Source organism: Malus domestica, chromosome 14 (genome assembly GCF_042453785.1).
Source record: "Malus domestica chromosome 14, GDT2T_hap1".
In the NCBI taxonomy this organism is placed as follows: domain Eukaryota; kingdom Viridiplantae; phylum Streptophyta; class Magnoliopsida; order Rosales; family Rosaceae; genus Malus; species Malus domestica.
The window spans coordinates 14,429,321-14,501,409 of NC_091674.1; the positions used below are offsets into that span (position 1 = coordinate 14,429,321).

Sequence of the window (72,089 nt, forward strand, 5' to 3'; positions counted from 1 at the left end):
GGGGGACCTCGGGTACCCGCACATGCCTTCACCCGCCACCACAAGGTGGCTGCCTCGATGACCACACGCCGAGATGGGTCATTGGAAAGTTGACTGAAAAAGTCGCCGATGACATCATTGATGCCTCCGTGGACGGTGAAGCACGGTGCCTCCGGTAGAGGCGCGTGTGCTCCACGCATCGGCACAAGAGGTCCTTCACGCGTAGCTTGGGTCTAGGTTTGGGCTTGGGCTTAGGGTCATTGGGCCGAAGGCCCTAGTTAGCACGGCCTAAAAGCCTGGGTTCACAGGAACCGAACTACAAGGTTGGGCCTAGGCAACTGGGCTAGTTCTCAGTTGGGTCTAGGTTTAGGGTTACCAGGTAAGGTCGACCCGGTTTTCTGGTTGGTTTCGACAGGGAAGAAGACCGAAGCTTCCTAAGCTCCGATCAACTTTGATCTTCTACCATAATTTGCGATTTACCTACCAAAATGAAGATAGAGATTAGAAGAATGAGATTGTACCTTCGTGGTCCCTCGTAATGGCCGGTGTTGGGCGGAAATTGGCTTGAAGCCGTCAGAATTCTTCGAGTTCTCTAAGCTCTTACACCAGGTTCCATGGTGCTACCCTCTTGGTCCTGGGTTAGAGGGTTGGTGTCTGAGTCTTGGGTTCTAAGGTTGGTGTGTGTGTGGGTCATCGGAGAGGGGAGAGCACAAAGAGAGGGAGATCTGCGAGAGAATGTGTGTGTGAACTGAGAGAGAAAGGGCACTTGGGGGAGAGAAGAGAGAAGAAGAGAAAAAAAATGATAGGGAGTCGCCACGTGGTAGCCAAAGAAAGAAGGAGAGTTAGGAGGAAATCCAAAAAGGGGATCCAGATTGGGTAGGGGTAGGGGAAAAAATCTCCTTCTAGGTCCCCTTGGTTTGCAATTTAAGAATGTACTAAACGAACCATAAGATATCTGAAAACGTTCGACGTTCGAACGTAGAATCTTCGTTATTCGTTATAAATCCAAATCCAAATCCGTTCGTGCCTACGCGTTCGTGGCGTTAAATTCGATAAGAATAAATTAACTACATTAAGACTATGCTTTTTGACGAGATGGTCAAACAAAGTCAACTCAAGGGTACAAAGGTAATTTCATAAGTCCGACAATATGAAAATACCTTTAAATTTGGGACTGGGTTTCACAACTTATGACCTCAAGAGTGTGTGAAAGCCCTTGATGACATTGTCTATAGTTTTCAAGAGCCATTGATTGAGGCAGCACCCATTCTGACCCAGCGATAACTGCTAATCTGAACTCTTATGCGAATCGTCGTTGCCCCACTCCCCAAACATCAAGCAAAAGAACAAGAAGTTCCAAGGACCACAATAGGTTAAGTTATAAACTTAAATAATCCCTGTTACACAGAAACAAAATACTAATTGATAAACCAAACAAAAAATAAGAAGAGCGAAGAAGGTTTCATATCATGTCGAATCCTTTCCAACTGCAAAACCTAGTCTCCTCGTCGAATATCTAAACCTAGCAAATCTAGTTGCATAAAACTTGAATAACTTTACACATCCAATTTCATCCAATAATATTCAAACCTAGTTAGTTGCAAAACACCAAAAAAATTGAGATTGTTTAGTTCAAAAATTAGGATCCCATTTTTCTTGAACTCGCGAATCCTTTTTTTTTTATATATAAATTTTCCAACGACAGTGAAATTTTTGAAACAGGTTCTTCTCCCTTTTTCATACATAAAAAGAACAAAACAAAACAAAACAAAAAACAAAATAAAAAAAAAACTCAAGAGGAGAGAAGGGGAGTAAACGATCGAGAAAGGGAGAGAGGAAAGGGATGTGGACGAGAGAGATAGTAGGGGAAGAAGATAGAAGGTTTCATGCGAGTTATTATGTTTAGGTGTAGTAGAGATTATTTAAGTTGATAGCTTAATCTACCATAAGATAAACATTGAGGCTTATAGAAAAAGGAACTTTAACGAAAAACTCCTGACACTGCTTAGTTTAACGAAAAACCACATTTTTACACTAAAAAGTCAATTATGGTACTATTCACTTTACCATTTATTTTGTCCTCATCGTTAAAACTCAAAGTTTTCAAACAATTTTTATTAGTTTTCCTTATAAAAAAAAAGGGACCTCACCTGTTCTCAAAATAAGGACTTTAGGAGAGTAGTTATAAGGTTTACTAACTCTAAGTAGGGATTAAGAATTTTTAATCTTTATTTTGCAAATGATTGTTTATTTTTTCCCTCTCTAATTTGATAAAGCTGCTAAAACGCTTAAATATATTGTGTTAATGATGTCCCTTGGAAAACTAGTTTGTTGCTTGGAGACATCCGTAAACTATTTCAGAAAGTTGGGTGTATTAGCTTTGTTCATGTTTATCGGGATGTTAACTTTGTAGCTGATAAAGTAGATACAATAGGGCACTCCATTCCTTCATTTTGTATTTAGCTTCATTTTGTATTTAGCTTCATTTTGTCCCTTGTAGTGTAAGGAATGTCGTACGCTTTATTGTACTGGTTGCTCAATGGGCTTTAGGGTTAATCGAGATAAACCTAGATAAGGCATTGTATAATTTGACTAAGATGTCACATTGTCGGTGAACTCATTCTATACATTATCCTCCTATTAAACATATACCAATTAGACTCCAGAATAATTTTAAGATGAAAAATAAAATTTAAAGCGTTGGTAAACAATTAGGTTGGATTGACAAAATTTTAGGTTAACATAAAGGGGTGTGATATCCACACACTCCTTTTTACTTCTCACACACCCTTCTAATTTTCGGCGGTCGAATCGGATGAAATGAAAAAGATCAACGGCCATAAATTAACAAGGGATGTGTGAGAAGCAAAAAAGGGTGTGTGTATAGCACACCCCTAACATGAAAGTGCTACAAGGTTAACAAAGGACACTAGATACTTTTTGCTAACTCCCAAGGGATGTGTTTGATTGGCTTTGCTAACTTTCATTGTAGTAGACTGGATTACATATTAGAGTATGCATGTGTTTGTTACATACATGATTAAGTTTAATGGGATAAAACAGGACTCCCCTCAACTAAATCTCTCACTAGGAGGTCTTAGCAAGTACCCCCAAAATGCATCGGACTGTTAAGCCCGTCTGCTTTGCTTGGCCTTAGACTCGTTTAATCTGCTTTGTATCGTCTTCATGGCCGTCTAACAAGTAGAAGACATACCTGCATCTTCAAGGCCAAGAACCTTGGCAATTTCCCAACCCGATCATTTTCGTTCGTGGAATAGTTGGAAGAGCCTCGCTGCAGCGATACAAGCAAAGAGGAAGTCGTACTGTCAAAATCACTACGATGAGTTCAGAAACAATGCTATGAATAAGAAAATCAAGACGGGAAAATCACATCCAAATTTTAAATATTTTCTTCTGAAATATTCAAAATTTTCTTGGAATCAACAAGATTGAGGATTTTGGATTATGCATTTTGCAGGAATGAGCTTAAATGGGAGAAAAGGAGCTAGGGGTGAGAAAAAAGGAAGAAAATAATAGGTGTCCCGAGAGTGTGTGAAGAGTTTTCTAGAAAAAAGAAAAGGTAAATTAATAATAAGAATAATGCTAAGGAGACTATATTCTTAATATATTAATTAGATATTATATTAAAGCGTGCTTTTGTAAAGGGAATTGTTTTGGCACTTCAAAAATCTCATTTGGCATTCTAAACTTTCTATAATTATAAAGAAAAATACAGAAGTGTAGATTGAGATTTTTTGAATGTTAATAACAGTTCCCCTTGTAAATCATACATAGATTTGATTACTAGGTATTCTTTCTCTATGAGGATTGTATTTCCTTGGGGGACAATGATTCTTCTCTTCTTTACTACTATAAATAAAGGCATTCCGTAGGAGAATAACACACCATCGTAACATCTCATATTTTCTCCACTCTCTGCAACACCCCCTTTCTCTCCTTGTCAGATAAATTGGCTACAACAATATTAGAGTTTTTTAATTATTTTGCTTCCTAGTTCAATACTCCACCAAACACTTCACCAAGTCATTTCATCTAGTCTATTCTAAGTCATTCCAGATTAGTCCTTAAAACTAATCTAGTCCAAAATAATCACCCTTAGTGTCCATTGAAGATGTTCTATAACGTATAAAATTTGACCAGATTTGAACTCCTCAAAAGCGTGTCCAAGCCTCAATTCTTCATTAAAATAGTTTAAAAAGTGAAAACTAAGGATTGCGGGAATAACTTCATCTTTTGGGAAGGAAGACCGACAAGAGAATATGCAGAGTAAGTCAGAAACAAGTCCACAGAAGGATGTGTTAATCTACATGATGGTAACAGATTGGTGGAATATAATCTACTTTCTCTGAGACATCTCTCTAAGCGGATTTCTGCTGCGTTTCAGAGGGTTATATGGACAAGAACAATGATTGGTACCGAAAAGCTCACTCATCAAGCCTCGTAGGCATGGTATGAGTGAAACCCCGGTCCATATCTTAATGAACAAAGAAAAAGGCCATTGCAGCTCCAGCAGAAATTTTCAAGACAACATCAAACTGAATTAACTATTCGGTACTTGGTAATATCAAAGTGACAGATATAGGATAGACGAAAGAAAATTACGACCACACCATCAAGTGTGACCGATCAATCCTTACAAAATCTTCAAATTAAACAAACACGTCCTATCTATTACTCTACTCTGCAACAAGTAGACAACAGAACAGCGGCTTAACGCTTGCCACCACCACCGCCAAGCTTTGGTCCCTTGGGTGCACCTCCCTTGGGAATGTTGCCCTTGCCTTGAGACTTCTGAGATTTCGTTACTTCTGCCTTCTTGGCCTTCTTTTCATCCTTGGTCTTCTTAATTCTTTCCTTAATTTCACTACAGAACACATCCAGACATTAAATCACATGATGGATCACAAAAGGTTGACATAAAAACATTGAAGCCAAACAAGACGAATAATAAAGTGAATCAAGGCTACAAGTATAGACAAGAACACAAACCGAAGTGCAGCTTCACGTGCAGCATCACGAACCTCTGGCTTCTCAGTTCTTCTCTTCTGGATAACCTCCAGGGTAGCACCGACAATAGACCTTGAGTAAGGCTTCTTGGTGGCACGTCTCCTCTTCTTCACAGCTTCTTGAGCAATATCCTAATTATGCCAATATATCATCCGTAATAACATGAGATAAACACAACAGACTGCAAGGCAGCTAGCTACTTCATACAAAAAATTGGCCACTACCAGACAAGTTTTAAGAGGCTAAATTTTATCTTCAAAGATTGATTAAAAAAAAGATGCATGATGAAACAGATTACAAGGCAATATAACTAATGTATGATGAAAACAGATGATCAAAACCAATCAATTTCCCAGAAATTTATAGGCTTTAACTATCTAATGTAACTAATCAGGACATTATTTGATCCACCTGCATTGATTGGAGTGGAGTACTGGCTGGAATCTAAGATTTTATATATCATATGAAAAACGAAGTCTACCTTTTTGTGTTGCTTCCTGTACATGGCTGTCCAGGTAAGCTTTGATGGCTTCAGCTTGTTGTGGAAGTACCTTTTGCATTTGGAGTTGGCAAAAAGGAACACCTGAAAGACCACCACAGCTTATAAAAAGAGAGACAAAAACAATATTTTTCGAATGATACTTTAAATAGGGTAATGCCAGGTAGATCAAATTTTCAAACCAAACTTGCAAACCAAATGATGTGTCACCAATAGGAAATAAGCATGTTAACAACACTTGAGTGATAATCCAATTATTAACAACCACATCATTTGGTTTACAAAATTTGGTTTAAAATTTTGATCTCCCTAGCATTATCCCTTTCAACATATAATCTGATACAAAGTAAAATAACCTCAGGTTGAAGGAATGCTTACCTGAGAATCAGAACGAATAAATCTGATGCCTTTTCCTGGGTATATCTTGTCGCCACTGAAACGGCATAGTTCCGTCCTGACAAGACAAAACAAATTGATTTTATAAGCCACAATAGGAACATTAATGGCCAGAAGTGGTAAATCAACATGATTAAGCCTAACAAACAGAACCACAAAAGTAAGGTCAAGAAATGGAGAAGGAAACCAAGCCTAAAAACCCAAACCATTCACATTCATCAACCTCCCATTAAATTTCCACACAACTACCACATTTGATTATCACCGAACACGCAAAGAAACATCATTGATAGAAAATACAACAAGTACACACCTCTGCTTACAAACGCTGATCAACAACAGACTTACCCATACGAACACCTCACAACACATTCCAATAACAAAAAACCCATACATTTCCCCGAGATTGGAAAATATAATTACCACATTCCGCGATCCAGATTTAAAAAACTTAATACCAAAACACCAACAAGTTGAAAACTCACTGGATTTAGTGCTACATGTAACCTATGTGAACCATGAAATGGCATTCACTTCAACAACATTTCCATAATTTCACACAAACAGTTAGCTAAAAGCATAAACTTTTACACAGATACATACAGCCAAAACCCATCACTTATTCGTTGGGTTTCGTCAACTGTTTCTAGCAAATATTTCACTGATATTCAAATTCAACAAAAACAAAAAACACTTTTCACCCAGGAAAGCAAAAGCACGCACAAATCGGAGCATGTAAACAGCTTATAGCAAAATTAGAATCCAAAATCTAAATGCGAAAATAAATAATAAGCAACCAAATTCAACATCAACAACAACAGAGAGGATTCTCATTCGGTAATTGTGTGAGGAAAAAATTAAGAACGGCAAATGAAACCATTTCGATATCAGATCTCGACGAGAGAGAGAGAGAGTGAGAGAGTGAGAGAGAGGGAAGACATACTTGAGAACCATGGCTGCTGCCTCCTGCTGGTGGTGGTTGTTAAAGGACCGGAAACCCTAGAAGCAGATTTGCTTACAACGTGGCTATGTATACCAGCCTTCTTAATAAATAACCCTACTATCCCGCCAAAAACCACGAAAGTACCACTAACACTGGGCCGGCGTATTTTGTTGTCTTTTTCGGCCCAAGACTGCTACCGGATTTCTTTGGGGGTTTGTATGGCCCATTGCTCCGCTCTTCCTTATTCTCTCATGCTTACTTTTCTTTATACGGTCTAGTGATGTTATCACAAGTTTGCTGCAAAGAACGTATTGTAATTGTGTTATGTTTGATACCTAGTTAGTGATTTGACCCTTTATGTGGTGTAACCTAGTACATCATCCCTTGAAGTAGAGTATTATTGTATCAAAAAAAGGTTTAGCTTTTGAGCCAAATTTGTTATGGAGTCCATGTGGTGAGACCCTACTTCAAATCAGCCCATGTGTTAAAAGAAAAAATTGTTAATAATAACCATGTGGTGAAGTTTGTTATCAATCATAGTCAAAAGCCATTTCAGTACTTTTTTTTCTATTAACAACAAAATAGAAAAAATTGAAAAAAAAAAAAGAAAAGAAACCATCCCCCACCCTGCCTTAGTTGCAAATACTGAGATTTGCCATTCAATCCTAACAAGTTACTTTTCATGCCTTTGACATGGATGTACAAGAAAACCAAGCTATTTAACCCATTCTCTACGTTTCTCTACCCCCCCCCCCCCCCCCCCCCCAAAAAAACCACCCCCACCTTCTCTTTTTCTCAAATAACACCGAACTCATTTCCCATATAACACCAAATTCCAAGTTTGCATAATAATTGATTTCTAATTAAAAAAACCACCCCCACCTTCTCTTTTTCTCAAATAACACCGAACTCATTTCCCATATAACACCAAATTCCAAGTTTGCATAATAATTGATTTCTAATTCAGATAGAGAACCTAATGAAACAAGCTCGCCACATGTAGAATATGAATCTATGATTTTATGGATCTTGGTATCTTATCTTAGGGTGCGAAAGTGGCATGCCAAATGAAGGCAACACGGGAGTCGGAAATGACACTGTGGAGAAATTTTTCCATGTGACTAGAACACGCACCTTAGCATTACAGGTGATGTTCCCCACTAATAACTTGTTGACACCTATATTCTTATAACATTAATACAATTAATTAAAAAATAATTAAACTGACTCCTTGTATTCCCAGTCTTCAAATCACCTCCCACACTCTTCTTCTCTTATGCCTCCATAGACCTGCATCGTCCACCCCACCCCCACTGATCCCTCCCTTTCGTGCTCTTTCTGAGTGGACACAAGGGATACCGAAAGACAAATCTTAAATCGGAGGTTGAAGACCGAAATTTTGGGTCGATTGAGGTGGGTGGTTTTTGATAAGGTGGGGGAGAACGAGAGAGAATGGGGGAAAGAAAAAGAGGAAGAGAGAATATATGGAGTGTCGTCGGTGGAATTACAGAGCGGTGATAAAGGTGGGTGGTCGGCATAAAAAGGGGTAGTCGGAGAGTTTTCTAACTTCTTTCTCTTTGAACTATAGGGGTATATTAGGAATTTTGCTTATTAATGCCTATCATAAATATCAAAACATGGCAATTTTTTATTTCGATAGTGAAATAGGCACGTGTTAAAGTTGTATTGGTTGGGAACTCCAAGTAAGCTAATGTACCGGTCATCTGGAAATTTTTTTGACACTGTGTGTGTTTTTCTCTTTAGTTTTTAAAGAATTTTAAAATAAATTTATGTGGTGCTTTATGATTGCTTGATGCAATCGATAGAAACAAAATGACACCTTTGCCCTTATATTTGACAAAAAATTGAGGAAATTTTAATTTAGATTACGATTGCTAATAAGCTTCATCACAGGGTTACAATTAACAGCTTTTTTACCATATAGTCGATTTAAAAATAAGGTCTCACCACAAGGACCACGAAAAAAAATTTGGCCTAGATTCTATAATGTCCTTTGTAACTCGACTCCAATCTTGCTTTCCCCTCAAAGTTCAAATTTCACCAATTAACCACCTAGGATTCAATTTTCGTTTCCCTTTATCTGAATTCTGTCAATTTCGTAAAAAATGTGTCAAATTGCTTATGTAGCAAAAAAAATTGCTTATGCAAGAACACAAGTAGGACCCATCACTCCAAGAATAAAAGAGGCCTATGCTCCATTTAACCTAGAGTGTCATAGATTATGGACTAAACTAGTTTGATGCCTTTGGACATGGTATCAGGGATTAAAGCTTTTTATTTGTTTTTTTCATACAACGATATACTTATACTAAGAGGTGAGGGAATAAATTAGTCATCCACGAGAACTTAAGATCTCTTATTTACAAATGGAGAGCAATACCCCGAGATGTAGTACAAAGTGACAGTGATTAAAGTATGTTAACTTATATTAAGAATGAAAAGGATAACATTAGTAACATGCAATGTCTGTCATCACATATGATAAAAAAGGTCGAATTAATTAAGAAATTTTTGTGCCCATTTGATATTTGATTTGGATTCAATTTTTTTAACTCAAAAAATGTTTTGAGTCACAAGCTTAAAATTATTGTTCTCTTTGTAGGGCCTAAATGTTTGATCCTTTCTTCGCTTTGGAAGAGCATGGTAGAACCAAATATCGAAACCGAACATGAACCGTCCTATACCGAGTTCAGTCAATTCAATATTTTCTAGTATTGCAGAATTTTTCAGGTCGACGGGCTGAGGGCCCACTCCAACAACACATATATTGTCCCCACATTACCACCTGCACAATCCTCAAGTGTGGGGTTTTATCACAAAAGGCATCGGTGTTAGTTAGAGTGGGGTAATTCTATTTAAAGTACTATTTCTCCTTCCCTCTATTCGATGTAGGACAATTGGTTTTAACACTCCCCCACATGTGAAACCCTATTTTATGGGTCACACGTGGAGATCCACACATCGGCAACCACGTGGAGCCATGTCGGGGCTCACCCATTGCGCGGGGCCAAATGGGGACCCACCCAATCACGTGGCAACTTTGGCCTACATGGAGCCATGTCGGGACTCACCCATCGCACGGGGCCAAACGAGGACCCACCCAATCACGTGGCAGTACGAGCCCGTCCCTTAACTCTAATACCATGTAGAATTTTTCAGGTCGATGGGTTGAGGGCTTACTCCAACAACACCGATATTGTCCCCACTTTACCACCTACACAATTCTCAGGTGTGGGGTTTTATCACAAAAGGCATCGGTGTTAGTTACAGTAGGGTAATTCTAATCTTTCTCCCTTCCCTATGTCCAATGTGGGACAATTGGTTTCAACAGGTATTTTATCGATTTCGATACAAAGAGAAATCGACTAAGTATTTAACAATACGATATCGGTTTTGAGTTTTCAGAACCCAAGAAAATGGTACCGAGCCGAATAAGGCAAATGCCTAGAAGAAGATATAAGAAGCAATATACGTATTGTATAGTAGTGGCAACAGAAGACGGTGATAAATTATATATATACTAAAATCCAGTGGGAAAATCATTGTTCATTAACAGTGCCCAAATGGTTTTGCCCCTGATCTAACACACGATTTTTTGGCTTTTTAAAGATGCTACATGAATTGGCGATTTTTGCCCATGTCGCACGTGTTGTCCGCGTGTATATCGTTTATGGTGGGGAAAGTGCTCGAACCCTCTTTCATTTTCTTTCATTGCTTTTCTTTTTCGCTTGCTCTCTGTTTCTCTTCTTTTCTCCCTGTTCAATTTTTCGTCTTTCCTTGCTTATCTCTTCGTGTTTATCATTTGCCGTCAGAAGAGGTTGTTTTTCCGGTTGATTAGGCTGTTTCATGTGGTTTCTCTACTTTATTCTTTTTGTCTTTTCTTTGATTAGGAAGAAAATTTGCAGATCGCTTGATGTAAAATTAAAATATGTGTGCTTTATATCGGTTGTTTCTTAACTTTTTTCGTGTTTTTAACGTCATTGTTTAATTTGATTGCGTTGTTTGTTTCGAGAAACGTTAGTCTGTCAATTTTAGGATTTATGTGTGCAATCTTGGGAACTCTTTTCGATTAAGGTGTGTGTGTTTTTTATTTGGAATGTTTTCTGTTTTTTTTTTCCAACATAACCGGTCCCTAATTTTACGATTTCATTAATTTTAAAAGAGTGAACTGATGAAAATGCCCCTAGAGGCAAGATTGTTGACTTTCATTGACCACCATTTTGTGACATGTATGAACTATTATTTTACTTTATTTTCGAAGTACTCGATGATACCAACGCATAGGCGCAAGCGGAATCAAATCGGAGTTACGGTTAAAATTTTATGGAAATACATACGTGAGGGTACTTTAGTAATTTAGTATTTTGAATTTTGGTCCTTGATTATTTTAATATTTTCTGGTGGGATATTTTATTATCTTAATAAATTTTTGGCCGTGGGACCCACGCCCACACCAAACTCTCCACTATTCTCCTACCATGTGTCTTAATTCCATCTCTCTAGACTCTCAAACACTCTCCGTCTCTCACCTAATTTCAACGCTCCGAGTCCGTTTAGCTTCAAATCTTAACCATTTTTCACATTAAACCTACCAAAAATGAAGCTTAAGAGGAGATGAGTGGAATTATACCAGCATTTTGTTCTATCGTGCTAAAAAATGGCCGGAAAAGGCCTGCAACATCCCACTGGTTCGCTGAAATCTGGGAATGTCTCATTGTCGTCTCAGTGTAGTTCCACTTTCCAAAATACATAAACATGATCAATAACAAACCACGAGAATGCAAGGAGAGGGGTTTATAATGCCCCAAGGCTTACCTAAGCTGTGAACGGCAAGATTCGTCGAAGATGATGGTGGTCACGATGCCACTGCACAGTGAGGTAAATGAGGGAATTTGGGAGAGGTTTCCTTCATTTCTAGGTTCCTAGAACTTACAAAGTGGGTTTGTGACCAAGGTGTTGTGGTTGGGGAACTCATCGGTGATCTTGTGCAACGAGCACAAAGAGAGAGAGCCTGGTGTTTAAGACGAGGACGAAAGGGGGAGGTGTATGGCGAAATGGTGGTCGTTGGTGGCCGTGGACTTCGCCGGAGTGGCAAGTTGTGTGGGTCTTGATGTCTGCAATTGCATAGGAAGGAAGTGGAGAGAGCAAGAGAGTTAGGTGAAAGACGGAGAGGGTTCGAGAGTCCAGAGAGATGGGAAGAAAGACACGTAGCAGGAAAAGAGTGGAGAGTTTAGTGTGGGTGTGGGTCCCACAACCAGAAAAATTGTTAAAATAATAAAAATCCCACCAGGAAATATTAAAATAATCAAGGACCAAAATTCAAAAATACAAAATTACTAAAGTACCCCCACTTCCGTATTTCCATAAAATTTTAGCCGTAACTCCGATTTCGATTCTGCTTGCGCCTACGCGTTGGTACCATCTAGTACTTCAAAAATAAGGTAAAATAATAGTTCATATGTGTCATGAAATGACTGTCAATGAAAGTCAACTATCTCGCCTTTAGGGGCATTTTTGTCAATTCGCACTTTTAAAAATAATAAAATCGTAAAATTAGGGATGAGTTGTTACATGTTCCATCTAATTGGATTTTTCATTTTGGGAGATTTTGGTCTTTCAGGTTAGGGTTATCATGTACATTGATTGCTTGGTTGGTGTTATATTGAAGTTTTTTCGTTTTGCATTGACTGATTGCTTGATTTTTGGTTGTGTTCGGTGCTGTTGTTTAATCTGATTGGGTTTTTATGTCGCAGGAAATATTGCTGTGCAAAATTTATGGTTTTTGTCTGCACTGTTGCAAACCCCTTCTGATTAAGGTTTCTCAGTTCTTTCTTTCGAATCTTTACTTCTATTTTTCGACGATTTATGTGTGGTTTTTCCATCTGATTTGAATTTTCGTTTTACAAAATTTTGGTCTTTGAGGTTTATGGTTTTTGTGTACGTTGATTGTTGTAAAATTAGGGTTTCTGTGTAAAAGTTGCAAGTTGTTTTTAATTAGTGTAAAAGCATTGAATGAGGTGAAAAAGACAATCAAGAAGAAAATGAAACAAAGATGAAAGGATAAATTTTTTTTTTGTCAAAAGACGAAAAGATAATTGAAATAGGTGTTCTTTGACTTATTGCCTATTTGTGCGCTATATTTTGCAGGTGCTTTAGAACCTTTTGCTCCATTTAACTGAATTCCAAAAATAGAAATAAACAAATAGCTTTTATGATCTCAATAAATAGAAAATCGTTCTTAGATGGTTTAACAACCAAGATAAGTAAGTGCGTGTTGTGTTTAGCAACCGTCTTTTTCAAAGTCCAACCTATTTTCAAAAGAAAAATTTTACAGTTTGATAACTTTTTATTTTGACATGAGTTTTCTACTTCATCTCCGAGGCAAAAAAAAATTTCATTATGTGCTTTATCCAGGTATTACGCTTTTGTGCATTGAATAAATAACACTGAACTCCGTTGGGACTAAGTGGGTGAAATTTTTCAGATTGGTTGGTGTAAAACTGAACTTTTTGTGTTTTGCCGTCTGTGTTTTGCTAATTTTTTCTGGTTTGTGTACGGTTGTTTGATCTGGTTTGGTTTTTCATTTTAGGAAACACTGTTACACGAGTTTGGCAATTTTTATGTGGAGGCTTGCAAGCCCTCTGTCATTAAGGTACATAGGTTCTTTCTTTTAAGTATTTTGTTATGCTTTGTTTCATCTGTATGTTATTGTTTGATTTGATTATGTATTTCGTGCTAGAAAATTTTGTTCTTTTGAATTTATAGTTTTTATACACAAGCTTCAAAGCCTTTTTTAATTACAGTAAATTGTTTGTATTTTTTGCTCTGGAATTTTTGGTTCGATCAAATTTATAAACTTTTTTAGATTATACTAGGGTGCATGGTGTACGTGTGTATTGCCTAACAATCATTAAGAACCATTATCAATTCTGTGTTATGGGTTTTCTCTTTGTTTCTGTCAATTTACATTAACTTTTTATTTTATAAAACAGTTTTTAGATTTGATTTCAGTGTTGGTAGCTCCAATTCAAATAATTTATAGATAAACATATTTACATTTTCCTAACTGTTTTCTCAGATTAAAATAATTTGGGACATCTTTACTCTAAATTTTTATAAATGCTCTATGTTGGTGATTGAGTTTAGTGTTTTGTTATTTTTAATTGCATTATAAACTTGAGTGGTCTCTACATCATAGTTTTTGAGTTCTGCTATACAGTGGTTAGAAAATGAGATGAGTTTCGTGAATAAAATTTCTGTATTCTGGGTTTTCCCATTGTTTGAACAACCCTGTTGTACAATAATTGGCAATGCAACTCTTCCCTTTGTGATTGCATTGTCCATCGCTACCAGATTTTAAATGGTCGGAATGCAGTTATTTAATTTTATTTTTTTTCTAATTTTATTTTTTTATTCAATTTATTTTTCCCGACGGGTACTCATGACTTTGTTTTTCTATTTAGATAATAATGTAATACAGTTGGTAAAAGTTTAGTTGCCCTTGTAAAAACGCTGACAACCATGACATTTGTTTAGTCTATTTTTTCTCCTTTTTTATTTCCGCCTTTGTTAATCAATCGTATATTAATGATTTGTATTATTTTTGGCTGCTTCCTACTTGGGTATTTATCAATTTTTTGTTAATAGTTCATTCTTTTCTTATCGTGTGATAATTTGTTATGTGAGTGTTTGATTTTAATCTCCCTATCAAAGTTGTGCTCACACGATTGAATGGAATTGTTTCAACGCAATGATAAGTGGTTATTTTGTTTTTTGTAGTGCCTGGTTTGTTGTTAGTGCCTGGTTTGTTGTATTGTTGCATTTTCACCTCTATTTTCATTGCGAATCTAAATTTGTTAAAAGGTGTGTAAGTTGCACTTTAAATTTTTAAATTTTGTGCTCTTAGTTTGTGTTTATTTTCTATTAGTTGTGATGTGAAAACTTTGTCTGACAATTGCAGATTTTTTAAAAGTTCTATTGACTCAGCTTTAAATAAATAAATAAAAAACTGCTGTTTCTTCACTGCCAATACAAAAAGGGAGAACCAAAGGTATTTAAAAACCTATACACATCATGTCCTTTCGTATTTGTATATGATGTACGGTTTTAAATTCAGATTCAATTTTCCAGTTATTTTCATTTGTATTCATGCTATGTTTTGTATTTAGTTGATTGAGAATTTAATTATCAAATTGAATTACATATTCCAATACAATAATGAGTCGTTGCTTGGTTTTGTATAAATTCATAGGGCTGTGGTTTCAAAGTTTGACATCTTTCGAGGTAACTAGTTTAAACTTTTCAAATGCTAGCTTTAAATTTTTAATATACTTTATTACTGTAATTTGGTTTTTAATACATCAAAAAAATTTGTTTTGTTTTGATTTTTTTTTCCTTTTTTTTAAATTGATTTTTTTTTTTTTGTTTTTGCTATCTTATCAAAGATTTATGTTGCGTTGGTTTTTAGTCGCTATTGTATGTGTGATGTATGCTTATTTGAAATTTGTGCTATATGTTTCTTGACACTTTATTTCTCTCTCTATTTCTTTTGCAATAATACTGTTTGCAGTAATGCTTTTTAAAATTATTCTAAAAATTTGCTTCCATTATGTCAAAAAGATCTATAAATGCTCTAACAAATAATGTTATAGAGTAGAAAAAAATATTTTTGTTCATGCTCAGTCTTAGGTCTCACCTAAAGGATAACCATCAGTGTAAAAGAGTGTGTAGAACAAGTTGTTTAGATAATCGTATTCGCAATGTCTTATCCAATAGTGATGTGTTGGTTAGTCAAAATTCATCCACTGAATACCAATGTTGTACTGGTATGTCTTCTGCCAATCAAAATGTTGATCATAGGAATTCTGACGCTTCAGATCGTACAAACTCAGTTCAAATTTTTCTTGCTTTGCTGATAAAAAGGGAAAAAACATTGTTAATACACCGGATCAATCAACAAATAGTTTTGAAAAAACCTTTGATGGCCATAATAGAAATTTTATAAGTAAGGATCAAGTGTTTTTTCAAAGAAACAGATAAGGTAATTTTTTTAATTTATATTAATTTATTATAAATTCCTTTGCAATTAGCTTAATAATATTACTATCTTACTGATGTCTTCTTCTTTTTTTTCCTTTCTTTTTGTGTGTATTCTCTTATGTAGAAATTTGTAGCGAATATATGAACTTAGGAGATAAAAATTTCAGATGCACTAATTGTCGTCTTCAAAATTTGCTCAATTATATGTCTATGATACATATAATGAGGTAGAAAATCGTTTCAAAGCTTTTTAGTACTGATGGAAAAAATGAAGGGAACTTTAACGAAAAGCACCCGGTACTATTCACTTTAACGAAAAACCATATTTTTACACTAAAAAGTCAATCATGGTACTATTCACTTTACCCTTTATTTTGTCCTTATCATTAAAACTCAAAGTTTTCAAGCCCTTTTCATTAGTTTTCCTAAAAATGAAAGGCTTGATCCAACAATTGTAGAGGGGTTTGATCAAAATGCTTGATGACTCAAATGGATTAGTCAAACCCTTTCGAACAACAAGAGATAAATTTGAAAATGATGGGCTCTCTTCATTGAGAATGACATTATTAGGAAGACAAGTAAATGATGGTAAAGAATATGAACAACCAACAAGTGATGAAATAGTTGGTTTGATAGTTGGAGATATAGGACTCTTTGATTCTTATAGAGATATTATTATAGAGTCTAAAAGTAAATATTTAAAACGTGTTACAAAATTGAATCCTAAATTTATGTCTCTACAATATCCTATTCTTTTTCCATATGATGAGGATGGATATAGACCAGATTTAAAATGTAATGAAAATTATAAAGGCCACAAAACAAAGAGACAAATAGTACCTATGAGAGCTTTCATTGCTTATCAAATTCAATAGCGAGAACCACCATTAACTACATTGTTAAAAGGAGGTAAACTTTTCCAACAATATTTAGTAGATTCTTTTGCAACACTTGAAGAAGATAGATTATATTATATCAGGCAAAACAAAAAAAACTTGAAAAGTGAAGTTTATAAGGGAATATATGATGCATTGTTAAGAGGTGATTGTGATGCCAATAATTTAGGCCAAAAGATTGTACCACCTGCTTCATACAATGGGAATCCTAGATATCTGATTAATAATTATCAAGATGCCATGGTTAGTTGTAGAGAATATTGATGTGAAATAATCCAACAATCAAATTAAAACCCTATGATTGTAGTATATGTAAGTAGGGATCGTTTTAGGTCAGGGATTCAAAAGGCTGCTAATCTATACAAATTAAACTTTAAAACATTAAACTAGACTCAAAAACACAAAACTAGACTCTTATGACTCAAAACTGACAAAATTAACTCAAAACAGCAAAACTAAGTTAAAAAGACTCAAAACAGACTCTAGGGAGTCATTTGGACGAATTTAAGATTATGAAGACTCAAGACACTAAATTAGACATATTCAAACACTTTTCTAACAAGCTAACATACTTAATAAAAGGGGGATTGATTTGAACGAAATTAATTAAATTGAACAGATTGCAAAACTAAATCAAACTGGGTACGAAATCAGGTGAATTGAATGGCGAAATAGGCTAGTTGGAGGGTCATTCTCCACACATGAACATATGCAACATAAATCAATTTTCAGTATTGTTTCTTTAAACCATGAATGACAATGCCCCAAATTAATCGTGAATGCACAAATTAACTCTCAGATTTCTCTAAAGTCATTGAATTGAATGGATAACGCATCGCAACCAAATTATTCTTCTCAAGTTCCCTATATGAACAACATGATAGAGATACATTCAAAGATCATTAAATTCCATGGAAATCTTAAGCATTGACAAGGCTATCGTAACTATGAACTGCATGATACTTCAGCCAAGAATCTACTTAACACGATTATGACTAGCAATCTCCACTACTTTTAATTATAAGTTCCTAACGATTAGGTGAAAGTCCCTTATAATTTAACATCAGATTCATGTATGCAAACTAAGTGTGCACCCTTAATCAACAAACAAGAATAAGTTCTCAATCAAATAGATAAGTAAATCATATTCATGTTTTATGAAATAATAACTAAAGGTAATCAATTCATATTAAACATATGTCCATGGCTTCGAATTCACTTCTAACTAATAAAAACTTAGTTACACATGTTCATAACAATTGAAAAGCAACAGAAAATAAACATGGACACGAAATGAGGGAAGAAAGAACTCTTAGAACTCCAATGGTTGCAGGTGGCTTACGCACAAGGTCCTTTCTCCAATGGAAGGCACGGCAAACTATTTCTTCTCCAAAGTTGCAGCAAAGGGTTGTAGAATGGTGTGAATTGCGGCTGAGAGGGTTTTAGAATGATCTGGGGGGTGGTGGTCGAATTTGTGGCTGAAATTATATATTTATAGGCTAGGGTTTGGCCGAATTTCTGGAGGAAAAGGCTTAGGATTTTCGCACAAGGCTTGGCCCAATCTAAGGGGGAAAATAACCAGGGTTTCTGGCAGATTTTTAGGGTTTCTAAAATGGTTTGGGGCACCATTTTTGTAGGGCTTCTAGAAAGAGTGTTGTGGCTGATTTCTGACCTTCTAGAAAAGTTTGGGGTGCCACCTTTCTAGGGCTTCTAGAAAGGTGGGTGCGGCACATGTATAAGAGAAGATATAGGCCTTCTAAAAGGGTTTTAGGTCCCCTTGCAGCTAATTACTCATCTTCCAAGTCTTGAATTAATTTCTCCATCTCTTTAGCACATTCCTCGCTTCATTTGATCTTCAAAAACGTCCATTCCTTATGCTCCACATGCATGCAATCCATTCCAGCCTAAAATTACTCTAAAATGCTTCAAAATGCACTTTTTTGCCAACTTTGCCAATTAGACATACAAACAAACGAAAATAGCTTAAATCACTGTAATAAACACAAACTAACTATGAAAATGTAAGAAAACAAGCTAACTAAGTTGCATAAATATGCTCCTATCAAATTCCCCCACACTTAGCTTTTGCTAGTCCTCAAGCAAAACAAAGGAAACAAAACCTAAACCTTCCAACGTTTGCCTCAGGGATTTCCAATGAAACATGACATATCCAAAATCACTACTCACATAGATTTTAGTTATCTTTACCCTCGAGCACACACTTAATCACAGTCACCACTCACTAGCTCGCATTTAATCAATTTAAAACAATGTTTTGAATGTAGTAACATGCCTTAAAGAATCCCTCAATTCCTTACCGGATATACACTCTATTTTCACACAGAATTTCTAACTACACTCCCTATACTAGGTATATGTGAGAAGATTGATGTAAACATGTAGACTAGCCACTCACATATGTTATAATCAAAGAAGGCACTTTCTGGAATTATTAATGCATGTATATATATATATATATATATATATAATCTCATCAATGGAATGTCATTACTTAGACGCGAGAACCAGGGATACCATATGCTCATAACAATCCCAAAGTTCAAATATTGAAACACATAACAACCAAGATAAGAGTCTAAGGGTTGTAACGGGGCTAAGGGTATTGGCTAACAAAGGAAGGTAATGATAAACAAAGGTTCTTGAAGCAATAGTAAGCAAAGTAATGAAATCAACTTAGAATTCACTCTTGAATGCAGCAAATAACTTGAAACACTAAGGGGATTTCATACAACTTAGAGTCGTATTCAAACTTTTTGGACCATTTCTTCAACAACCAATACTTGTGAGTTCTTTCTCACTTATTTCACAACTTTTTTCTCTTTCTTTGTCTTCTTCTTTTTCCATGTTTTTTTTCTTTTTTTTTCTTTTTTTTCTTTTTTCTTTTTCTCATGTACATAAACTTCCCCCACACTTGATTTCTGCAATATGTTTGATCAAAAGGAATTCCCTCTAAGTCATGCTTCACTATACTTTAAGAACAAGGGTATGGATAGACCTATTCTAGGCTAAGTGGGGATAATGTGGCTAACAATGAAAATAGGCTAAATAAGGCTCAAAGGGGTTAAACCTACAAAACAAATGCATGGGATGAAGGCTTTTTGGCTCAACTTCACCTTGTTATATGCTATGCATTCAATTTTGAGCTTTGAATAAAACGGGTATGAGTTCTAGTATTTGGAACTAAAGTGATAAAACGCATTCTAAGTAGCAACCAAGCAAAGAATAATGAGATCATGCAACGACTTTAGAAAACAAGAAATCACAGATTAATAACTCTCCAAATAAAGTTTAGGCTCAAGTCTCTCAGGGTTGTAGCGTTAGTTTGAGTTCCTTCCTTCAAGCATGTTACAAAAACTGATTTTTTTTTCCTTTGTGATTATATGTGAATTCGTAAATGACAACTATAAACAAGCATAAACCAAAGAGCATATCAAACTTCCATTCATGTTTGTAATTTTCTTCAACAGTCATGTAATTAAAAACCAAATCGTCATCATTGTGTTGGAAGATATCCTAAGACACAAACACACAAAAACGACACTTTTTGGGTTTTTTCTAATTTTTTTCTTCTAATTTTCGTATTTTTCTTTCTAAACACACTAAAACAATTCAAAACACACTAAAAACACTTAAAACAGTGAGAAACAACTCTAGTAGTGTTAGGTGATAAAATCCCACGAAAATCAAGCAAAAACAACTTGTTTACCCCCCCCCACACTTAAACCAAACATTGTCCTCAATGTTTGAAACATAGACTAACTTGGAAGCAAACAACACAACTAACAAACACGATAATCATGGCAGAGTAAAAGCAAGAAAGAGAAGGGTTTAAGAACGCAAATCTGGGTATGGAGCTCGAATTCCTTCATTTCCTCGTTTGAACACATGGGTTGCCTCCCAAGAAGGGCTTGCTTTAACGTCTTCCAGCCGGATGATACCTCCATTTAAGTTCCATTGTAGTCCACGGCATGGAGGGGTATATCCTCCCTGACATGCTCCTCAAAATTTCCATACAGTGGATCTATGAATGGCAAGGGATAGTGATCATTTCTCATTATGGCGTTCAACTTCCTAAAGTCAATGTAAAGTGTCCCACCACCTTGAATTCGATTGGGTACCTGCACCAAAGATGGTAACAACCCATTAGTGGAAATGGGAATGAGAATAGGAATAAGTGGCTCACCGATGTACTATAATGAAGGTTCAAAAGTGGCAACACTATCAACAAATGCATGTGAGGTGCTCTTGGCTAGATTGGGTGTTTTAAGGATAGTGGCGTGTTTCTTGTGCTCCACTCCACTTCCCTCTTCGATTGTGGTGCTACATTCATCCTTCCTGATTGGTGCTGAAGGTTCTTGCCCTATATTTTTAACTACATCAATGGCAAAACAAGAACGAACATGATTAGGCTTCTTCACAGAGTCAGAAACATTAAAATTAATCATATCACCACCAAATGCCATAATGACTGCTCATTTGGCCACATCAATCTTGATTTGAGCTGTTTCATGAAAAGTCGTCTAAGTAAGAGTGGTAATGATGAAGAGTGGGCTGAATCCTCCATTTCAAGCACATAAAAATCTGCAGGAAAAATTAAATGGTCTACCTGCACCAAAACATCCTCCAAAATTCCTTTCGGATATGCATTAGAACGATCGACTAATTGGATAATAACTCCATCATTTTTAAGCTCCCCTAGATTCATAGATGCATAAACAGAATATGGCATGACATTAATGGACGCACCTAAATCTAGCATGGCATGTTCAAACCTTGCATTACCAATTACGCAAGGGATAGTAAAACTACCTTGATCTTTGCATTTAGAAGGCAACTTTCTTTGTAACATTGCAGAGACATTTCCACTTACATGCACCACCTCTTTCTCCTGAATTCGTTTCCTTATTGGACAAAGCTTCTTAAAAAACTTAGCATACTTCGGGATTTGCTTTATAGCACCACGGAGCGGGATATTGACATGCACCTTCCTAAACGTCTCCAGAATGTCTTTTTCATCCTCTTCATTCTTGGCTTGCATAAATCTACGAGGGAAATGTGCATTGGGTGGAATAGGGTTAGAATGAGTCAAATTTGGAACCACCCTACCTGAGTTGGACGGCTTAGGATCTTTAGGGGGCTGCGGCAAGATTGTCTCTTTCCTTTCCGTGGCTTTGTCCATCTCTTCCTTTTCGAGCAGCAACCTGTCGTCCTCATTTTGACTTAATTTGGACGTGTTTGGCTTGGATCCAACCTCCTTACCACTTCTCAACGTGATGGCTGTGGCAGTTTCAAAACCTCATTTTGGATTAACAATGGTTGAGCTAGGTAATTTGCCTTTTTCTCGAAATTGTCCAAGGAACGCCGCCATCTCCCCAATTTGCTTCTTCACTTCACTCATCTCCTTGGCTTGATTTTGTTGGCCCTGCGTTAATGAAGTTAGTAATTTAAGAAGTGTATCATTATCCAAAGACGAACTTGAATTTGGTTTGGCAGATTGTGTTGGAAGTTGTGGTGGTACGAATGGCTTTTGATAGAGCCCGGGAGGTGGTTGTCTATATCCTCATTGTTGTTGGGGTTTTTGAGGCTCCCTCCACTTGAAATTTGGATGATCTCTCCAGCTTGGATTGTAGGTATTAGAGTATGGATCATTCGGTGGCTGATTTTTACTTTGATAGCCCACAACATTGGCACTTTCCCATCCTCCATTCTCTATCAATTGAGGGCATTGATCATTGAGATGTCCTTGCATAGAGCACACAACACAAACTGCTGCACCTTGCACTTTGGATCCATCTACAACCTGTGACAAAAGAACAGTGAGATTAGCCATTTAAGATTGAAGTTCAGAAATTGCACTTACCTCATTCACTTGTTGTTGTTGTGGGGGGGGTCTCTTTGTCCAACTCCTTCATATTGTTGTGCATTCAAGGTTCGGTTGGCAACTAAGATCTTTGCAGCAACTGGAGTCTTGTCAACCAAAGCACCTTCCGCTGAAGCATCAAGCATTTGTCTCTCAATTGGAAGGAGTCATTCATAGAAATATTGAATCAAGAGCTCTTCCTTCATTTGATGTTGTAGGCAAGATGCAACTAATGTCTTGAACCTCTCATAATAGGCAGGAAATGATTCTCCTTGGTTTTGTTGAATGCCACTAATTCTCTTCCTCAAAAGAATGACTCTTGACGTTGGGAATAATTTCTCCATGAACCCTATTTTCATGCTTTCCCAAAAAGTGACGGTTCCAAGTGCTAATTCGTAGAGCCAATCTTTAGCATTGTCCATAAGAGAGAATGGAAAGGCTTTCATCTTCAAAATATTCCCATCCACGTTGATAGATGTCATACTTAAACATACTACTTCAAATTCCTTCAGAAGCTTATTTGGATCTTCTATAGACAGCCCATGGTATTTGGGAATATGATGCAGCAAGCTTAACTTCAACTCGAATTCATCGGTCTTTCCTTGGGCAGCCATGGGGTATTGAATGCATAGAGGCACGACATTGTCCAATCCCGAGGCTGAAAGTTCTATGATTGTTCGATTTTTAATAGCCATGTTTTGTTCCTCTTCGAATTCCTCTTCAATTTCCACTTCAGATTTGGAACTAGAACTAGGTAAATTGGGTATGGCTGCTTCCTTTTCCTTCCCAACGTTTGTTCAAAATCGTCATCAAACTCAAAGATATTTGCACTGATAGGTTGAGAACTTCGAGTCATAAACTAGTACCTAAAACAAAGAAAACTAGACAAAACAAAATAAAAAACACAACTAAAAGGTACAGACATAAACAAAGAGGGATTAGCAATTTTGCTAACCCCTGGCAACATCGCCAAAATTTGATGTGAAATAATACACCACTCAAATTAAAACCCTATGATTGTAGTATATGTAAGTAGGGATTGTTTTAGGCCTGGGATTAGAAGGGCTGCTAATTTACACAAATTAAACGTTAAAACACTAAACTAGACTCAAAAACACAAAACTAGACTCTTATGACTCAAAACTGACCAAATTGACACAAAACAGCAAAACTAAGTTAAAAAGGCTCAAAACAAACTCTAGGGATTTATTTGGACGAATTTAAGATTATGAAGACTCAAGACACTAAATTAGACAGATTCAAACACTTTTCTAACTAAGCTAACACACTTAATAAAAGGGGGATTGATTTGAACGAAATTATTTAAATTGAATAGATTACAAAACTAAATCAAACTAGGTACGAAATCAGGTTAAATTGAATGGTGAAATAGGCTAGTTGGAGGGTCCTTCTCCACACATGAACATATGCAACATAAATCAATTTCCAGTATTGTTTCTTTAAACCATGAATGACAATGCCCAAATTAATCGTGAATGCACAAATTAACTCTTAGATTTTCCTAAATTCATTGAATTGAATGGAGAATGCATCGCAGCCAAATTATTCTTCTCAAGTTCTCTCTATGAACAGCATGATAGAGATACATTCAAAGATCATTAAGTTCCATGGAAATCATAAGCATTGATAATGCTATCGTAACTATGAACTGCATGATACTCCAGCCAAGAATCTAATTAACACGATTGTGACTAGCAATCTCCACTACTTTTAATTATAAGTTCCTAATGATTAGGTGAAAGTCCCTTATAATTTAACATCAGATTCATGTATGCAAACTAAGTGTGCACCCTTAATCAACAAACAAGAATAAGTTCTCAATCAAATAGATAAGTAAATCACATTCATGTTTTACAAAACAATAACTGAAGGTAATCAATTCATATTAAACATATGTCCATGGCTTCGAATTCACCTCTAACTAATAAAAACTTAGTTACGCATGTTCATAACAATTGAAAAGCAACAGAAAATAAACATGGAAACGAAACGAGGGAAGAAAGAACTCTTAGAACTCCAATGGTTGCAGGTGGCTTGCGCACAAGGTACTTGCTCCAATGGAAGGCACATCAAACTCCTTTTTCTCCAAAGTTGCAGCAAAGGGTTGTAGAATGATGTGAATTGCGGCTGAGAGGGTTTATAATGATCTGGGGGGTGGTGGTCGAATTTGTGGCTGAAATTATATATTTATATAGCTAAAATCAAACATGAAATGTTTTTCATCATCTGATATAGACTCCATAGTTTTAGCTGAGTTGCGAGATAAAACTGTTCATCCACGACTTTATAAAATTGTTAACCAATTTATGATTCATGGTTCATGTGGTCACATTAATCCAAAATTCCCTTGCATGCGAGCAAATAAATTTTTAAAAAAAATTCCCAAAATCATACAAAAGTGAAACAATTTTTGAGACAAATGGTTTTCCTGTCTATAAGTGTCGCGAAGATGACGAAAAATTTGGTATTAAAAAGGGATTAAAAGTTGATAACAGTTTTGTTGTTCCTTACAATGCTGAGTTATTATTAAAATACAATGCACATATAAATGTTGAGTTCTGTTGTAATCGATGCTTATTAAATATTTATTCAAATATGTAAAATAAGGGTACAGATAGAACACACTTACTTCTTCAAGAAAAATGATGAGATATTAGCATATCTAAATTGTAGATACATATTGCCCTCTGAAGCTGTTTGAAGACTATTTCAATACTCCATACATCATAGAAGCCTTCTGTTGAACGATTACATGTTCATTTACTGTTTGAACAAAATGTGGTTTTCAACAATGATCAACCATTATAATCAATTGTGAATCAAAAAGCTTTTGAAAACACTATGTTGACAAGTTGGTTTTAAACAATAAATTTTTTGCTGAAGCACGAGCACTAACTTATGCACAATTTCCTTCAAATTTTTTGTATAATGCCAAGAAAAAAACTTGGAAACGTAGAAAATATAGAGGGTCAATTGGTAAATAGCATATGTGCATCCTGCATCTGGTGAGATGTATTATTTAAGAATGCTCTTAAACTTAAAAAAAAAAAAAAAAAAAAAGGTGCAATGATTTTTTATGACATAGAAATTGTTAGTGGTGTTATACATTCTTCATACCATTCTGCATGTAAATCATTAGGACTGTTAGATGATGATAAAGAATAGACTGAAGCTTTATCAAATGTTGCACATACAACATCATCTTTGCAATTGAGACAGTTGTTTGTCACAATTATTTTATTTTGTGATGTAGCAAATCCTTAAAATCATTTTGATAAACATTGGGAAAACATGTATGATGACATTCTGTACAAATTACATCAAACTTTTGCAATTCCTGATATGATTATCCACAAAATAAACTAAAAAATTGTGTTATTTGAATTAGAGTTACTTTTCAACAATGCATTTTCCTCTTTGAACAAATATCATCTGCCAATGCTTGATGCTAAAAAAAATGTTAAAAATTAAAACTACGCTTATAAAGGAAGAACTAAACTATGAGTGTCAAGAACTCTACAACAAACATGCAGTTTTAAAGCCACAACTTACTGAAGGTCAGAAACGTATTTATGATTGTGTTATAGATGTTGTAAATGGAAAAAAGTGAGGTCTATTTTTTGTTTATGGCCATGGAGATACTGGAAAAATTTTTTATGGGATACAATCACAAGTAAACTTAGATATGAAAATAAAATTGTTTTAACTGTGGCATCATCAAGAATAGCATTGTTATTATTATCTAGTGGCAGAACAGCTCATTCTAGGTTTAAAATTCCCTTGGCCTTAACTGATACCTCAATTTGCCCAATAAAAAAAAAAAAAAAAAACTCATCTAGCTGGATTAATTGAAAAAGCAGATTTGATTATATGGGATGAAGTGCCTACAAACCATAAATATTGTCTTGAAGCATTTGATAAATCACTTTCAGACATTTTGTCAAATTCAGAAAACTTAAATAATAATGCTCCATTTCGTGGAAAACTCTTTTGTTAGGTGGTGATATTCGACAGATATTACCTGTTATCCTAGCTGGAACAAAAGAAGATATAATAAATGCTTCGATGAATAGCTCTTATCTATAGCCACATTTCAAAAAAATTCGTTTGAAAGAAAATATGAGGTTGTAAAAAACTGGATTGAGCGTTAAAGAAAAACATAAAATAAATTCATTTGCAAATTGGATTTTACAAATAGGTGATGGACAGATTAATAACGTGCATAATATCAATAATTCAAACAATAAAAGACACATCTTTCATCGAAATACCTGAAGATTTAATTATTGATTGACACACCCCGATCTAGAATATCCATTAGGACTTTAAATCGAGTTGTGCTGGCCGACACCTGGAAGGTGATGAAGCCATAAAGTGTAGTGATGTGGAAAATGCGTATAAATTTAAACCTAAAAGTGCCTAAATATAAGAGTGCCCTGGTGAGCGAGAATAAACTCATTTCACACGTGATGTCAGAGTATAAGTAAAGTACAGCAAGGTAGGATGAGAATTATACCATCGAAGGTAGCCATCTATACTGATATTTTCCAAGAATCCTCATTAATACGAAAGTTCAACTACAAAAACCTGGAGGGGCGAGAAACAAGGGTGAGTGGGCCTAAAAATAAAGTTTTGTAAAAACCTTTTCAAAAACATAATAACCTCTCGTTGTAAAACAACTATAGCTTCCAAAATATACGTACTACATATACTAAGAAAATACTTACTGTAGCCTACAATATCTCAAGAATTCATTACGGCACAATATCTAAATAAGCGCATGACGACCATAATCACAAAATCTCGCATAAGCAAACATATTATATCGAGTGTTTATCGACAAATGTTGACACACGAGTTCATGCAGAGGTATTCTGATATGAATAAGACTGGATGTAACAATAATATACACTCTAGTACTACAATCACGTGAAGACTGGCGCTATGCACAACACATAAGAGTCGAAGTTGCCTATGGCAACCTGTACTACAGGACTGGCACCTCCAATGGATCCAAGGTGAGCGTACGGTGCAATGTGTATATACTCGTGAAAGACTGGCCCTGGCCTGGGCAAGTACCAACACCAGTGCAGCAAACGATGAGCATATAACATAAATATATTCATGCCACAGTAATTCGATAATACTAGTCAACATAATATCATTCATAGTCGTAAACTTAATTAAAACATAATATCATTCATAGTCGTAAACTTAATTAAGGCATATGGGTAAGCTTATATGTGTATCCCATAGGATTATTTCATAATTTCCCAACTATAAGGCATATGGGTAAGCTTACCAATGCATCCTGTGGGATTATTTCATAATTTCCCAACTATAAGACATTTCTCATAAACGTTAGTCTAATTTAGGCATACGTAGGAAATTCTTTTTAAAATGTATAAATGGAAACTAATAGTCATATATATATACCCTAAATCCTAAACCCTACACACACACACACACACACACACACACACACACACACACACACACACACACACATACACACACACACACATACATACTATATAACAGAAAAGACCCACTCAGAGATGTCGTCGAGTCGAACCCGTTCGAACTAGAATAGCCGAAGTCACCAATAATAATCGTACCTAAGCATAATATTAGGAACCATTAGTAAAACTCCACTAAAACAATTAAATTTGGGAAAACAGAATGCGAATTTGGAATCGGGGCGTTGAAATACGCTAAGGAAGGTCCCCGGCAACTTTTACAAAACGTCAACTGATATGTCATGGTGGTCAACTATGTTAAAACTTCGGGATTTCACTAAATAGATGTAAAAAATAGATTCGAGGCGTTAAAATTAGCCTAGGAGGGTTCCAAAATGGGTCTGGGCCGGATCTGGCCCATGAATCTGGGCTTAGGTTGTGGGCCAATAGCCCAAAGGTTTAGGCCGGGTTTTTGGGCTTAAGGCATTTTTCCTCTTCTTCTTCGACCGGTTGCCACTACAACTGCCGGATTTCTGGGCAATAAGAACCTGAGCTCCAAACAGCTCAAAACTCAGCCATTTATAATGAAGTAAAAAGTAAAAAAATGAAGTAAAGGCTTGAAATATACCAATAGTAGATGGAGTCATGGCCAGAGTTGGCCGTAAAACGGCCTGCAACCATATGGGTTTCGTTAGAAAATCTGGGGAGTTTTCTCCCGAGTTGATTTATGTGTAAAAGCTGCCCAAACTTGCGAGTAAGTTTGAGATCAACCTAGAAAAAAAAATACTAAGAGAAAATAGAAAGGTGCAAGTCCTTCCCGAGGTCAAGTAGTGGGGTGGTCACTGAATTTATCCTCGGTGTTCTCGTGCAACGAGCACAGGGGGAAGAGAGTGTAGAGAGTTTGAAATGAGGATAAAGGGGAAGGTAACAGCGAGGCGGTCATTGCTGGTGGTGGAGGAGCTCGTCGGAGTCGACGAAAATGGTGGTGGTTTTGGCGTGTTTGCAGAGAGAGAGAAAAAGAAACGTGAGGGAGTCTAGGCTTTTCTCATTTCATAAAACTCATAGGGATGGTGAGGGTCATGACAATGGTGGTAGTGAAACTCGTCGTTTCGGTGAGGGTGGTGATGGGTGATTGACTTGCAGAGAAGGAGAGAGAGAGATGACTGAGAGAGTTTAAGTGAGGGAGAAACCCACGTGGAAAATAGAGCCGAGAGAGATAGTGTGAGGTGGCAGCCAGAGATAGGTCCTAGAGGACTAACAGGGAACACCGATGTAAAGGAAGGAATGTGACGTGGGCCCCCATGTGGCTCACAAAACAACACAAAATATCTTTTAAAATGAAATTAGCAACTTACTCTCGATATTCAATGTTTTGTAAGATTATAACCATAACCTCGATTTCGATTTCGCTTGTGCTTACACGTTCATACCATCAAATACGTCGAGAATACTATAGAAGAACGAGTCATACATCTGTCTCTAAACAATAGTCAACGGAAGTCAAAATCATTACCTCTAGGGCATTTTCGTAAATTCATATTTTTAAAATTTATAAAATCGTAGAACTAGGGACGAGTTGTCACATTGATTGTTCAACAAATTCTATGCATTCAATTTTTTCTTCCACATATCCCAATTTTGAAAAAATTTATAACAATTTTGCATATTTACGAGAAAGATGAATTATAACACCTCGGAATACAACTATTACATATGTAAATAATTATATAATTTATTTATTACCAGAGAACTACACACATTTTTAAGTTATGATTCTTTGTGCACTTCAAATGGAAATGTTGAAAATCTTGAAATAATGTATCCAACTGAATTTTTAAACAAGCTTGACTTTAACGGATTGCCTGCACATAAATTGGTGTTAAAAGTAGGAATGCCTACATGCTGCTACGAAATTTAAACAAGTCTTGGGTATTATGTAATGGAACTAGATTAGTTGTTACTCAATTGTTTAACAGAGTTATTAAAGCTAAAATCCTAGATGGCAGCAATATTGGTTACAAAGTTTTTATACCGAGGATTGCTCTAATAGCTACAGAAAACAAGTGGACTTTCATTTTTAAAAGGCATCAATTTCTAGTTAGATCATGATATGCAATGCAAATAATAGAAGCCAAGGACAATTAGTCAAACAAGTTGGCTTATATCTTCCAAAACCAATTTTTACATATGGTCAATTATATGTTGCATTGTCTAGTGTAACATCAAGAGAATGTTTAAATTTTTTAATAGAAAATGTAGAAAACGATGTTAAAAACTATACGGTAAACCATTGTTTTCAAGTATGTGTTACAAAATTTGGAAGAAAATTCTTAATTTCATTATGTTTTATAATTTCTTTTCCAATATTTTCATGGTAACTAACCATGTTTCATGTTTTATTCAAACTGATTGATCTAAATTTAAACTTTCTTGATTTTTATGTCCATTGATTGTTAGAAATTTAGAAATTACTTTTCTATTAAAATATTCATTCTTCTTTCCACTCCCAAATTCATCAAAAAAAAACTTTCTGTTTATTTATGTTACAAAAAAAAAAAAAAAAATTACATATAGCAACATCAATAAATTAGATTTATGTACTTGGTATCCAGGTATCCAACAAACTCTTAAAAGCTTAATTTAGAAACTTGAAAAAAAAAAAAGGAAGGAATGTTACTTATTCAATAACCAGACCACTTCAACAAATAAGTTGATAAACATATAAACACAAGGCTAGAGTGGTACGTGAAATAAATTGACATTTTATTACATTTCCCTTATTGTTGTTCACTGTCAAAATATATTTTTTACTAACATTTCTCCTTTGAGGAATTAGCTTTATCCTCCACTGAGAACTTGACAAAAACATTTTAGAATAAAAATCTTAACATTTCCATCAAAGATATACTCTCTCCACAAGCTCTAATTATAGCAACAAACACTTTGGCAATAATGGAGCATGTAGGGAGAGCATATCTTTGGTTCAGACATGTCTATTTATACTTTTGACTATCTATCTTAAAACTCTCAATGAACGGCAAAATAATTAGTCATCTATTTGCAATAGATCAACAACAAAAAGTTTGTGTATAAATTAGTAACAGCTAATTTCTCTGAGGAGAAAAGATGGAAATGATGATTATTTCTCCAAGCATTGGAAACTAAAACAATTTACCAAATTACATTTCTATGTTACACAGAGACGTCAATCCACCTTAATATGATCCATCTTTCTACACCGTTTCATTTTGTTTTTCAAATTAATACACTAAAAAATTAACTGCTATTTAACAATTTCATCATTTAAATTACTTTTGTTTCAGCGTATTATATTCTAATTCTAATTTGACAACATTTTTTCTTCCATGATTAATTCGTTATAATTTACTACATTCAAGTATATATTCCAAACATATTCTTGCCTTTTTTTAACATCTTGCTTTCAAATCACAGTATTTACAATGTATTATCCATTTCTTTCTACTCATGTATTCCTGTTGGACTATGTAATGAATGCAATTGCTTCACCATTTCAATATGTTACTATCATATTCTTGCTTTTATGTTGGATATTATAAGACAACAAGCTTGCAATGTAAACAATCCTAACTTTTTGTTGGTTATAATTTGTTGTTTTTAGTTGTTTTTTTAGAAAGAAAAAAAAAATAAACAAATGCCTCATACTACCAACACCAATATTTTCTGCCTTTGCTCACCTTGGACAATATTTTGTTAAATGGATTTACCTGGCATTGAATTACCTCTGTGTCTATCAATTATGCTCTAAACTAAACAAACCCATGCATCTTAATTTTTCTTGAAGATTGTCAACTATTTTCAGATGCTATTTGTTAGCGTCCATCTCTCCATATTTTCTTAGCCATTCCTGTTAATAGGCTTAAAAAATTTCTCATTACTTCTTTTAATTAATTTGTTAACTTTGTAAATTCTAAATTCCAAATGCTTTTTAACATATTCCTTTAAAATTGTACTATTTGCAATGTATTACTGCTTTTTGTCTATCTATGTGCTCCTGTTGTGCTATGTGGTAAATGTTGCTTCATTGCTGCAATACATTGCTATCAATCTATTGCATTGGTATTGAGTATTCTAACACAAAAAACTTACAATATAAATAATACTAATTTTTGCTTAATTATAATAAGTTATTTACAGTTATTTTCCACCTTTGCTCACCTTGGCCAATTTTTGCTTTGATGCATTTTTCTAAACTTGAATCACTTATGTCTCTGTAGACATCGAAATTGCGGTAAAATAAATGTTCACCAACGCATTAAAATTTTGATGTGTCAAGGCATACATGACATATGCCACGTGTCATACAAATTGTACACATGGTGTGTGACTCAACAAAATAAAAAGAATTACCCTTGGAGGATTACACAAGTTTTTCTTCTCATTTTGGGCAATGACAAGGCAAGCACATTTCAATCCATTGAAGATCAAAACAAGGTTTTCTTCTCATTTTGGGCAATGACAAAGCATGCACATATCAAGTTTAAAATGATATTAAGTGGAAAATTAGGCCATAAAATTACCACTTCAAGTTTAAAATTGTATTAAGTGGGAAATTAGGCAATGGTGCTTGGAAAAGAAAAAAATATTTTGTGGTGGTGATTCATTCTCAAAGCCTATAAATAGGCTTCTACATCAAGGTATCATCAACCAATTCACAAATACATTTCTCTACTCCCAAATTGGAAGAGAATCCCCCAAATCTTTGAAGCTTTGAAACTCTAAAACTCTCAAGGTTCTCGAAGAATCAAGAAAGCTCTCTTCGTTCTTTGTTCTTCGTTCATCGTTCTTCCAAGATCAAGCCCCGATGGCCCTTGAATCAACCATCCACCAATTCAAGATCAAGCCCCAAAGGCCCTTGAAGAACTTCCACCAATTCAAGATCAAGCCCCGACGACCCTTGAAGAAAGCACCATCGTTCATCATCCGTTCATCCAAGATCAAGCCCCGACGACTCTTTTGGATCAACAACATCACCAAATCCACATAACTGTTCATCCTAAGATCAAGCCCCAACGGCCCTTTGGATCAACAACATCAACAAATCCACACAATTGTTCATCCTAAGATCAAGCCCCAACGGCCCTTTGGATCAATAACATCAACAAATCCACACAACTTTTCATCCCAAGATCAAGCCCCGATGGCCCTTGGATCAACAATCATCCATCTTCAAGATCAAGCCCAAAAGGCCTTGAATATCCGTTCATCACTATTCTTCAAGATCAAGCCCAAAAGCCCTTGAAGATCCGTTCATCACAGTTATTCAAGATCAAGCCTCAACAGCTCTTGAAGAAACGCTCATCCTCAAGATCAAGCCCCAACGGCTCCTTGAAGATCCGCTCAAATCCACCTTCAAGATCAAGCCCACGGCCCTTGAAGAATGTTCATCCTTAGATAAAGCCCAACGGCCCTTTGGATCAATCGCACATCTACAAATACATATCTTACGGAGATCGAATCAGAGGATCAAGTTAAAAGAGATCGTAACCCAACAAATCCATTAACACCAAAATATTGTTTTGTGCAGTTGTTCTTGTCTCTTTCGTTTCAGGAATTTTCCGTGTTCACAAATTGGCACGCCTAGTAGGACAATCTCTACCTCTCATCTCTTTCTCCATTCAAGGAATCCAAACACACCTCAAAGTCAATGGCATCAAGCAAGGGACAAGCCGTTCTCGCAATCACTGAGGGAAGGATCCTAAGCACTTCTGCCGCAAATGGACAATCCATTAGCGCCACAACCGCTCCTCAACATGCCACTTCAAAGTTGGTGCCGCTAAAAGAGCAAAGGGAGCATCAAAGGTGTGAGTCTGTCATCAACCTGACCTCGCTGGGGGCACCGAAGCATGCTGCTGAGGCACACAAGATGACATCCCAAAACAACCAACGACGTTCTTCATCAGCATCTTGGATGACTAAAGGAAAGTCACGTCTATTGGTTGCACAAGTCATGACCATCGGCGTTACCTCCATCGAAGAACAACTGGCTCAAATGAATGAAGCAATCGCAAGGCTAACCCGAATTGTGGAAGAAAAAGACTTGCAAATCGCTGCACTCGTCAGTCGACTGGAGCCACAGGACGGTGAGAACCCTAACCCAGAAGATGAGCCTACGGTGGAGAGAATCGATGTGAAGCCGGAGCCAAACCAAGAAGCGGCACTCATGGGATCTCTTTCTATCCAGCAGTTGCAAGAGATGATTGCCAGTACCGTCAAGGCACAGTACGAAGGGAGCTCAAATACCTCCGGGTTGTACTCAAAGCCTTACTCAAAGAAGATTGATGCCCTAAAGATGCCGAGGGGATATCAACCACCAAAGTTCATGCAATTTGATGGAAAAGGAAACCCAAAGCAGCACGTTGCACATTTCGTCGAAACTTGCAACAATGCGGGGACGGAGGGAGACTACCTCGCCAAGCAGTTTGTGCGCTCGTTGAAAGGAAACGTCTTTGAGTGGTACACGGACCTAGAGCCTGAGTCCATCAACAGCTGGGAACAGTTGGAAAGGGAATTCCTCAACCGCTTCTACAGCACCCGCCGCATTGTGAGCATGCTAGAGCTAACGAGCACAAAGCAATGGAAGGACGAGCCAGTCATTGACTACATCAACAGATGGCGCACTCTAAGCCTCGATTGTAAAGACAGGCTATCGGAAACCTCTTCAATCGAGATGTGCATCCAAGGCATGCAATGGGGTTTACAATACATCCTTCAAGGCATTAAACCACGGACCTTCGAGAAATTGGCCACTCGCGCCCATGACATAGAGTTAAGCATCGCCCATCATGGGAAGAAATAACCGATCTCTGACTACAAGATTAACAAAGTTCTTGAGACAAAGGTGGAGAAGGCTGCGTGGAAATCCACCAAGGAAGCAATGACGGTCAACACAACTCCCGTCAAAATCCCTACACGAGGCAAGGCGATTCAAACCGAAGCTTTTCGTGATCAAGAGATGCGTAGACACACTTTGAAGGAGCTTGAGGAGAAAACTTATCCATTCCCCGACTCTGATGTGGTTACCATGTTAGAAGACTTGCTGGAAAAGAAGGTGATCGGCTTGCCTGAGTGCAGACAGCCAGAATAGATGAATCGCACCGACAGTCCAAGGTACTGTAAATTCCACTGTTTCATCAGTCATTCGACATAAAAGTGCTTCGTGCTGAAAGATCTCATCATGAAGCTGGCTCAAAAAGGAATCATCGAGCTAGATCTTGACCATGTGGTGAAGTCAAACTATACCACCATCACTTTTGGCTCTTCTAGCTCAAAGTTTTCACCTCAACCGCTGGGGGCATCCTCAAAGACAAGCAAAGTTAAAGAATGGACTCAAGTCACTCCTAAGAAATTGCACAAGAAGCATATGTCTCCTCCACAAGTCCGCCAATCGGAAAAGGGGCAAAGCAGCTCTTATCAACCTTCAAAGCAACGTGAACGTGTTAAAGATGATGAAATTGTGACACAAAGATCGTCCGTTGCCATCACGATGCTCGACTTCTTGCCCGAAGACTTCTTCAATCACTCGGTCAAGGCTCCTTGCTATGAAGATTGTGAGGAACGCCTCTCCAAAATTGCTTGACAAATTCATCAATGCTCCTTGTTCGAACGAGCCTAAACTGCACTAACCAAAGCTCCTTATCCGCACGATCCTAAACTGTAGGACACGAAGCTCCTTGCCCGCACGAGTCTAAACTGCATGGCACAAAGCTCCTGGTCTGCACGAGCATAAAAGGCAACATCAACGCTCCTAACCCGCACGAGCATAAAAGGCGACATCAACGCTCCTGGTCTGCACGAGCATAAAAGGCAACACCAAAGCTCCTGGCTCGCAAGAGCATAAACTGTGTACAGCAAAATCATCATCAAAATTACTGTTAAATTCATCACTCATTTGAACTACGTTATGGCTTGATCTCTTCTTTGGAAGGGTACGTAGGCGGCTTGAACATTCAATTTCGAGTTCAGTCATATCAAAATAAAAAAAAAATTTAAAAGTTTTATTAAAGAAAGTCAATTTTATTACAAAAGAATAAATAAATAAATAAATACATATGTTATTATGTATTTACAAAAAAAAAATCAAATCAAATTTACAAGAGGGGATCTTCAAGGACGATCAGGTGCTGCCTCACCACTCGGCAGAGCTCCAGAAATGAGAGGCACCGGAGGTTGACTGTTTGAAGCCACACCACTCGGCGGAACTCCAGGAAGAAGAGGAGCCAAATGTTGATCATTTGGAGCTTCATTACGCGGTACAGCCCCAGAAGACGAAGGCAAATGTTGCTGGAACAAACCCACAAACCTCTGATGATCAAGTAAAATCTGACCATCAGATTCCTGCATCTGGTTAATCTTCCTCTTCATGTTTGTCGCATAGCTATGTGCGAGCTTATGCAACTGTTTATTCTCTGCTTGAGCCCTCTAATCTCCTGTTTGAGACTCATCACTTCAGCCGCCAATGATTCAACTTGACGGGTTCGAGCAAATAGGCGTTGGGCCATATTAGACACAGAACCTGCACACTGCACACTAAGAGCCAGAGAATCCTTAACAGCCAACTCATCAGACCGTTTGGAAAGTAGTCTGTTATCTCTGGGAATGACAAGGTTTCGGGCCACCACCGCAGCGGTCATATCATTCTTCACCACCGAATCCCCAACAGTAAGAGGACCAGTAGGGGATATGAAGGATGGGCACCATATGTTATCTGGAGAAGACGGGACTACTTCTTCACCAAGGTTCAAATCAAAATGATGGTCGGAGGGTCCAGACATTTTCAAAGGTGTTGAAGAAAGAGGAGGTCGGACAAATCAAGATCTTAGAAGTGCAAGAAGAGAGTTTCTACAAGCGAAAATTCAAGTGTGCTTTGAAACGAACTGCGTGCCTCTATAAAGATCAACACTCGACGGGATTTCAAAGATCAAAGAGGTGAGCTCAGAATTCGAAGAGGCCAATTCAAAAATCAAAGAGGCAAGCTCAGAAATCAGAGAAGCATCTTGCTTTTCCAGACGCGTTAGCACCCGTCACGCGAAAACTCAGCTTTGCGGAAATCACGGGCAATTTGTTAAAGTGCTAATCCCAGATATCGAAGAGGCGCCAGTCTTTTTCAGCCTCGTCAGCACCCGTCATGCGCAAACTCAGCTTTGCGGAAATCACGGGCAATTTTTCGAAGATCCGATCCCAGATATCGAAGAGGCGCCAGTCTTTTTCAGCCTCGTCAACACCTGTCACATGCACACTCAGCTTGACGAAAATTACGGACAATTTGTCGAAGATTTCTGATAAAGAAGAAAGCACGTGAAGCCATACTGATCAATCACGCATTGGTTGCCGACACGAGTAAAAGAATAGTACCTCTACGGGTACTAAAGAATTTCCTATAACTGTCCACCTTCACCCTCCATAGCAAGGCAGACAAACATAACCTTTCTTCATCTCCGAGAACCTTTCTTCATCTCCGAGAATGCCTTCCCAACGAAGCCTCTCGAGTCACTCAGTGTTTCTTATTCCTTGGGGTACCTCTGCAAACAAATGACACCAAAGCAAAAGTATCTCATATCACCAGGGTAGAAAGCAAGAGTATCTCATATCATGCGTTCTCCCTGTCCTTTCCTTTGTCCTTGTTCTTACCTACAAAGACAAGGATAAAGAAAAAAATATGCCGGAACCTCCACTCAAACTCGGATGCCACATTTGCCTGGAGAACAGATAAGGCAAGTGAAAATGATACCTTGCAGCATGTGGAGACAACGTGCAGAAGAAACAAGCAGAGAAGAATGCAGTCTTCACAGTCAGCTCAGCAGAAGGAGTCCGAGCTGAGGAACTCAAGAAGCTGCCACATCTGCCTAAAGAAACAAGCAGAGAATAATGCAGCCTGCACAGTCAGCTCAGCAAAAGGAGTCTGAGCTGAAGAACTCGAGAAGATGCTACATTCTGCTAGAAGAATAGATAAGACAAGGGAAAATGATACATTGAAGCATGTGGAGACAAGCACAACAAAGCACGTGCCGATTCATCCGCTACTTCTTCAAAATCAAAAGTATCTCATATCATCAGGTTTGCAATCACTCTGGGTGGAGGACTCGTTTTGACCCTCAAATTCTTGGGTCGACTTGCTAGGCGTTGTGGGCTGCATGTACCGTTTCACCACCCTTGAATCAAATCCTTAAAGATCAAGTCACCAACTGGAAGAAGAGCCCATCAATCTTGAAGATCGTACCGTTGACCAAACTGCTCAGGTGTGAATTAGAAAGATTGAACAAAGCAACAAGTCGTCACCTTCACCTCGTACCTGCTTGCCATGTGTTCGAGTCAACCTTCAAGAATCAAGCCTCAACGGCCCTTGAAGAAGTTTCCGGCCAAATTCAAGATCAAGCCTCGACGGCCCTTGAGGAAATCACAAGTCCGATTCAAGATCAAGCGTCCACCATATTTGAATCAAATCCAGTTCAAGAATAAGCTGTGGAAAATCAACAATTGGAGGAATCCAAAAAATCCTCCAACCCAATTCAAGACCAAAGCTGTGGAAAGTCAACAAAGCGCAAAAACAAATACGTGCCGATTCATCCACTACCAAAGCCAAAGATCATCTACCATATGAAGCTCCTTGTGGTCCAATTTCAACCTTCAAGATCAAGCCTCGACGGCCCTTGAAGAAATTTCAAACAAAGTCCAAGAACAAGCCTCAACGGCCCTTGAAGAAATCTCCAGCCCAATTCAAGATCAAGCCTCGATGGCCCTTGGATTGACATCTACAGTAAGGGACTTCAAAACGCATCTCCTACACATGACAAGCACATGTATACGACGCACCTTGAAGTGGGGGCATTTGTAGACATCGAAATTGCGGTAAAATAAATGTTCACCAACGCATTAAAATTTTGACGTGTCAAGGCATACATGGCATATGCCCCGTGTTATACAAATTGTACACATGGTGTGTGACTCAACAAAATAAAAAGAAATACCCTTGGAGGATTACACAAGTTTTTCTTCTCATTTTGGGCAATGACAAGGCAAGCACATTTCAATCTATTGAAGATCAAAACAAGGTTTTCTTCTCATTTTGGGCAATGACAAAGCATGCACATATCAAGTTTAAAATGATATTAAGTGGAAAATTAGGCCATAAAATTACCACTTCAAGTTTAAAATTGTATTAAGTGGGAAATTAGGCAATGGTGCTTGGAAAAGAAAAAAATATTTTGTGGTGGTGATTCATTCTCAAAGCCTATAAATAGGCTTCTACATCAAGGTATCATCAACCAATTCACAAATACATTTCTCTACTCCCAAATTGGAAGAGAATCCCCCAAATCTTTGAAGCTTTGAAACTCTAAAGCTCTCAAGGTTCCCGAAGAATCAAGAAAGCTCTCTTCGTTCTTTGTTCTTCGTTCATCGTTCTTCCAAGATCAAGCCCCGACGGCCCTTGGATCAACCATCCACCAATTCAAGATCAAGCCCCAAAGGCCCTTGAAGAACTTCCACCAATTCAAGATCAAGCCCCGACGGCCCTTGAAGAAAGCACCATCGTTCATCATCCGTTCATCCAAGATCAAGCCCCGACGGCCCTTGGATCAACAACATCAACAAATCCACACATCCAACCGTTCTTCAAGATCAAGCCCAAAAGCCCTTGAAGATCCGTTCATCACCGTTATTCAAGATCAAACCTTAACGGCCCTTGAAGAAACCCTCATCCTCGAGATCAAGCCCCAACGGCTCCTTGAAGATCCGCTCAAATCCACCTTCAAAGATCAAGCCCACGGCCCCTTGAAGAAACTTCCAACAGTTCATCCATGATCAAGCCTCGACGGCCCTTGGATCAACGAAACCTCCACAAATTAACACCTTACGGAGATCGAATCAGAGGATCAAATTTGAGAGAGATTGTAACCCAAAATCATCAAACACAAATATTATTTTGTGCACGTTGTTCTTGTCTCTTTCGTTTCAGGAATTTTCCGTGTTCACAGTCTCTATTCATCTATTGAGTTTTATATGCTTCTACTAATCATTTTCCAATTTAGTATCCATTTTTAAAACATTGTATCCTCAATGTACTTCAGCTAAGTACACAGTTTGGTATGTTCTTTTACTGTTCATGTTTTCGTTTTGATTAAATGCACCATATCTTTTCAAACACAGCTGTCCATTAAAAACAACATTGTCATCACCAAAACCCACATATGATACTTCTGAGTTGTAGTTTTAGTGCAATAACATGGTTTTTTTCAAATATTCATATACACAAAAGACAGATTCAAAGTCATTGATGGAATCCTGCAGCTTTTTTCAGCAATTACACTTTTTTAACAAGCAACAACACACAAAGTGTAAGGTATTCTGATCTTTTTTCTACCTCCACATGTGCTTATGTCGATTCAAAATCACATCTCCACAATATTATCAAAATCTTATGTGCACCCTTCGATCTAGCAACAACGCGCGGGCATCACCATCTAGTCTAGACTAAGAAGATGTGGTTATTATGTTATGCAACACGTCGTCATTTTATGTGCAAACATATAAATGGGCTTTATTGAAAACCATATATGGGTTATCTTCATCTGCAACATCACCAGCTATTCAGCTTCAGCTTTCATAGTAACGAATCACAACCTTCAGCCACCACTCAGGGTGGTTCCTGTGGAGCCAAAAATAATCAAGAAGCAACACATGGATTTTTAGGTGAAGGGGACAAAATTGCCCTTGAGACACACCGGGTTTCCTACACGCGAGCAGTGGAGAATCATCCATCAACCGAGTTAAGAGTGTTCAAAATAGGTAACAAGTTCAAATTTATCTCATCCATCTTTACTCCATATCCTCTACAAGGAAATCATTCCATAACCTTCAAAACCTTCCATATAAATTAAATTAATTAGGCTAATTAATGGATTAATTCCAAATTAATCCATTAATCACCAAATTAATCACCATTACACCCCAAAAAACATCCAAGGGCTGACCATGCTCTATAAATAGGACTCCATTTTCTTTGAAAGACTAGTTCCATACTCTTGCCAAACTCCAAAAAACTCTCCAAATACTTTTCTCTCTAAATTCTAACTTTGGCATCGAAGGTTCTTCGGCCAAAGCCCCACCCAATTCATCGGGGGGCATGTGAGGCTTTTCTCCTTGACCTAAGGTGTTAATTGTTTTGTAGGTACAATTTTGTCCAAGAAAAAGAAGGCGGAAATTTGCATCCACAAATTGGTGCTTTCATTGAGAGTTGAAATTCACAATCGTAAAAGACTTTCGAATAAAAAGGTTTTTCTCAATTTTCTAGTCCACTTGTATTTTTCATACGTTTTTATTATTAGAATTTTTTATTTGCAAAGATTCTTTGATAAAACGAAAAAGAGAAATACAATGGCTAGAAATTTAGAAAACTCCATGAGTGAAAATTCTAATATTCAAGAAATGAGACCGCGGCGATCCACGAGACTAAATATGATCCTAAGGGGAGCGGCACCACCACCATGAGGTTCCATCGCAATGGCCACTATGGTGGCCACCCACTGCGAGGTCTATGACACCACTACAACGGCCCGAGCCATGCCACCAAAGCAAGCCCAGGCCGTGTCATCCAAGGCCCATGACACCAAGGCCATGGCCCAAGCCATGTCATTCCAAGCCTAAAGCATTGCCAAGTATAGCTTAAGTCTCGCACCCACGTGCATCACACGCCGAGCAGCCTACTCTGCCGAGCAGCCTACTTTCGTAGCCCAGCTTGTTCCCGCCTACTCTCGTGGCCCAGCCCACTCTAGTGGCCCAGCCTACTCCTGCAGAGCAGCCCACTGTTGTGGCACAGCCTGCTCTCGTGGCCCAGCTTGCTCCCGCGGCCCAGCCTGCTCTCGTGGCCTTCCAAACAGTCCAAGTCGGCCTAAAACTATCTCAACCATCCAGGACCTACCATTGAGCTGGGGGTATTTTCACCACATTTCTCCATGATTTTACATTTCCCAACTCAAATCTCGCGCCCAGAGTTGATAGGAGCATATTTATGCAACTTAGTTAGCTTGTTTCTTGGCATTTACTTAGTTTAATTCTAGTTATTTTAGTACTTTAAGCTATTTTCGTGTGTTTGTAGGTTCAAATAACAAAGTTAGCAACAAAGTGCTATTTGGAGCATTTTTTAGCATTTTTGGGCCAAGATTGGATAGTGCAAGCATGGAGACATGAGGATGGACGTTTTTGAAGATTTGAAGGCTAGAAATCAGCATGTATGTGTGCAAGTGTGTTGATCTACAACTACAAACATCCATCCACTACACCCATTACATCCACTCATTACCAAACATTCATCCACTACACTTATTACATCCACTCATTACCAAACACTCACCCATTACATCCACTCATTACCAAACATTCACCCACTACACCCATTACATCCACAAACATTCACCCACTACACCCATTACATCCACTCATTACCAAACATTCACCCACTACACCCATTACATCCACTCATTACCACAACATACACCACTACCACCTTAATTAGATGGTGATCCTCTCCCTAGCCTATAAATACATCCACCCTTCACCATAACAGGGGAGAAAAAATCCATCCAAAACACACACACATCATCTACACAATTCTCCACTATTTGCCGCATTCAATACAACCTTCATCCAAACACATCCATTCATCTTCACATCCATTCCTCCATACAAACAAACCTTCAAACACTTACCAACACCTTGTGCCGTAGCAAAGGAAGGGAAGGAAAGTGCTTGGACGTGCTTGTTGTCCAACTTGGATCGTTGGAGCGTTTAGGTGTTTTCTTTCTTTTGTTTCTAATGTTTAAATTCATTTCCTTTCATTTTGTTGTAAATATGAGTGGCTAAACCCCTCTTGGCTAGGAGTGATTTCAAAGCCATGATTATGTGTGCAATATAATTTGATAAATTCCAGTTATGAACCCTTGAATCGTGAATGCAATTGGCTTAACTATTTGATTGATAACTTATTTGTATTTGTTAATTAAGGGTCGACACTTAATTGGCATGCATAAATCCGTTGCTAGAATATAAGGAAGTTTCACATAATCGTTACAAACTTATATTCACATGTAGTGAAGGTCGCTTATAAACGATCGCGTTAAGTTTAATTCCTAGCATGAGTGACATGATGTCATAGTTGCAAGTGCTTTGTCAATGCTTATGATTTTCATTAAACGTAATGATCTTTGATTGTATCTCTATTATGATGTCATGTAGGGAACTTTAGAAGAATGTTTTGGGTTGTCGAATGATGTCATCCAATCCAATAAAACAAGGAAAATCTGAGAGTTAACTAGTGATGTCACGGTTAATTTGGAGCATTGTCGTTCATAATTCAATGAAGAGTAACTGGAAATTAAGTTATTTGCATACATGTCATGTGTGGAGAAAAAGCCTCTAGCTATCTCATCCATCATCTTATTTCTCAAATTTGTTTTACAATCTGTCTAGTTTTTCATACTTGTTTGTTTGTTTCAACTTCATCCAAAACTCAATCCCCCTTTACTTTAGAGTGTCTAATTAGTTAGAATCTGTTTTAATTTGTGTTTTTAAATGTTTTGATTCAAGTAAAAGTCAATTTTTGTCCAAAGTCATTCCTAGTGTCTAGTTTAAGTTTATTTAGTTGTTCTAAGCTGGTTTGTGTATTTTAAGTTTGCTTTGAGTCTTATGAGTCTTGTTAAGTATTTTTAAGTTTAGTTTTATGTTTTTGAGTCAGTTTAAAGGTTATTAGCAAGCCCTCCTAATCCCCGGTCCAGAACGATCCCTACTTATACTTATACTTATACTACAGTTGTCAAAAGAGGGTTAAATTTGTGTGTTAAGATAATTTTCGCATCAGGAGTCTACCACCCTTCCACTGCTTAAGGAGGCACGTTCCTTTCAAGCTTTTCCAATCCAAATGGCGAACAACACTTGTCTTGACAAGTCATAAAGTTGACAAACGCCCTATCACAGCAGATGACCTTGGTGAACTAGCAATTGCAGCGCACCAAGATGCAACATGCCCTAAACGAGGTATCCCAAAGTAGGATAAGGCTAGATGAAGAACCTCTCAACCAACATCCCAGTAAGCAGCCACTCGACCATCCATGAACCGAGCGTTTAGGCAGAGTACACTCTCGATTGGGCCCACGAGATAGCGTATACTCTCGTCTTAGCACGCGGAGGAGCGTGCACTATCGACTAGGCCCACGGACGAGCATACATTCACGGTTGAGGACGCACTCTGAATAATCAACATAAACAGCCTTCCAAGCAAAGTATTCATTCGCGGTTAGGCCCACAAGAAGTATCATCCACATCGTATCGGAGCAGGTAGCACAGCAGACGGAAAGAAGCAGTCACTTAATCCGGCCCAAGTTCAACCAGCAGCTTGTGAGTTACACGCTCGTCTGTTAGGAACATACCACACCCACCGCAACCGCAGCGTAGACCTGCTGAACATATGGAAGAACAACTTAGACCAGCATATCACGATCAGGGGTAGTCGAGAGCTTTGCCACCTTAACAAAGGAAAATTCAGGAAGAAGTAGAAAGGCCCTTGACCAAGCGATTGCGTAATTTCCCGCGCTAACCAAGCCTCAAAAGGGCACATGATGAACCACATAATGATGGCGCAATAATTCAGGGAGCAGCTTACTGCGCTTACACCCTTACATGGGTTCTACAAGCAGTTCGAAGTCTCATGCAGTTCGCCAAACAAGACCTCGCAGCATGAGGATTATTTCAGTTGTCCAGCAGTCCAGCTTTCCTCAGCTGCACTCACGACAACGACTTCCATGCTTTCCAGTGCGAGAAGATAAACTAATTGTTCTTCAATGCAAAAAGGTAAACCAATTCCCCGACACCTATATGGGTCTGCTATCTAGTGCGAAAGGATAAACTAATTACTCTCCAGTGCGAGAGGGTAAACCAATTCCTCGACACCCAAAAGGGTATGCTCTCCAGTGTGAGAGGATAAACTAATTGCTTTCCAGTGCGAGATGGTAAACCAATTCCCCGACACCTATATGGGTTTGCTCTCTAGTGCGAGAGGATAAACTAATTACTCTCCAATGCGAGAGGGTAAACTAATTACTCTTCAGCACGAGATGGTAAACTAATTGCTCTCCAGTGCGAAAGGGTAAACTAATTCCCCGACACCAATTTGGGTAAGCTTTCCAGTGCGAGAATGCCACATGGCTTAAAAGATCAAATGCTTGAAGATCAACTAGGCAGCAAATAGTCAGGGGCAACATCCACTTTTGCACTTAACAGTTCACTCATCTGACATTTCATCTTCAGCAGCTCCGATTTTGGCAGCTTTATCCTTAACTGCTCCATCTACAGCAGCTGAGAAATCAAACTCAAGCAGTTTCCTCATTTTTGGTAAGCAACCCAGACATGGCAGCCTAAACCATTGCCCATGCCATGCCACTTCCTCGACCTATGTCGAGCTAATCCTTGGCTTCAATCATGCCGAGCAACACAAACAATGGCCCCTGCCACACCACCTCATTGGCCCATGACAAGCCCACTCCTGGCCCTTGCCAACCGATGTGCCGCACCACCCCGACGGTTGCCCAGTGGCAGCACCTTCTAAGAAGAAAACAAGGAGAATTAAGTTTTCCTTACATCGGTGCGGCACGGAGAAGACGAAGAAAGCAACGAAAGATGGTCCTTTGCACAAGCAAGTGTAGAAGATTGCTAGGGGAGGGGAACAAATATCCTTAAGCTTTCTCTCTCTTGTAGGGTATAATAAATCGCTCTCCAAAGTTGATTTAACAACCCACTTAAGGTGGGGTTAAATAGGCTTTGATAGAAATTTATTTCCCTTTCCTAGAAGGATCTAATTTCATATTAAAGAGGGAATCTACATCAAAATATGAAGCAGTCTTAGAGCAAGAAGATCTCTACATCTGTTGCCATTCCCTATGAGCAGCCTAGCAGGTGTGGGGGCATTTGTGGAGCCAAAAATAATCAAGAGGCGACACGTGGATTTTTAGGTGAAGAGAACAAATCTGCCCTTGAAACACACTGGGTTTCCTACACACGAGCAATGGAGAATCATCCATCAACCGAGTCAAGAATGCCCAAAATAGGTAACAATTCAAATTTATCTCATCCATCTTTACTCCATATCTTCTACAAGGAAATCATTCCATAACCTTCAAAACCTTCCATATAAATTAAATTCATTAGGCTAATTAATGGATTAATTCTAAATTAATCCATTAATCACCAAATTAATCACCATTGCACCCCAAAAAACATCCAAGGGTCGGCCATGCTCTATAAATAGAACTCCATTTTCTTTGAAAGACTAGTTCCATACTCTTGCAAAACTCCCAAAAACTCTCTCAATACTTTTCTCTTTAAATTCTAACTTTGGCATCGGAGGTTCTTCGGCCAAAGCCCCCCTAATTCATCGTGGGTGCGTGAGGCTCTTAGCCTTGACCTAAGGTGTTAATTGTTTTGTAGGTGCAATTTTGTCCAAGAAGAAGAAGGCGGAAATTTGCATCCACAGTTCCAAACCGAATAGTTTACGAAGAGAAAAAAATCAAACCAATTATTTCGGGTTTACCGAAAGTCGGTAGAATCAAAATATTTTTGGTTTTCGGTTCATTTGGTAAAGACCCATTTTTAATACAGCCCAATTAAGTTGGTTGGGCTTCTTAATTTATGTTCATTTTTTTTAAAAGCCCCATCTTCACTCGAGTCAACAATGGTTGCTTCGAATCGAAAACCTCGTAGAGAATAGAAGAATTTCTTCAAGTGGTTCATAATTTTCGATGTCCCAAGTTTGGCTGAATCCATCAATACTTGCGTTTTGCAAAGATTGCATTTCACTAGCCATACTTTCACCCCAATAGCATTGATTACTTTAAGCTTAGTTGCACATTTCCACACCAAACTTGGCCCCTTGCTTCTATTACCCCTAGTCTGTTAGGCCATCTCTAACCGAAGGTTGGCCAGAAGGCTTGTTTTAGCCTTCTGGCCCTCCAAGAAATTAATATTTTAATGAACAGTGTAGGGCCATATTTCTTACCATCTCCAACTGAGGGCCAAAGAGCCATAGGGCTCGTTTTAGCCCTGTCACAAAAAACCATCTCCAACCGAGGGCCAAAGGGTCATAGGGCCAAACATAATTTATTATTTAAATTTAAAAACTACAACAACTTAAATTAAATGTAATATAATTATATATTTAAAATAAATTGTGAAAACACTTACTTCGTCGTAGTAATTGGCGCCGATTTCATGTCTACTTTCGACGGTTAACAGTTGTATGTTAAATTAATTTTTAATTTAAGTGTCCAATTACTAGTACAACTTAGTTTGAGATAGTTACATGTATAAATGGACATTTACCATCTCTAATAGGAAGCTTATATTTGGGGCACCCATTATATTTGTCCCACATCGGGAGAGAATTGACCAAACAAAAGCTTGCATGTGTGGCACCCATTATATTTGTCCCACATTGGCTGTGGGAGAGGTTTGAGCAATCAAACATGCTTATAAAAGCAACATCCCCACATAGAACCAATCACCTTTCTGGCCCTTAATTAAATATTCTTTTTAATTTTTGGCAAAAAAAAAAACTGTAAAAAAAAATTCAAAAATAACAGCTAGCCGTTAAGATTCAAATTTTTTAGCTTGGCCCAGGGCCAGTTGGCTGGCTCATTTGGACCGCCCGATTCGCCCTTTTGTCTAGTGGGGTCCACGAGCCCTTTGGCCTAGCCCTCAGTTGGAGACGGTTTTAAGGCTAATTTCGGCCCTCTGACCCTCTGAACCCTTCAGTTGAAGATGGCCTTAACTTCCCACCTCCGCCCTCTTCATAGTTTGTTCTTCCTATACTGATTCGAATTCTACATCACCATCGACATCAAGAGCATCATCATACTCATGTTTATAATAATCATAATGAAGATATTGTTCATTTAATTGGGATTGGGTGTTTGAGGGAGTTTCTAATTGAGAGGGTGTAGGTGGGATTTAACTTGTTTGTTTTTTGTTACTGAAGACGGTAGGTGTACTAGATTGGCTACTAAACTCGTCCATCCTATTAATGCACAATAATATATCACAACGATCAGTTTAACATATATCAAATGTTTCAACTTTTTTCTATATAATTGGACGTTAAAATAATCACATCTAAAATAAATAGGAGGAAAAAAAATACCAAAATAAATAAACACTAAATATAAAAGACGTTAAAACCCAAAATAAATAGCATATATCCCATCACAGTTTTGGTACATTCCCATTCATATATCCCAGCACAATTTCAATTAGAGCCATACTTTAACCCATTGATAAATTCTGAAATTATTAAAGATTGCATCTCCAGCCCCAATAATTAAGTGATTCACAATATGTTAGTGGGATTAGAAGGGAGTAAGTACATTCATTCATATTTTATACATTGAAAGAATTGTTACATTATAACTATTATTTAGTTGGTACTTTTTGTTTTGAATTAATTTGTGTGCTAATTTTATTTGGCCACATATTCAATCAACTTTATGTAGTAAACTCAAGAGTTTATTATGTAAAATTTTGCTATAAGATGTATTGTGTTTTAGTTATAAATAACTTTTATTTTCATTTTTCCTCACCATATCTTGGTTATATAATTTATTTCTAGGGAAAATTAGAATCTCCCATTCTTTTTTGACATAATTTTTATTAAACATTTGTTTCTTTTAAAAATTTGATTAAGACTCTTTAACTAGTGTCCACTTAATCATTTTTAAATTTATTTTATTTACATGTCACTCATTAGTTTATTTTTTAAAATAAAAATGCTATATGTTGATTTCCCACTTTATCGTTTTAGTTGATAAGGGGAATTTTTTTGGCTTGTCAGGATTTATACCTTTTTTTTTTAGGGATATTATTAATGGCTATTAACTAAATCACCAATGTTATCTATAAACTTTGAATTTTGAATTTTTTTTTTGGTGTCAAGGTTTATACCCCTTTTGTTGGCTCGTTCACATCATAAAATTATTATTGAAATATAAAAGTTGTTGATAAAAAGGATGAGTTTGGAGTCCGTGAACTGAGATTAGTGCTATTCGGCAGTATGAGATATATAAATGTGAATTTTAAATTGAAATCAATTTGAAACATATTCAAGTCAATTTGAAACATACCAATAACAACTTGAAACGTACCGATGCTAAATTGAAACGTACCAATTTCACCTTGAAACGTTCAATAACAACTTGAAACATACTCATATATAAATGCGAATTTTAAATTGAAATCAATTTGAAATGTATTCAGGTCAATTTGAAACGTACCAATAACAACTTGAAACGTACCAATGCTAAATTAAAAACCTTGAAACATTCAATAACAACTTGAAACGTACCGATGCTAAATTGAAACGTACCCATTATAACTTAAAACGTACCAATATATTGGTTTGAAACGTACCAAATTATCCTTTAAAAGAAAATGTACCACTAAATTCTATTTCCCAAATGTACCATGTTACGTGAAAAATATGGAAAGATGGGTAAAAAGTGTGCAAAAACAAAAAGCATACCCTTTGATATAGATACTCAGATTAAGAGGTGTACATAAAATGAAATAGGAAGGAAATGAATATGACCAACAAGGGAGAACGAAAGAGGGTTTGATCGGCCAATCGAGGAAAGCAATGACATGAAAAAAAAAATTTGCTAATGGTTGTAGAAGAAGATAGAACGTTAGTTACTTGTATGGTATGGAGTTAGGAATAAAATGCACGTTAGAAGCATAATTAGATCAGGTTTGATGTGTTAAGATTTTTAAAACTAATCTACTACATTTTAGGAGATTTGGGATATTAACATGATAATTATTAATTAATTATAGGTACATCATAATGGCAAATCGTGTAATATGGCATTAAAAGGATGTTACTTATAAAATAAGTGGCACCTTAATTGTAGAAAGAATGTTTAATTAAATTATTAAAAGGAGCAGATGTTTAATCCAAGAAATTAAAAAAAGAGGCGCCTATATCAAAACTACCCTTATTTCTATAGCTAAGATATGACTCACACCCTAACTCGTGAATAGTCTATTTGTGGGTCGGGGCGTGACAGCAAACGAGTCTCTCACTCTTTGTTAGGATCTCATATTTCTTTCTCTTCCAATAAATGTAGCCATTGTGCACTTGCTAAGTCAACGCATCTTTCTTTTTTCATAATGGCAAATCGTGTAATATGGCATTAAAAGGATGTTACTTATAAAATAAGTGGCACCTTAATTGTAGAAAGAATGTTTAATTAAATTATTAAAAGGAGCAGATGTTTAATCCAAGAAATTAAAAAAAGAGGCACCTATATCAAAACTACCCTTATTTCTATAGCTAAGATATGACTCACACCCTAACTCGTGAATAGTCTATTCGTGGGTCGGGGCGTGACAACAAACGAGTCTCTCACTCTTTGTTAGGATCTCATATTTCTTTCTCTTCCAATAAATGTAGCCATTGTGCACTTGCTAAGTCAACGCATCTTTCTTTTTTCATCTCATGATCATAGTGTAACTATTTCGTTTGAATTAATTCATTCCGATATTTGGATGTCTCATGTTGCATCTATCTCTGGTTTTAAATATTATGTTCTCTTTACTGATGACTTTACACGTTATACATGGATCTTTCTGATGCGACAAAAATCTAAATTGTTCTCTCATTTCTCTACATTTGTTGCCTATGTGGAAACTTAATTTTCCATGGCACTTAAACAGGTTCATATTGCAAAGGCAAAGAATTCGATAATTTGACGTTCAAACATTTTTGTGACACCAAAGGCATTCTCCATCGCCTTTCTTGGTCACATACACCCTAACAAAATGGCATTGTCAAACGCAAACGCTGGCATATTGCTGATATGGGTACCTTCCTTTTAACAACTCAAGTCTCCTTCAATTTGTGGGATGAGGCCCTTTGTACCACTGTCCATTTAGCCAATTGTCTTCCAAATGCTGTCCCCCAATGGAATTCTCCATTTTTCCGTTTATATGGCAAACACCTTGATTGTTCCCTTCTCCGCACATTTGGATGTGCATGTTTCCCGTTCCTTGGTGATTATGTAACTAACAAATTATAACCATGTTCTCTAGCTTGTATTTTTGTAGGTTACAATGACCATTACCGTGGATATCGATGTCTTCATCTACCTACTGGCCGACTCTATACATCTCATCATGTTGTCTTTCATGAGGATACATTTTCGTGCACTGTGGCTAAAGTCTTTCTTTCTCCAACATCAGACCTTGCATTTGTACCTATTGGGCCATCACCTTATGTCTCTATACTTGTAAATGGGTCTTCTCCACCATTATTACCCACTGGCTCAACAACCGTTGTCACAACCTATCCACCTGCATCATTTTCTCGTTTGCCTCTTGCGTCATTCATACCTCCAGAACACATGGAATGCCCATCTTCTTCAGAAAATGTGCCTCCTCTCGCTGAGCAAATTTTTAATACTGCACCTATCAACATCTCTGTCCCCCACAACCAAGACTTTAACTGCCACTACGAACTGCTCTTCAATGTCGAACTCATACCTGCCACTGATCTCGTTGCTGCTAATCGTGCCTTTGCCTCACAGACTTCTGGCGCCCACATTATGTCCATTATCCATCTAAGGCCACGTTTGCATCAACCATGGGTCGTACCAATCTTATTCAAACACAATATTGGTCTAGGATCTTCAAACCTAATCCCAAGTTCTAGTCCCACTACTCGATTCGTAACCCCATTCCAGAAGCTTTATGGCCATTGTCGAATCTGAAATCGAACCCATGTGTTATACCCAGGCCTCAAAATCTCCCTACTGACGCCATGCAATGATTGGTGAGTTTAATGCCCCTGCTTAAACAAGGCACTTGGTCTCTAGTCCATTATTCTTCTCACTATAACACCGTGGGATGTAGTTTTCAAGGTGAAAGACAATATGGCGCTTCGTTGAATGTTATAAAGCAGGTTTGGTCACTAAGGGATTTCATCAATAGTCCGAGGTTGATTATTTTGATACGTTCAATCCTGTGGTTAAGCCGACCACTATTCAAACGGTATCGGGCATTACTATTTCATATGGGTGGACAATTCGCCAACTTGATGTTAAGAATGCCTTTTTACATGGTTATTTGTTTAAAGCAGTTTGTATGTTCTAGCCTCCTGGCTTCATTGATCCATTTTGGCCTGGCTATGTCTGTCAGCTTCATAAAGCCATTTACAGACTCAAGCAAGCTCCCTGCGTGGTTTCACAGATTTAGTGCTTTTCTTATTTAAGTTGGTTTTTTGCAAAGTCATTCTGATTCATCCATGTTCATATATTGTGATGATTCTCATATCATGATTCTGCTTCTCTACGTTGATGACATTGTGCTTACGAGTAGTAGTTCATGTCGTCTTTCTACTTTTATTCATTTGCTTGGTGTTGAATTTGAAGTTAAAGATTTGGGAACCCTTAGTTATTTCCTTGGCATTGAAGTGTCTCACTTGTCTGATTCTATTAGCCCCACTCAGAATAAATATACCATTAATCTTCTTAATTAAGAAAAGTAAGCTTTTGGAATGCAAGCCTTTTTCAACTCCGATGGCCACACAAACTTCTGCTTCCCGCACTGACGGTATGACTCTTCTTGATCCTACGCCGTATCATCAACTTATAAGCGCTCTTCAATATCTAATAATCACTCATTCGGACATAACATATGTCGTGCAACATGTTTCTCAATTTACGAGTTCTCATAGTGATACACATTTTGAGGTTGTGAAAAGTGTACAACATTATCTTAAAGGTACTCTTGGTCATGGATTATTACTCTGACGCTCCCACAATTCTTCCATCCTTATTATTGCTTACTCAGATGCAGATTGGGCGAGGTGCCCTGACACCCATCGATCCACTGTTGGGTACTATATTTTCTTGGGTCCTAATCTCATATGTAGTACTAAGAAACATTGTATTGTCTCTCAATCTAATGCGGAAGCCGAATATCGTGCTCTTGCATATGCTTGTGCTGATACAATTTGGATTCAAGGCCTTGTACGTGAACTTCAATATCCTCTTTCTAGACTAGTTATGCTAAATTGCGATAATCTGTCTGCCACTTACATGGCAACCAATCCGGTTTTTCATTCTCGAACCAAATATATTGGAATTGACTATTTGTTCGTGAACGAGTTGCCAATGAAAGTCATTGAGTACAATTTATTCCCTCTACACAACAACTTGCGAATGTTTTTACTAAGGGTCTTCCATCAAATCAGCTCACCGTCTTATTTCCAAACTTGTCTACTCACCGCCGTCAAGTTTGCAAGAGAGTGTTAGAGAGTTACACACTTAATACCAATTCAATGCCAATTCATTATGGATTATAACCACTTTCCGTTATGCCATTCATTTGTAATTTACTCCATTAGTATAGGATTGATACTATTTTTCGAACAAACGATAGTATTTATACTAAGGAGGATGCGGCAGAATTAGTCTCACAATTGGCTAGCAAAAATATGGTTCAAATTCGCCTTTTGCGAGAATCAAACCTAAGACCTTTGACTTATAAACGAAGAGGAATACCACTAAACCATAGTACTAAGTGATAATAGTTACTATTGTAATCCTTGTATAAATATTGTACAACTACTCACTTGTTAAGGAAAATCAGTTTCTACATTGTACTACTACTCATTTGTTAATTAAGGAAAGTCATTTTCTACACAAAATTATGATTACAGATACCATTTTGGGATGAAAAAAATACTTAATGAAACAAATGTTGAAAATCAAGAAACTTCAAACTAGTAAACTAAGATTATCCCTTAAAATTTCTATTCAAATAGAGGTGGGGTAAAGAAAGAGTGGTGGAAAGATGTTGAGTCCTTGCATGATGGCGTGAGTTCAAACCTCGTCGATGGCTAATCTAACAAAATCTATCGTTTGGAAAAAAAAAAGGTAAAGAAATGAGTGTTATAAACTTCTTATTTAAGTATGATTGTGTAAATCCTAGATTATATTTGATACCAGTTATTCTTCCCTATTAGGACTTGCATTCCTTGGAGGAGAAGGATTCTTCCCTTCCTTATTACTATAAATAAAGACATTGTGTTAGGGGAATAACACATCATCTACACAATCTTACAAACACATCTCTCTCTGTGTGTCGGTCCCCTTTCCCCTTTCAAATTAAAATAAGCCATAACACGTTATTAGCATGCTTCTACCAATGCGCTTAGGAACTTGACATGGAAGTCTTTTGCATCAAACCAATTCATCAATGTCATCACATAATTAGGTTCTTTCAAAACAACGGTTTTTATCTCGATATTTTTGCAATCCCGATAGTATGAACATTCACCATAATGCATAACTCAACTTTACGTTCTTCGAATTTTAGATTCTACATAAATTGTGTATGCCTTATATCCATAATTTTTGAATTATGTGAATTTGATATTTGCCATGAATTGCATCAAATATATGCTCATGCATTAAATTGTATGTTTAATATGCATGCAATTGAACTAATTTATAATCTGGAAATTAAAAAAATAAATAAAATTAGGGTTTATCAAAACCAACCTCATCACCATCCCACACCGCGACCAGTTGGCTTCCAAGCCACACCACGTCGAGCCACCAGCACTAGGCTTGCAGCCTGTGTGGCTAAGTCGAGCTGCAAGACCATGAAGCCGGAGTCATAGGCTCGTTGTTTGAAACCCAAAAAAACCTGACGTTTTCCATGGCGTCTCCATCATCATAGATGGGCCTGTAGCCCAACCTTGACCTTGGGTCACTGTCTTGAAGGCTGAAAGCTCGTCCACCAACGTCAATTGACCAAGAATCCTTCGAATCTCGTCGGATTTTTTTTGAAATTCTGATTTGAATTTCTAGGGTTTTGTTGTTGAAACGTTGAGATTTTTTTTCTATCATTGCTCATATTTGTGATCCCCGTTAAACGAACTCGCCTAGAGATTTTTTTTTCCAAAACATGATCACCTGAAGCAGCGACACCGACCTTTGTCATTGGTGACAACACCCAGCGTAACTGGGGTGTTTTTTGCTTCAAACTTGAGCCTAATTGGGCCTTGGTTTTCTCGGCCTAAGATTTTTTTTTGGGCTTGTCTACAACGGCCCAAACGTGACACCAGCCCGTAGAGCTATGGTGTCCTTGTGCATAGACCCACACCAGATCCCAGGCCAAAGTTGGTGAGTCGGTGCACCTGAACCGACTCACACCTCATCACAACCCCTTGGTTGTGATGTTCCCCTATGCCGCGACGCATAGGATTACGTCCCCCAGGTACACAGACACTGCGAAGCAACAGAGCACACATTCGTATAAGACCTGCAGTCCTAGCTTGCTCATCACCGTGCCAAATTAGAGCTCTTTTTTGGGCTTCTTGGGCCTACTACCCATATACCTAGCCCATATTTTTGGACCTGGGCCGCATGGTCTTAATTTGAAAACCTAAATGTTCTACTCATATGTGAATGGATTGATTTTTTTTTTCTCCATTACACTAACCACAGTCTTGTCCATTTATTTTGTGGTAGGGACATGTCAAATTTGAACAAATTCAACTTCACCACTTTAGAAGTCTATGGAAGAAACTACCTCAAGTGGGTCCAAGATGTGAAGCTTTACCACAATGCAAAGAATTTGCGTCCCACCATTGAAGATGAGATGAACAACCCGGTTGGGGAAGTTGAGAAAGCAACTGCCATGATCTTCATCCGAAGACACATTCATGATGCACTGCAAATCGAGTACTTTACTGAGAAAGATCCACTACCACTTTGGGTCACTTTGATTGATCGCTTTGATCACCAAAATGACATCTTCTTGCCTAAAGCAGGACATGACTGGCAGCATCTACGCTTCCAAGACTTTAAGTCTGTGAATGAGTATAATTCTAAAGTTTGTCGAATCTGATCACTTCTTAAGTTATGTAACGACCTTTGACTGGAGAGGATCTTCTGGAGAAGACCTATTCGACCTTCTTTGCCACTAATATTGTCATGCAACAATAATATAGGGCTCAGAAGTTTACTAAGTTTTCAAATTTAATCTCTATTTTACTTATCGCTGAAAAGCAGAATTAGCTATTGATGAAAAATCATCAAGCTCGACCTACTGGGGTGACTGTTGTGCTTGAAGCACATTATAGCACCAACCAACGCCTATGCCAACATAGGTGTGGTAAGGGCGGCCAGAAGCCACCTCATCAAGGTTAATAGAGCCAAGGCCCATTTAAGGGAGGAAACAGAGCCCAAAAGCGCCCTAATCTCACTCTCAGGGCCCCAAACTTCAAGAATAAGAGTAAAACACCTGAAACCATGCATGTAGACATGTGTTATCGCTGTGGTTCAAATGACCATTGGTCCCGTGTTTGCCATACTCCCTAGAAAGTTGTAGCTTAATATCATTCTCGTCGTAAGAAGTTTAAATCAAACTTTATGCAAGTGGATGAACCAGAGAGTACCAAGATGGAGGTTTCTGACTTTCAGGAGGTTATCACCCCTATGGAAGATTAGAATCTTAGACATGAACTATTTTTAGTTGACTTTTGGAACAATGGGGCCGAATTCCACCTAGTGGCCGAACCCCTTTGTTTTTTGGTTTAAGTTTGCACAATTTTACTTTATGTTTGGATTATTGTTGGTGATTTGTTTTTGGATATTAAGCTTTTAATTAATTACCATCGTTGAATACTCAAATTACTTTGAATGGATATTTGTTTTTAGAACTTGAATGCATGTGTCCAATTTAAATTAATTTTTATTCCTAGGTATGACTAGTTGGAAAGTTAGTTGTTTGGCAGATATTGCAACCACGCACACCGTTTTCCGTGAACGCATCTATTTCACTAACTTCATAATTAAGAATGCACCTTTAACGACCCTCTCAGAACTATCCAACCTGATCGAAAGATACGATAAGGCACATATAATGTTGTTCAATGGTACAATCTTGATCGTTGAAGAGGCACTTTATTCTCCATGTTTTGGAAGAATGTTATTGAGTTCCAAGGACATTAAAAATAATAATTATCACGCTGAAACCTATGTAGAAAATGGAGTTGAATTTATGTGCATCATTTCCTACAAATATGGCCAAAAGCGTATTCTAGAAAAGATGAAGCGTATCCCGAGTGGTCTGTATACTACGACCATACGCCCAATAGAGAGCCATTAAGTGGCCGACCTACCTTTGGGACCGCGCACAAAATTACACTTTGGCATGATGGTTTGGGACACCCTAAACGAATAGCAATGCGTCGTATCCTTAAAATATCACACTGAAATCCACTAACCCGAAGTTTAGGTTTGACCCAAGGAATCTTATGTCAAACCTGCTCCATGGGAAAGCTTATTATTAATCCTTCTTATGACAAGATTTGTTCGAATCCTTCTATTTTTCTACAGAGGATTCAGGGGGACATTTGAGGATCGATTCACCCTTCATACGGACCATTTAGCTATATTATGGTTTTGGTTGACGCTTCCACACGTTGATCACACATGTGCTTGTTGCCCACAAGGAATGATGCATTCTTCAAACTATTGGCTCAAGTTATCAAGCTCAGGGCTCACCATCCTGATTATTCGATCAAATCTATTTGATTGGATAATGTTGGAAAATTTACATCTAAAACTTTTGATGACTATTACATGTCAGTTAGGGTTAAAGTTGAACATCCAGTACCTTATGTTCACACCTAGAACGGTCTGGCAAAGGCATTCATTAAGCGCTTAGAAATGATTGCTTGATTGTTAGTCATACATACCAAGCTCCTGATCCCTGCTTGGGGCCATGCAATATTGCACATAGCCATGTTGGTCCGCCTGAGGCCTATTGCGACCCAACCATATAGTGCCTTTTAGTTGGTTACTAGATACAAACCCGACATATCGCATTTGCATGTTTTTTATTGTACGATCTATGAGCCGATTTCGTTGCCCTTACATACAAAAATGGGGCCTCAGCGAATGATGAGAATCTATGTCGAATATGATTCACTTTCAATTATTCGTTACTTAGAACCTTTGATAGGCGATCTGTTTACAGCTTATTTCGCGGATTGTCACTTCTATGAGACAATTTTCCTGTCATTAGGAGGAGATAAGAATGTTAACGTTCTTGAAGAACGACGTGAATTATCGTGGACTACTCCTACTTTGTCTTATTTAGATCCTCGCACTGCTTAGTCAGATTTAAAGCAATTTGGAAGAATGTGGTATAACCGTCTAAGTGAATATTTAACTAATCAGGGATATGTGAACAACGAACTATGCCCTTGCATGTTCATTAAGAAGTCATATTCTGGTTTTACGATTGTTGCAGTTTATGGCGATGACATGAACATCATTGGAACTCCTAAAGAGCTCGCGAAAACTACCACGCACCTGAAGTCGGAATTTGAGATGAAAGATCTAGGAAAGACTTGATACTGTCTCGATCTTAAGATAGAGCACTGTTCAGATGGAATCTTAGTACATCAATCGAACTACATCCAAAACATGTTACACCGCTTTAACGAGTATAAAATGAAGCTTTCAGATACTCCTATGGTTGTTTGATCGCTAAATACAAAACGAGATCCCGTCAGAAGGCGGATGATGAAGAGATTTTGGTGCCTAAAGTTCCTTATCTAAGTGCGATAGGCACTCTATTATACTTAGCTCAATGCACTGGACCCAATATCTCATTCGCTGTTAATCTTTTGGCAAGATATAGTAATGCACCGCCACGTAGACACTAAACTGGTGTTAAAGACATCTTCTGTTACCTTAAGGGTACCACGGACCTGAGCCTGTTTTATCCCTATAGGTTCTCGAGTGATGTCACACCCTTCTTATCTCGAGTCGATTCTCACCTTATTGGTTATACCGACGTAGGATAATTATCTGATTCGCACAAGGCACACTCTCAAAAGGGTTAGGTCTTTACCGTTAAAGGCATCGTAATCTCTTGGAGGTCAACTAAACATACCTTAATTGCCGCTTCATCTAACCATGCTGAAATTCTCTCCTTACATGAAGCAACTCGAGAATGCTTCTGGCTGATAGCAGTTGCGGGCCTATTTTGAAGCTCCTGCGATCTTTATCTCGTTGTTGTGTTGACGTCTCGACAACGATCTATGAAGACAATGCAGTATGCATCAAATAGCTCGAGAAGGGTTACATCAAATGAGACAACACCAAGCACGTTGTGCTGAAGTTCTTTTTCTTATATAAACAACAAAAACATCAGAAGATTGAAGTCACGCAAATCTGTTCACAAGAATTTGGCCGACCTCTTTACCAAACCACTACCGAATGCGACGTTTCAGAAGCTTGTTCAAGGAATTGGTATGCGTAAACTTTCTGAGTTGTAACATTGTTAGTTCTCTTTGAAATTGTGTCAAACTCAGGGGGAGAATCCTGAAGTATACTTGCTTGATCTTAATGTACTATTTTCCCCTACGATTAGGAGCATTTTTTCCATTTGGTTTTTGTTACCTAATGAGGTTTTGACGATGCACCACCTTAGGTGGATCATATCTCTGATGACGTCCTGTAGACGTTTCATTTGACTTGGCATTTCCCATGCATTTTTCTTTAGATTATAGATTTTGTCCCTATTTGGGTTTTTACCATAGCCAATGCCATAGGTTTTTTGTGAGATTTAGTTCCTTATGCAAGTTCCTACCTTTTTTGAGACTAGCGTGTTCATAGAATCAGTGCCTATGAGTCGACTTCCTCAACTCTACATAATGCCAAATTTACTTGAGTATTTACACACTCAAGGGGAGTGTTATAAACTTTGTATTCAAGTGTGATTGTGTAAATCCTAAATTAGATTTGATACTAGTTATTATTGCCTATTAGGACTTTTAATTTTTGAAAGAGAATGATTATTCTCTCTTTTATTACTATAAATAAAGACACTACGTATGAAAAATAACACAACCTCTACGTAACCCTATAAACACATCGCCTTCTTTATTGTCTCTCTATGCCGCCAACCCCTCCTTCGTGTCAGAGTAAAATAGAGGAGGTCATCATAGCTGTTTATTTATTTGTCAACAAATTAAAATAATTCAATATTGATTTGACTTTTAAACCAAAGATACGCATTTTCTAATTCTTTTTTTGTTGGTCCAATTAGATTTCTGGACACTAAAAAACCAAACTAATAATCTAAAACATCAAAATTTATATTTATGAAAAGAAAAAAAAAGGAAAAAAGAAGGTGGTAAAGGTGAGATGGATGATGATTGTCACTGAAAAATGACGAGGACGACGATGACATCTCACTGAACCTCAAGAAGATCCGGACGGCGATGGCAGAGGTGATCCAAATCCCAATTTTCACTTTTTTTTTTCGTTTTCAAAACTTTTTTTTTCTTTTAATTTCTCATATTTTTTTGCTTGTAAATTTTCATTTTTCTTTTCTTATAAAGTTGTAAACCCTCCACCACTTGAGACAAAAACTGTGAAGACTATCAAACTCTCTTGGCTCAGTAATCTAGACAAACCCTTTTATATTTTTATATAAGTAAGTAAATATATTTCAAATTTCACCATTACCCAAATCGCAATTTCCAATTGGGAACCCAAAAACCCTAGAAAGATCGGATTTTGTAGTGGATCGGGCGAGGTGGAAGAGGAACAACATGGGGGATAACCAGGGCGACGATCGGAGTCAGAGCAGCGACTACACCTCGGAGGACGAAGGCACCGAAGACTACCGGCGCGGCGGCTACCACGCCGTTCGAATCGGTGACACTTTCAAGAGCGGACGGTATGTCGTTCAGACCAAGCTCGGTTGGGGCCATTTCTCCACCGTCTGGCTCGCCTGGGACACCCAACACTCTGTACTCTCTCCCTCTCCTCGCTTTTTACGACATTGCATTTTATTGCTTTTTGATCTGAGGTTATAGCTATTAGGATTTTGAAAATGTAGGGGAAAATAATTGAAATTTTCTTCTTGTTCTTGGTTTCTTTAATCTTTGAGATGCTCAGTTTGAAGTAAGTTAATGGAGGATTAATGATGGGTTTTTTGTTGTTGTTGGGTGGGTGTTGAATTGCACAAAAATGACAGAGGTTTGTTGCTCTGAAAGTGCAAAAGAGTGCTGACCACTATACCGAGGCGGCCATGGATGAGATAACCATCTTGAAACAGATTGCAGAGGGAGACCCGGATGATAAAAAATGCGTGGTGAAGCTTCTGGACCATTTTAAGCATTCGGGACCAAATGGGCAACATGTTTGTATGGTTTTTGAGTACTTGGGTGATAATCTGTTGACGCTTATTAAGTACAGTGATTACCGGGGAGTGCCATTACGTATGGTTAAGGAGATTTGTTATCATGTTTTGATTGGATTGGATTATTTGCACAGACAGCTTTCCATTATACACACTGATTTGAAGCCGGAGAATATCTTGTTGATGTCAATGATAGACCCGCTCAAGGATCCGACAAATTCAAGAGCACCTCTTATTCTTCCAAATGGTAAAGACAAGGATGCATCGGAGTCGGGGTATGCAAAAGCATTAAATGGGGATATGTCTCGGAACCAGAAGAAAAAGATTAGAAGAAAGGCAAAGCGTGCAGCTCAAGAGTGCGCGGATAGAGATGAAGCTGATGCTGATGTAGAAACATCCGCCGAGGTAGAGGCATCTCTTAACACAAGATTTAATGTGTGTTCTGTCGAAGAGCAGACTACTAGTTCTGTCAAAGCGGATAGATCATCAGATGCTGATGGACCAAATGGATCTCGTCCAGGAAGTCAGGGTAGTAAGAGAGGCAATCGCACCACAAGGCGGAAGTTGTTGGCATCAATTGACCTGAAGTGCAAATTGGTTGATTTTGGGAATGCATGTTGGACGTACAAACAGTTCACAAACGATATCCAAACAAGACAGTATAGGTGCCCAGAGGTGATCCTTGGCTCAAAATATTCTACCTCCGCAGATCTTTGGTCTTTTGCATGCATTTGTTTTGAGCTTGCAACTGGTGATGTGCTCTTTGATCCCCACAGTGGTGACAACTTTGATAGGGATGAGGTATGGATGTATCCGTAGACTATAATTTTCAGTTGTTGCTTGACTCTGTGTATGGGCACCCTCGCTATCACACTCACACAAGGAACAGTTAAAATCATGATTCCATTAAAACGTCCAATATTACTTTTATTCCCCTGCCCGCCTGCTCCCATATGTTTGAATAATACATCTAATATACTGTAAACAGCTGGTAATGCATATTTGCAGTTAATAAGATATCAATGATAGTTGGCAAGAATAAGGTACACGAATGAACACGTTTTGTGACTGAGATAATCTTTTGGAAACAGAGTTTTTGAAGAACATGGGTAGGAAAAGGATTCATTCGAAAAGAATGTATGACTGACTGAGTGCTCGTCATGATTTTGTTTTAATGGACAGAGAGTTGTACCATTGATAACATTTTAATACTCCTTTCCAATACAATCATCAACCTACTATATGTATTCAGACATTTTTAGTAGGGCTATTAATGTAGAACTCTTCATCTATAAGTGTGTTTTCTGTTCACATAATCATGCACCCATAGTTTTGATTGCTACATTAAAAACTTCCTATTGGCATCGGTAGAAATAACCATAGGAAGTGCACTGTTAGCGGTTATTGAGAATCTCTACATATGAATATATTAGAGTATGAGCTCCTATACAACTTGGCTGACCATATACATATAGTGACTCAGCAGTCTCTGCTGACTGTTGTCGATAGATTACAATAGCTTTAAGCTGTTTATTTTAGTATTTTTCTCTACATGCCTTGGTTGACTGTTGGTCCTTAAACATTTAGCTGAATATTTTCAGTGTTTTTGATTAAATAGAGTACTCTTTTGTATTTTATTATCGATTTTTCTGTGAGTCCTTTTATTGACTTCTTCAATGATCTCAAGCATTTGAACCTCCGCTGATGCTTTCTACTTTGTCTATATTTTATTACCTAGTAATCTTATCTCGATTTTTTCAGGATCACTTAGCATTGATGATGGAGCTTCTTGGAATGATGCCACGAAAGGTGAGAAATTTGTAAACCCCACTATTGAAATTAAACTGAACTTCATCTAACTTAAATTTGTAAACTGCAGATTGCCTTGGGTGGTCGATATTCCAGAGATTACTTTAATAGATACGGTGATTTGAGGCACATTCGCCGCTTGCGCTTTTGGCCCCTGAATAAGGTTCTGGTAGAAAAGTATGAATTCAGCGAGAAAGATGCAAGTGAATTGGCTGACTTTCTCATTCCCATCCTCGATTTTGTCCCTGAGAAACGGCCTACTGCTGCACAGTGCCTTCTTCATCCATGGATCAGTGCAGGTCCTCGACTATTGGAACCATCTATAGCTTCTGATAAAAAGCTAGGAGTGGACAGTGACACGACTGAAGAAAACCAGAGGGAAAAAAACGAAAGGGAGGCAATGGAAGTTGGATTGGGAAATATTGCCATTAGTTCCGATTCTAAACCGGTCAAAGATGTCCCATCTAGTAGTAAACCCTCGAGGGCAGCCAGAAGTAGTTCATCCAGGTAGAGCTGTAGTGTAATTTTTATCTACGGAATATGACTTTTGATCAGATTTCTTGTTCGGCTGTGGAATTTCTGGCAAGGTGTGATTGCTTCAGGCTCGACTTACAAACGTATTATTTGTGAATGGGAGGAGACGTGGATGGAATCGGCACCTAATTCTTGTGCTGGCAAAACACTTGTCTCTGAAATATTCATTTTAATGTGATTCATGTACTGAATGCCAATCTTGATATTGGGATTATTGAAATATAAATCCCACAATGTTTTACCTTTCAACCTTTTTATAATCGTTAAATATCTTAATCTTCATTTCAATATTATCCGTACAAAAAATTATTTGACCCGGAATTTGTTTATGCATCTAGATATATGGAACAAACTGACTATCTGAGTACTAAGTAACATATTCATTTAGATGACCAAACAATCTATTTTGTTGACACATGTGTAAGCAAATCTCCAATTCGAATATTTTTTGTATGGGTGATCTGGAAATGGAGATTAAGAAGTTGAATTTTCAATAGAGTAAAGATACGGTGTTTGTAATGGAGGAGACGCATATATTATCTAATCATTATGATATTATCATGAGGCTAAATTGTACAAATTAATAATTCTAATAATTTGGTATGCTTCATACGTCAATCTTAGTCACATTGGTAATTTGGATGCAAATCAAACTTTTTATCCAACACTCTGTCTAATTTTGTTCTGATGGGGTAAAATATATAGCTCTTGTCAAGCTATTCAAGTTGTTTTTGTATTTTTATTTTATTTTTTGACAACCGATATTAGCTACACTAAAGGGGTGAGGAATGAGCCCTCACAATGGGCCAGCAATAATGTGATTTAAATCTATCTTTAACAAGAATCGAACCTAAAATCTCTTAAGTTATTCAAGCTATTTAATTAAGCCATATTTACACACGCACTTGTCCAAATTGGAGGGATTTTAAAGGAAAAATTCAATCAAAACTGAGTTCGATAACTAGCTTAACAAGAGTTTGATATTTTTTTTCCCTAAACTACATAAGGAACATTGACGTATGAAGAATATCATATTGATAATTATGTGCAATTAAATCCTTCGAACAAACTTTGTTTTAAGAATACAAATTAGATTTGAGGACAAGTTTCACTTGAGAACTTCTCAGTTAAATAAAAAAGGACATGATAACAAAATGTTGGGGTCTCCCATGTGGGCAGAGAGTGCTTTTGCCGTGAAAACAACGTTCTACTTTTTGCCTACCATTGATTAAAAACATTTGAATACAAAAATGTTGATATCCATGTGAAGAGTTATTTTTTCATATATTTGGCACACAAGCTTATATACCACATGCTATTATATAAGTAAAAAAATAATAAATTTTTTAGTCTTTCTCTATTTCAATTATTACATGTGGCGCATCATCTTATGTTTCGGACATACGAAAAAATCTCTACAACATGTGAGTGTTTTGCTGTGCAAAACATTCTACCATGTGAATGAATAGAGTTCAAATCTTCTGCACCCATTTTGTGTGTGTGCCTCTCTATGGCTTCTATTACTGATTGACACATCTATTGTTAGGGATCTTTTAATCGAGTTGGATTTGGGCCTAGGAGGAAAACACTCAACTCCCCTAGTTCGTTTCCATTACCAAGTCCTGAAATACTTTGAAACAATTAGCGTGTCTTAGGAAGCATTCAGTTGAATGAATGACTCCATTTTAACAATGATTGAATGATTACAATAAATTGTAAGTTGTCTGAGTGAAGCGTTGCGTGGAAGTTAGAAGTTTGCTGGTTTAGTGAGAGAGACACACAGAGAGCATGTGCTTGCTTGCATGATTAAGGATGACTAATCTAGGGTTTCCAATGTTTTAGTAGTTTTACAGGAACTAAGGAAGCTTGTAGGAAAAGTTAGGATGAAAGGAAAGCTTATCCTTTAAGAACTAGGGTTTCCTACACTTATAGAAAGCTTGCTCTGCTTGGTGTGTTCTCTTCTCTCCTTCTTGTTGTTTTTAACGTACTGACCTCTTTAATTTATAGATGTAAGGATTCATACAAGTTCCAGCTAGGGAATCCCATGGTTTCCTCTCTTCTTCCCTTTTTACTCAATCATCTCCTTCTCTTTCCATGGTTGGAGTCATAAGGCCCTCTTTTGGTATAGCGTTGTAGGAGGCTGATAGCATTGCAAACCTAGGTTGAACAACCTGCATAGAGTTCTTTCTTCCTTCACCGTTCCATAGATTCCATCTTTGACAACGATCTTCTCTATTTTCTCTCTCGTTTTCCTACATAAGCTTGGAAGGGAAAGATTTTTTCTCTACTTAAATAATGAGGCGCGCGACTCTAGGTCAAAATGTGATCTTGTTTTGGATTTGGACGGCTCAACTTTGAATTTTGGTTGTTTCCTAAGTGTCCTATTTGATTTATAAGGAAAAGGATGATGGGGCTTTGCTCTCTCAAACTTTCCCACATGGAATTAGAACTATGGGCTCGGATTTTTGGTGCTTCCAAGCAACCCAAAAATCTTCCACAACCCTAAATCTACATAGGCCCAATGAACTTCCTTAATCATCAACATCACAATCCACATGGCAAGCCCCGTTTTGTGGCTTGGGCCCATTTAAGCATGTAGGCTGATTATATTAGTTTATGATAACGTTAATATTATAATATGGCTTGACACAATAAATACATACATGGTTTGCATGGACTTGACACGTTTATACAAACGTCCAATTTGTAAATTATTATTTTATTTGCACGACGTGATTGTACATATGCAAACCTCTCGTTTAGCACTTTTGCATGAATTTAGGCTCGACTTATGACGTATTTGCGATAATTGGACTTTAAGATGCAATTGAACTTGCATGTGAGATTTTTGGACCCTAACATCCATAGCTTAACCCTCTTTAACTATGTTTCCATAAATGACGCAACACAAAACTAGCAAGGATTTCAAGCGTAAATCCTTGAAGAATAAAATTATGGAGTCCACTAGTTTGATAGAAATTCAAAAGTATAATTTGGTTAATTGATTGAAAGATGATTACAATTGAAACATCCAACAACTTAAATAAAGTTGTTTTAAACACTTGAGACAACCCAAAAGCCTTAAGAAATTAAAGGACACTAAAAGTGACATTAATCAAACAGAAATAAGTCCACAATTTTTAAAAGACTTTAAAACCCTTCCCTTGACACCCCCCAACCCGGAATGTCTACTAGGACTCCGAGTCGAGCTGTGTTGACCGACACCTGGAAGGTGACGGAGCCATAAAGTGTAGTGATGTAGAAAAATGTGGATAAATTTAAACCTAAAAGTGCCTAAGTACATGAGTGCGTGATGATCGGGTATGGACCCATTTCACACGCGATGTTAGAGCATAAGTAAAGTACAGTAAGGATTATACCATCATAGGAAGCCACTTGTACTGGGATATGCCAAGAATCCTCGTCGATACAAAAACTTGGAGATGCGCAAAACAAGAAAACATGAGTGGGCAAAAACAAAACTTTTCAAAAACCATTTCTCTTTCCAAAAATAATAACCTCTCGCTGTAAAACCCGTATAATTTCCCAGAAAATACTAATACACATGTATATAGAAATCATGCTTGAAAGTAGTGAAAACCAAGTATATGCCATGTCAAGTATCTCAATATGAGAATAAGTAGGCCTGGTAAGTTAAATCAATGTAAAATGATATGTCAGCCTCAGTCACCTAACGTGACTTGTACGGCTGAACCTATAGCTCATCACTTTAATCCTGCATACAAGTTGGAACCACCTAATGTGGTCTGTACGACAGGGCTGGGTGTAAATAAGTACGCTCAAGTGCTACGATCACGTGAAGGCTATACGATAAATCGCAGGTCACTTACGAGTCGGAACCACCTATTGTGGTTTGTACGACAAGGTTGTGCACCAAACTTGGATCAAAGGTGAGCGTGCGGTGCGGGAGCTGAACATCACGTGAAAGACTGTGCCCTGGCCACCGGCTGGAGCACTAGCACCGGGGTGCAGGATAACGAGCTCTAAATGCATCTCAACATAACCATACACACTACAATAACTACCATCAATATATACTCACCTAGAGCTTACCTAAGCGTCCACAGTGTCAAACAACAATATGCATAACTATACTAATGCATGTTCTAAAATGTACTGTAATTGACATGGCATCTAAAATCGTAAATCCATTTAAACAATTTCTGGGAAAACGTAAGGCATATATACGTATACATAGAAAATCAAAAGCCCACTCACCTGGAGTCTGCGCTACAACTCTCTAGTACAAACATCGAGGCATCACGAACAATCGACGCCTAGAACAATTATCAAACCATATCTCAGAATTCTTGTCAATAAACCACTTAACTTACATATCCTATTCGGGAAGATCCATACTTCGGATTCCCGATCCATAAGTTTCTAAAATCCTCAAATATTATGTACTACAACGTGTCAAAGTTTAGTGACGATTCAACGGTCGGATCGTCAACTGCTATAATAATTAGGTGACGAACCTTTATGAAACTAGGTTCAACTGACGAAAATTCGTTAATCAGACCTCACAAATGGTATCCAGGTATTCAAACTTAACCTAGGAAGGCCATGGGACACCTCGTCCCACGTGCCATCGTAGGTAGCGGTGGCCACCCCGACTCGTCGAAAAAATCAACTATTTCTAAAAATTATCTAACTTCATAGAAATGAAGATCTCATGGAGTAGAGCAACTTTCATACTTGTGACTAAGGCCAATTTGGTCGGGAAAAGCCTTGATTTCATGATAACCCGTCGGAAACCCTTGAAATGGGTGTTCTTGATTTGACTCCAAACAAGCTTTGACACCTCCAAGGTTGATTGGGCTTTGTTTCTAGGTTCATGGAGAGTCTAAGGGTGGAAGTGGTTGACGATATTTGCTTCAGAAATGGCAGATCGCTGCCACATAACCCTCGGCGCACCTAACTCCGTTCTTCACCAAATTGGGTGAAAACACATCGAATATTGAGTTTAAAAGGAAGATGGAGGGTTATGGAGTTGATTATAAAAGGAGTATTGGTGTAATTCGTCGAATTTTGGCCGAAATCATGACGGAAAATGGTGAAGAAAGCTGGGTCTAGCATCAGATCAAGAACCGGGTCGTATGGGATACGAGTTGGCTGCACCTCAACTTTTTCCTTTCCCCTATTTTCTCTCATCTCTCATTGGTTCACCCTCTCATCTCTCATTTTTTGATTGGGTGACCCGCCCTCCTTTCCTTCCTTTATCTATCATCACCACCGCCCATCTTATCTTCCATTTAATCTGGACCACACATGTGGCTTTCCAGATATTTCCCCAAAAATCGGGAGCTTTCTTGAAACTAATCAATTTACTAAAATGCCCCCAACTTTAAACGTTAATAACTTCTTCGTTATAACTCCAAATTGCGTTCCGTTTACGCACACGCGTCCGTAGCAACGAGTACTATGAGGATAGGCTAAGAAAACAAACCTTACGCAACATGAAAAGATGGTCAACAAAAAATCAACGCTTTGCCTCAAAAGGCATTTTCGTAAACTCACTTATTAAAATTATAAAAATCATAAGTTTTAGGGACGGGCTATTACATCCTTTTTTTTTTTTAGTTTTCCTCGTAGAAATTCACCCAATCTTGTCCTACATCAGTCAACTTCAGTTGTAAATAACTCACCCTCAAGTTCATCTTGAAAAAGGTTGATATGAATCTTGATGAGTAAGTAAATTGTTTTCCAAAGAACCCAATATTTTTGATAGTTGGTTGGAATCACAAATGAACTAATACCATATAAAAGATTAGAATATGCAACTTGATATTCTAACCTATTCTTGGTTGAATTTCTTGAGCTCAAAATTCACTTGTTTCCCCAATCTTACAATTTAATTCCACACCACCCGTTGGGCCTTTACCATATCAACTTTATCATCTACAAACATGTCAATCATAATATTTTCATATTGAACAATACCTTGATTTTCATAGATGTATTCTTGTGGGATTTTAACTTAATTTCATAATATCTTCTTCAACCTTCATAGGATCAACTTCTTTTTCTTCGTCCAAATTGTCCTATATCAATCACCTCCACTTGAAAGGAACTCCTTGAAGAATAAAATTCTTCTTTTAATTTTTGAAAGATTGGGGTGAATTTTTACGAGGCAAAGTAAAGAAAAAGAATCATTTTAAAGTCCGTTATAAATTGTGGACTTTTCAATTTCCCTTTGATTAATGATGTTTTAGTGTCCTTTAATATCCTAAGGCTTTTGAGTTATCCCAAGGTGTACATTGGATGTTTCAACTTTATTCAATATCTTTCAATCAATGAATTAAATTATTCTTTGAGATTTCTATCAAACCGGTGGACTCTAGAATTTATTCTTCAAGGATTTACACTTGTAATCCTTACTAGCTTTGTGTTGCGTCAATCAATCTTGTCCTACATAACACATGTAAATTAACATTAGAATCCATAGAGAGGCCACACATAAAACGAGTGCAGAAGATTTAAACTCGAATGAATATGTGATGTGAGGGACACAAAAAAAGCTCAAAATCATTCACAATCAAACACTACCACAAAATTGGCTTAATGTGTCGGAGGGTGGTGGTGGTTTTATATGATTAGTGTTAGATAAAATATTTCCGACAACATGTAAAATAGTGTCGGAAAACAAAACACTGTTGTCGGATCTAACCAAGGTATTAAATATCGATAATATCGACGAAATATCGTCGATATTATCGTTTTTTAGAGAAACCGATATTTTCACACGTATCCCCTTAATTATCGTCAAAATATCGCGATATTATCGATATTATCAATAATATCGCGATATATTCGATATTATCGAAACAATCGTCATGGCTCCGTCGTCGGAAAAGGCAGCCGAGGCTACGTCGTCGCAGCTGCCCAGATCTCTCTCTGCAATCCAGGCTCAGACCCAAGATCTGCGCCTCCGTCGTCGGAAATGAAAAGTCTAGTGTTCTAAAACTTGCTGCAATTTTTGCAATGGGCTGCAGAAATTCGCAGAGACGAGCTGCAGAATTTCGTACGAGATCGGAAGTTGTAGATCTGTGAAGATGATCTATGAATAACACATCCCGACCTGGAATGTCCACTTGGATTCCAAATCGAGTTGTGCTGGCCGACACCTGAAGGGTGACGAAGCCATAAAGTGTAGTGATGTGGAAGGTAGGGGTAAATTTAAACCTAAAGTGCCTAATCAAGAGAGTGTGCAGGTGAGCGGGTTTGAACCCTATTCACACGTGATGTCAGAGCAGAAGACAATATAGTAAATAGGTTGAGGGTTACACCACTGAAGGTAACCATCTCCTGAGATTTGCCAGAATCCTCGTATACGTGTAAACACCGCTACTAAACCTGGAGGGGCGAAAAACAATTTGAGTTGGTCAGTAAAACAATACTTATATGAAAACCTTTATTTTTGAATATACTAACCCCTCACTGTAAAACAAGTATAGTTTCCTCAAAACATACTACGTAAGTATGTAATCAAATATAACTGCAATATAACTAGAAATATGCCAAGTCATGATATATCAAATGCCAAAGTAATATAATTATGTGATAATCAATTATAAGCAGTTTGCTCATCATCTAAGCTAACACACAAGTTCAAACAGATGGTTTCTGACACGAACAGAACTGGGTGTAATCAATATGCTCTAGTACTACGATCACGTGAAGACTGGTGCAAAAGCACATAACATACAAGTCGGATCGCCTAATGCAATCTACCTGACAAGATTGACACCTAAGCTTGGATCTAAGGTGAGTGAACGGTGCGAATGTGAACATACACGTGAAGGACTGGCCCTGGTCCTGGGGCGAGTACTAACACTGGGTGTAGCAAGATGAGCATGTATACAAGTATGAATGTCATGACAATAATATCTCAACCATATAGCAGCATTTATCACATTTCATATCGCAATATCAAATACTTGGCAATATAAGCGTAAAAGTGAAGTAAATACGCATTTATGGAAACTATAATATGTATAGGTATAAAAACAAACTACCCACTCATAGATACTTCACCGCTAACGAGCCACGCAACCTAGCAAAGATGGAAACGCCACTAATAATTGCCCCTAAGCACATAAAGGTACAATTAACAAAACTATACTATAACAATTGAATTTGAAAAAACGGACGTCACAAACGGATTCAGAACGTCGAATTACCCTAAGAAGGGTCCTGCTTAAATTTCCGAAAAGTCAACAGGATGAATATTCCCTGAAAGACGAAATACTCT

General features: G+C 37.6%; 4 protein-coding genes and 1 long non-coding RNA gene across 6 annotated transcripts in view; 2 read left to right on the plus strand and 3 right to left on the minus strand.

Moving 5' to 3' along the window:
- Positions 1 to 4,516: 4,516 nt before the first annotated feature.
- Positions 4,517 to 7,052, minus strand: LOC103424398 (large ribosomal subunit protein eL24). The gene is made up of 5 exons (XM_008362479.4): positions 6,846 to 7,052; positions 5,885 to 5,960; positions 5,489 to 5,590; positions 4,990 to 5,138; positions 4,517 to 4,864 (listed from the first exon to the last, which is right to left on the minus strand). The coding sequence occupies exons 1-5, from the start codon at positions 6,854 to 6,856 to the stop codon at positions 4,711 to 4,713; spliced, it is 492 nt and encodes a 163-aa protein (XP_008360701.1). The 5' UTR covers positions 6,857 to 7,052; the 3' UTR covers positions 4,517 to 4,710.
- Positions 7,053 to 20,766: 13,714 nt separating this feature from the next.
- On the minus strand, positions 20,767 to 23,296 carry LOC139191174 (uncharacterized). The gene is made up of 6 exons (XM_070811739.1): positions 22,926 to 23,296; positions 22,727 to 22,832; positions 22,503 to 22,622; positions 22,157 to 22,244; positions 21,429 to 22,099; positions 20,767 to 20,940 (listed from the first exon to the last, which is right to left on the minus strand). The coding sequence occupies exons 1-6, from the start codon at positions 23,294 to 23,296 to the stop codon at positions 20,767 to 20,769; spliced, it is 1,530 nt and encodes a 509-aa protein (XP_070667840.1).
- A 32,481-nt stretch (positions 23,297 to 55,777) lies between these two features.
- Positions 55,778 to 56,152, plus strand: LOC139191175 (uncharacterized). Its single transcript, XM_070811740.1, has one exon. It carries the CDS (start codon positions 55,778 to 55,780, stop codon positions 56,150 to 56,152), a length of 375 nt encoding a protein of 124 aa, XP_070667841.1.
- A 4,197-nt stretch (positions 56,153 to 60,349) lies between these two features.
- Positions 60,350 to 64,063, plus strand: LOC103449925 (uncharacterized). Of its 2 annotated transcripts, none has more exons than XM_008389252.4 (4): positions 60,350 to 61,079; positions 61,307 to 62,272; positions 63,233 to 63,280; positions 63,351 to 64,063. In XM_008389252.4, exons 1-4 carry the CDS (start codon positions 60,879 to 60,881, stop codon positions 63,789 to 63,791), a joined length of 1,656 nt encoding a protein of 551 aa, XP_008387474.3. In that variant the 5' UTR covers positions 60,350 to 60,878; the 3' UTR covers positions 63,792 to 64,063. The 2 variants fall into 2 exon arrangements, with proteins under 2 accessions (XP_008387474.3, XP_070668127.1); XM_070812026.1 differs by having other exon boundaries at positions 60,381 to 60,554.
- A 6,232-nt stretch (positions 64,064 to 70,295) lies between these two features.
- Positions 70,296 to 72,089, minus strand: part of LOC108175319 (uncharacterized) — a 3,314-nt gene continuing 1,520 nt past the window's right edge. The window contains exon 3 of the long non-coding RNA XR_003768678.2: positions 70,296 to 71,191. This is a non-coding gene — a long non-coding RNA (uncharacterized lncRNA). The remainder of the gene's footprint in view (positions 71,192 to 72,089) is intronic.

Excerpts from the sequence above, each read along its gene's own strand:
- LOC139191174 (XM_070811739.1), bottom strand. The coding sequence starts at position 23,296 with ATGGCTGCCCAAGGAAAGACCGATGAATTCGAGTTGAAGTTAAGCTTG. Across the intron at positions 22,833-22,925 it reads TTTCCTGCCTATTATGAGAG|ACAAATGCTTGATGCTTCAG; the intron begins GTTCAAGACATT and ends TCCAATTGAGAG. Across the intron at positions 20,941-21,428 it reads TGGAGGATGTTTTGGTGCAG|GTACCCAATCGAATTCAAGG; the intron begins GTAGACCATTTA and ends TCTTTGGTGCAG.
- LOC103424398 (XM_008362479.4), bottom strand. Across the intron at positions 5,591-5,884 it reads TTATTCGTTCTGATTCTCAG|GTGTTCCTTTTTGCCAACTC; the intron begins GTAAGCATTCCT and ends GTGGTCTTTCAG. Across the intron at positions 4,865-4,989 it reads GCACGTGAAGCTGCACTTCG|TGAAATTAAGGAAAGAATTA; the intron begins GTTTGTGTTCTT and ends TGTGTTCTGTAG.
- LOC103449925 (XM_008389252.4), top strand. The coding sequence starts at position 60,879 with ATGGGGGATAACCAGGGCGACGATCGGAGTCAGAGCAGCGACTACACC. Across the intron at positions 61,080-61,306 it reads CCTGGGACACCCAACACTCT|AGGTTTGTTGCTCTGAAAGT; the intron begins GTACTCTCTCCC and ends CAAAAATGACAG. Across the intron at positions 62,273-63,232 it reads ACAACTTTGATAGGGATGAG|GATCACTTAGCATTGATGAT; the intron begins GTATGGATGTAT and ends CGATTTTTTCAG.
- LOC139191175 (XM_070811740.1), top strand. The coding sequence starts at position 55,778 with ATGTCAAATTTGAACAAATTCAACTTCACCACTTTAGAAGTCTATGGA.